The sequence below is a fragment of the Pezoporus wallicus genome, unplaced genomic scaffold (assembly GCF_028554395.1).
Source record: "Pezoporus wallicus isolate ANWC-B61680 ecotype Strahan unplaced genomic scaffold, APGP_CSIRO_Pwel_v1 contig_7073, whole genome shotgun sequence".
Classification (NCBI taxonomy): Eukaryota; Metazoa; Chordata; class Aves; order Psittaciformes; family Psittacidae; genus Pezoporus; species Pezoporus wallicus.
The window spans coordinates 2,439,756-2,511,844 of record NW_026641326.1 but is presented as its reverse complement, the minus strand read 5'-3'; the positions used below and the strand labels follow the sequence as shown (position 1 = coordinate 2,511,844).

At 39.5% G+C, this 72,089-nt stretch overlaps 1 protein-coding gene and 1 long non-coding RNA gene across 3 annotated transcripts; one reads left to right on the top strand and one right to left on the bottom strand.

Moving 5' to 3' along the window:
• Positions 1 to 16,384: 16,384 nt before the first annotated feature.
• MDFIC2 (MyoD family inhibitor domain containing 2) lies at positions 16,385 to 63,610 on the top strand. 2 transcript variants are annotated; one of them, XM_057422932.1, is made up of 5 exons: positions 16,385 to 16,534; positions 17,223 to 17,310; positions 52,060 to 52,128; positions 57,143 to 57,364; positions 62,000 to 63,610. In XM_057422932.1, the coding sequence occupies exons 2-5, from the start codon at positions 17,223 to 17,225 to the stop codon at positions 62,257 to 62,259; spliced, it is 639 nt and encodes a 212-aa protein (XP_057278915.1). In that variant the 5' UTR covers positions 16,385 to 16,534; the 3' UTR covers positions 62,260 to 63,610. The 2 variants fall into 2 exon arrangements, with proteins under 2 accessions (XP_057278915.1, XP_057278916.1); XM_057422933.1 differs by lacking the exon at positions 52,060 to 52,128.
• Positions 49,165 to 52,864, bottom strand: LOC130606513 (uncharacterized). The gene is made up of 4 exons (XR_008973991.1): positions 52,365 to 52,864; positions 51,770 to 51,917; positions 50,492 to 50,600; positions 49,165 to 49,390 (listed from the first exon to the last, which is right to left on the bottom strand). It is a non-coding gene; the product is annotated as an uncharacterized LOC130606513 (long non-coding RNA).
• Positions 63,611 to 72,089: the final 8,479 nt, after the last annotated feature.

Below are 72,089 nucleotides of genomic sequence, written 5' to 3'. Positions count from 1 at the left end.
ATGTATGCTAAAACCAAGGTTAACAAGAAAGGCCATATTTCACTGGGCCAAAGGAAAAGCAGTCAGCATTGTGTTAAGAAATAACTGAGGCAGAAAAAGCAGCATAAAGGATCTGAAAGACATGAACGCCTGAGGAAATGCAGATTTTGGGGAATCTGTGAGTAAACAGGCATATGACTGACTGAGCCAAAATATATACAGGATTTCACAATATTTAAATCATGTATCTTTGTGTTCTTAAAAATAAATTAAAACCATACCAATGCTCACACATGGGGAACTGACGCATGCTGGGTGCTACTAAACCTGAAACCAATGGCCTCATCCTGCAGCCTCACATCAGCAGACCTGGGAGCCCACACACAGCCCCCAAGGCACTGAACCACTGACACCAGTGGGGGCAAAGGCAAGCCAGCTGTGAGTGGTTTTAAGCTCCCACATCAAGAGCCCCAACAGCATTTGAGAATCACACAATAGAACGTGCATTATCTGTTGTGGACCTTGTGCCCTCTTTTTAAGATGGCTGTTAACTTGCAAAAGTTACTGTGGCAAAGGAGCGGAAAAACGATTTGATCATATTCAGTGATATTACTGAGAGCAACAGGGAAAGACATTTGAAAAAGTGGCTTGCAGTCATTTATATACCTTTTTCCACATGTTAACCATTTTTACTTTCAATAACTATGCATCAGTGCTCTTGCTGCATTACCTTATAACTCCTTTTCTTCTTTATGGTCCTTTGTGGACACATTTTCACCTGCTTAAATCTCAGCATATCTACTAGGAAAAAAAAAATGTGAGACATACGCACAGGTGCTCTGTCCTAAGTTATAAATATATTAGGGACATACAAATGTCATCATAGCCCTCAAATGCAGCTTCACTGGTTCCTGCTAGAGATGCATTTTGACTAGCTAGATGTGCACCAGCCAGAATCTGGGAAGGTTTCTAGGACTGGTGCTCCTCTCTCATCCAGGTGATTTGTTACTTAGAGTATGCTGATCTTATTAAAAGAGCTATTCTTTCCTTTATAACTGTTTGCTGCTATGCTAGTTTTCCCTAAAGAGATGTAAAGCCCACTTTGCTTGTATTGACAAAGTGAGAGTAATTGTCTTGTTGCAGCTCTGGAACTGAAACTCTGACTGACAAGGCTGTCAGCAGCTGTGTAAAGCATCTACTCAGAATTTACCAGAATAAGTTTGGCCACCTAGAACAGGGGCAATGTTCCTGTAAAACATGAATTTGCAAACAAAAGACAGATAGCTACCTGCATTTCCTCTTCTAGTTTAAGTACATTCACTCCTCTCTAAACTTCTCAGTCACTTCCTGGAGGTGCTGGTCCCAACCTATCTTGTTCTTTCCTGACATAGCTGCATGAATAACAGAAGTCTCTCAAAACCTCTCAGGCTCTGAGTCACCTACCATTACTCCTGCTGACCTGGAAGAGGTTTTGAATCCTCCCGTAATGATGTTTTCAGAATGATGTTGGCCCTTCTCTAGACACCAGTGACCACCATGTGTTCAGGAGGGCCCAGCATTTGGAAAGGTAGGCTCATTGGGAGTCTGCCACCCCTGGAGATGCTGGCCTCAACTCTCATGTAAATCCCAACCCCAAATTTAGACATAAAAAATTGATAAATCTGAAATAGGTTCAGATTGAAAAGGCAGCTCATGTAGGGCTTTTCTCAGGTGCCTTTACAAGCTCCCTTGTACAAAGCTCTTACACAAGACACTTCTGAATTTAAAGATACTCCTTTTAGCACAGCAAACAGCATGCACACTCCATTTCCATGGTGTCTCTCTGTGGTGGTATTAGTCACATTCTCACACTGGATAGAAACATTGCTTCAGATTTCAGGAGGATTTGGGGGAAACACACTGCAGCAAGGGGTTGGATTCTTTATCGGTTCTGCATCCTTTCTGATACAATTCTTGCAAGCAGATGAAGCTGGGAAATCCTTGCACCTACAAGCAGCCCAGTGAGCTGAGATCTGTGCAGAAATGGTTGAAAATGTTGGGTAAAGAATTTACACAGCAGCCAGAACTTCCTTCTGCCAATTTGCATTGTGCATCCTTAATGACTGCACCCAGTAAAAGATTTTCCTAAAGGGATGGACTGAAAATGCATATGAGGAGCTGTGCAGCAAACAGCTTTGTCAATGATATCATTTGCAGTCCAGAAATACCAAAGGGTTTCACAATTCAAAATGTTAACACAATCTTAGGCCCAGGGAACTTACCACTTAGAACTGAAAGTGTATGGAAAACAAAAGGAATAAGAGGCATATGGTGAAGATGTATAGAATAAATTAAAATGAATTTATCATAATTTAGGACACTGAGCTCTAGTTATGGTTCATTTCTTTCCCAGTTATTGATTAAGTTGTAACTTACTAGTTCATTATGAAGGGGGCAAGGCCATTATATTACTACGTATGTTTGAGAAATCAAAATATAACCAGCATATGAAGTAGTTGAATTTCCAGTTATGAAACATGCACTTGACTCTTAAGAATGCTGGAGGCTGAATAAAGGTTAAAAACTCAGAAATAATATTGTTCCTGCAACTTTTGCAGAAATCTTTGAGAGATGAATTTAGCAATATGTGGCTTTTAATGGTGTTACATTAAACAGCAGGATTTCCATATGGCGTGAATCTGCTGAATTGTATCGAAGATGGGGATTTTGTTCCAAATTTCTATGGCATTCTGTGATTGTGTCATTAGATACCCGCAAGCCTTTGCTACAATGAAGAGTACAGAATGTGCCAAGTAAAACAATCTTGAGCGTGCCTTCCAAGGGAAAATACTGAGACTAACGTTTAAAATTTCCTAGACCCATTTTCTTTGAAATGCAGTGAGCTCTTTCTGTTAGAAAAGGGTTAAATGGAAATGTGTCATTTTCATAATAATAATGTGTTTTATACTGAAATTTGTTCTTCGTGTCTTTTCTTTTCAGTATAAGTGTTGGTGTGTATGAGTGATACGAGGATAAGTTTGTGAGGGCAATTACCCATTATTGTTGAGTAGCTGAGTAGTCCCCTGAGCAAACTCATGCATAATTTGTTTGTTCATAAGATACTGTAGAGCTGAGGCTGCAGTATCTTCTATGCCCCAGCTTATGGGAAAAATGGAAGCTTCTTCCCACTACTCTGCGTTTCTTACCCTATTGTTTGAACTCTGATCATCCTTCTTGCCCCTCCATTATGGGCACCTTTGCTGAATAGGAATCGCATATCAAGTGGATGAAGGTCAGAAATACATTATATAAAAGGGGAAACAGTGAATTCCTTTTACAAGATTCATTATGATAATCATGTCCAAATACATTATTAGGAGCATTAAAGAAATCCTTTTCTAATTTATTTTTGTGCCTCTTACTATCTGCATACCCTTGTTATCTTGGAGAAACAGTGTGGTCTGCAACGTTGAGGTTACAAACATGGAATGGTCTTGGGAGAGAAGACTGGCTTGAGATACAACTTCAATGTTAAATAATTTTCCACTTTTTAAAAAAACCTGTAATCTTTCTTCACATGGTTTTCCCTCCTCACAGCTCTCTCTTCCCTTATCTGTAAGAGGACTTGCCCTTTTCCTCAGGTAGCAGCATCCCTATTACCTTTTTCCCTTACACACACTGGAGCAGTGATTTCTTGCTTTAGTGATCAGCTCTTCTGTAGTTTTACCCTGGAGAAGCCCCACAATTTAAATATTAGTGTCTGCAGCCCTTCTCCTCTAAAGAATAGCATACATTTAACATCATGCTGTGTGGGCAATATATTTTGTTATTAAAGTTACTGTAATAGGAATGTGAGCATTTCAAAATGATTCATATATGCACTCCGATACACATACAACTGTATGCCTTGATTTGCAAGGGTTTTCCTCCCTTCCTCCATTTTTTGTTTTTAAGCCAAGGCAGTTCTATGCTATACCACAAGGAGGAAAACAACCTGATAAACAAGATATCTGCATCCGGAGATACAGTTATTGATAACAAGACATCAGTTTCTTACATGAGTTAATATTTACTGTTACCCAGAAAACACTTATTTTTGCAGAAGGGTTCACTATATTTTACCAGTAGTAGTAGCTCAGAAGCTGGAGGCAGCACCAGAAGCAGTAAAAGGGACCTACCAAACTGTGTGTGCCTATTTGGCATGGCTGCCATGCCATAATCTGGAAAATTTTGTTTTAGGGTACAGATATTAAAAGGGTTTCTGCCAATACTTTTATATATGTATTACATATGTAATACAATTACATGTAAGAAACATACATACAATTCTTCTAGTATGGCAATATTTCTCTAACTGATTTGGGGTAAGATTTTCACAGAAGATTAACTTTATAAAACCTGCAGAAAAGTTAGCCCTAATTTTATCCTTCCATAACAACAGTGCTAAGCCAACACAGAACCTTAGGCAATCCCAGCATTATTATCTGGAATGAATTATGTTTGTGTTCCACCTGTACCTGGCATATTTATCATGACAAAATGCTTCTTTCTGAAAGTAATAATACAAATGGGAGGATGAAGTATTAATTGATACCCAGATGTCAAAACTTTTTATTTTTTAAACAAAACAAATGTTTGAGGAAGATCCTTATTTCTTTTTTAAATATTGCATTCTCTCCTGTTGGCAAAGTAGGTAAGAATTTAGTTGAAACAATAATAGGATAACTGCTGTAATTTGCGTCAAGTCTTAATGCTTCAGTATGGAAGAAATGCTATGCCAACACATGTATCTGTCCCTATATAGCTCTCCTTGAGGAACTCCAGAAAAAGGCATTTGTCAAAGCAGCCCCAAAACTCACTTGTACCTAACCAGAATGAGCAGAACATTCAACAAAACTCCATACAAGGAAGAAAGAAAACAAACCCAAAGTTCCTGAGTTGTTATCAGCCTCTAGTTCCACAGAAAAGAGATATTGTTATTAAGTCCCAACGTAACACTCTCAGACTAGCTTTTTCCTGATGAAGTTTCTGTATAAATACATTAGGGTTCCAGACTGATTTAAATGACAAAGCCAGTTATTAATTTCAGTACAAACTTTGGATGGTCCTTCCAAGTCTTTATGACACCTTCCTGCACACGTGGAACTCTGCCACCAGTGCTTTTATCTCCTCTTTTGCTCTGGCTGATGTTATCATCATCAGAAATGCTGTTTGGATAGAAAGAGGAAATGGAGATATAGCTAATTTCTTAAAAGGTGGGGCCATTAATCCTGTCAAAGGAATATTTGGATCTTAAGAAAGTAGATACTCTCAATCTGGTAGCTGTCAGTTACAGATGAGCCTGAGCACACTGTCTCCAAAGCCAGTGACATCACTGTAAAACCTTCAGGCACAAGGTGAAGAGTCATTGTGTAAAGGATAAAAATATGCTGGGAAAACATGGCACACCCACTACTAGTCTAAGAGCAACTTTTTCACCACCATAAACAGTGAAGGAACTGGTTAAGAAAATAACAGATCTTTGGACCTGATATATTTGAAGAAAGGTATCAGTGGTAGTATGATCTCCTGGGGTCAGGATAGCCCCCCTGCAGATCAAGAGGAACAGGGCTGCTTGTGAAGAACTTCACTTTGGGGTCTGCTTCATCAGCTGATGATGAGCTGCCAATACCAAATGTAAACATAGCTATGGGTGGGCAAATCTTTATAAAATGCTTCGGTTACTTACAACAATGCGACGTGTGCCAAAAACAAAGAGATCTATTGAGATCATGAGCAAGGGACAGGAAAATGGTGGAAAAAACAGGAGAAATAAATACTGAGAAAATGTGCATTTTTGCCATGCATCCTCTGGTGACCCTAAAAGGATTCTATGAACAGACTGATGCAATCTTCAAAAAAGAGTGAAAGCTCTGGAAGATGTGTGCTGTCCATGGATCTCTAGGACTTTATATTTCCTGCAACAGCCAAAATTTAGTGGCAGTAAGAATAAGTTCTGAGGTGCAATGAGATCTTCCCTGTTACTGTTGACTGTCTTTTCACTCTAACACAGCTTTTATTTAGAAAAAAAAATGCTTCACAGTCTAAAACCAGATATGGTATTAATTATGATAGTCCTAAGGTATTGGTATATTTCTTTTTCATAACTAAATCACAATATATGATCACTGTCTCTCTTACAGATGAGGAAAATGACAGTGATTTACCCAGATCACTCCCCACGCATACAACAGAATAAAGAAATGACCCTGTATTTTCAAAGTCTTTAACTAATAGCTGGTACTTGTAATACCACAGCTGTAAGCTATCATTAGTTACTTGAATTTTTATTAGTGTATATTAGTGTATCTTTATTGCTGTGAATCGCAAATAGTGGCCATGCTCTGAAAGATGATCCAGGAAGACTTGCTACTGGGAAAAATATTTAGCTCACAAAGTCATATCTATTGACTAGAAATTTCTGTGTTGTGGCTATGTGAGCTAAACAGCAACAGGAACACCCTGACATCTAAGGTATTATATCTGAAAACTTGAAAGTAGTTCTTGATGTCCAAGACAGTTTTGTTCCTCAGCAAGAACTCATAAAAGCTGAGAAGACACTGGGGAATCACTTGGAAAATATGACTTGCAGTTAAGCTCTTGATCAATCAGTGTAGTGAAAGGAGCAGTATCACTCTTCGGAAGTTAATTAGACACTAAGAGTAATACTCTAGAAAGCTTTGAGAGCAGATTGTGTAAAGACAGCTCCCCATATAAATCATTACTATACCTCAATTCTGAATTTCCATTAATTATTAAAGCTTTCTAGGCAAGCAAAGCAGATATTCTAAGATGCATATTTCAGAAATTTCCACATGTTAAAAATTAAGTACTGTTGAACAAGCTGGGCCAGGCAATGAGAACCTTCAGAGGCCCCCATTACAATGTACTCACGTCACTCATCATCATCTCCAAGGGATGTATCAGGCCCTGTGCTGATGCACAGTGCAGCCCCAAACCAACCAGCTCCCTCCATGCACCTCACCCCCCTATCCAACCAATAGGTTTGGGTCTTTTTAACATGTATTTGGGACACATCTGGTGATACAAGTGTATCTGAGCATGTTCAGAAGTGCTCCTGGGTTCTTCAGTGTATTTGGTGTCAGCAGGGTTTTGGATCATGACATAAACTAAAGGAAATACGGGCATGAAATAAAGGATTGGGCATAAGGGAGGCTATGGAGAGCTTGTGTGAAGAGCCAAGACATGGCTGGATAGTAAGAATGAGGTTCTTCCACCCCCTTCTTCAAGTTTGCCGGTGATGTTTTCCTTGATTTTGTGATCAGACATGGAAAGAAACAGATCTGGACCAAAGACAATTTGAACAAACCCTTTGGCATTCTCAATCACAAAACAAGTGGGACTTCACTGACCCTTGGCTTTGTTTTGGAGTTTAATTAAAAACAGAAGTCCACTAAAGTGCTCCCATTTGGGATGACGGCATTAGGCACCTCTCAAGTTTAAGTTCCTAAGAAAGTACTAAGAGCAGGGTCTTGTTGCTGTTTTTAATGAGATTATTTTAGTATTTCCAGCTAAGATTAAGGAAAGTGCAGCTTAAAATATTCTGAAACAGATATACAAAGGTAGATATTTCTCATATTCCTGCAGTAAAACTAAAGAAAAATCACTTGCAAAAACATAGGAAGATAAGCCCCCATTCTATTTTATGGGTCATCTTTTTTTACATTAATACAAGAGGAGTTAACTTTTCATAAATAACATGTAGACTTGTCCTTTTGTTGGAAGAGACAAACCAAAAAAGATCAGCAATGAAAACATTCAAAGAATTGGAGGGAATGGCAGACTTTAGATTTGCATGTAAAGCTTTCAATGTGATGAAATGTACCCAAATAAAGTGCCTCAATTTGCGATTATTCAAATCAAGATCCTGCAATATTTTTGGACACTCAAGACCGAGTGGTTTATTTATTCATTTTCTTTCTTTACTGCCTTTGTCCCCTGAGAAACCTAACAACTGAAATATAGCAACAGCACAGAATATTTATTGGAGAAAACAAGCACTTAATAGGATTGCAAAATTCCAGGTTCCCAAGAAGAAAAAGCAAGAGGCATTAGAACAAAAACTGCTGATACAGTACTACTTTTTAGTGTTACAGGTAACAGAGACATCTTTTGCTTTCAAGAGGAAAACAAAGCGCAGTTGAATAAATCTTAAACTGCTTTTCATCCAAACTGCACAGTAGAAGGAGACCTTTGAGGAAAAAAACCCAACCAAACAAGCAAAACCAAAACAAAACCCCAGACAAAGCCCATGTTTTACCACCTAGTAGCATTTGAAAATACAGTCACTACTGGATTAGTTAAAAACAAGCTGGTTTGCTAACTAGGTAGCAAAGCAGTTGAGGAAATAGAACAGTGATGGTCACTGGTTTGAAACATTTTAGACAATGACATCAGCAGTATTTTCAATTGCAATTTCAACAAGGACAGATGATGGTTTAAGGGTAAACCAAGATGAAGACTCCCCAGAAGTCAGTGGATACCTGTTTGGTCAGCGAGATGCTGCCCAGTGTGAGAATCCGACCTAACGAAACAGGTAAGTAGGGCTATGGGTAAAGAGGCTGGGCTGCCCGGGTAACCCTTTGTGAGGGTGAAATGTTGTCCCAAGAATGCAGAGAGTGTTCATGCTGGGACCTTACAGGCGAGCAGCTCTCAAAGGAGATTTCGTTCACATTTGACAGGTTATTTGCTCAGAATGGCCACATATCTCCTGCTCCTCATTTTCAGCAAACCATGCACAGTATTTGAAAAACTCTGAAACCCTGTCCCTGGGCTCTCCATGGCTGGACAAGCTGTGTTGCACAAATCCTTGTCTATAACAAAGATATGGCCTAAACTAAAAATTAGTAGCTTCAATTATATGATCATCTAGTATGCCAATGAATGAGGGAATAGAAAAAAAGGTTGCCTGAGCAACCCCAGTTCTGGCATTGCTTAGTATCAGAGTACTTGGCTAAGCTTCCAGAACCATTTTCTTTTACTATCAAGAGGGTTTCTTGCACAGATCTAGAGAGCACATTGCCTTCACACACTACTAGGAGGACAGGTACAAACATAGACATCCCACTTCTGCTACTTCAGCAAGCTTGCAAAGGATCATCCCAGTTTAGGGTCTGAGGTTGCCCACAATGCAAAGCAGCATGGCTAAGGTGCTGCCTGAACTTACACCAGGGCAAACTGTTCCCCCCAAGATAGCTCTAAAGAACATTTCCATTCTGCTCTTTCCCTTTGTTGGTTTGTCTCATCATGAGCCGACCAAACCTCATAGAGCGTCAGAGCAGGCTTGGCCTGTGAGATAGAAACTCTCCATCACTTGCATACTGCTTGAACTGATGGCAATTTATTACCTATGTTCAGGTCTAGGGTTGATTGCAGATATAATTTTGCTATATTCTCATCTGTATGCTTTCTATATTTAGAACTACTATTTTTTAATTCCTTTCCAGCAACTTTGACAAATTCTTTCAAGCTCAGGATGGAAAGAAATGCTGTCCTCAAGACAGGTAAAAAGAGCCTGATTCAAATGAAAATATGAATTTGATATCCTTTCACCTGTGACACACCTTCCCCATTCTCCTCCAGCCTGCAATGCATTTGAAAGAATTTTCTACTTAAAAATACAATAAATACAAATAATTTCAAGCCCTATGATTGTTTTTGAGGTGTTGTGCAACACTGAATTAAGCAATTCTCCTCTTTCATCTACAGTCCAGAGACCTGCACTTGTTTCCTGAAATTCTATAGCATTTGAAAATAAATGGTTCCAGTTTAGAGTGGTAGCGCTCCAAACAGTTCCTCTGTTTTCTATTAATTTTCAGTTGTATTGGTATTCTGTTCCAATTAGTCTCTGTTAGTGCTTCAAAGCTCTATCTTATCTGCAGATAACATCAAAGATGAGCTTCCAGTTTTAAATTTGGTTTGTAGTCATTTTAAAAGGTACAAAGGCATCATTTGTGAATAGCTGATCAAATAGAATAAACACTTCGTTTTGGGTCCAAAAGGGTCAGAAAACTACTTTTCTTTTTTGAAGTTCAATTTCATTTAAACACCAGGCCCTATTTTCAGGGTACTGAACTCTAAGAGCTCACACTGACTTTAGTTGCAGTTATTTGTGCTCAAGAAGGAAATGTATTTCCTCCTCCACAAACTTTAACACTTCACAATTTTTCTTATTTTGCTAGTCCAAATCACAAACCCTACAAAGCATCTCATAGAAGCATTAGCAAGAAAGATCCCAAGTAACTCCCACAACCACCAACCTATCAGTTCCTTTAGGGTGAGTTCTTGATCTCTCCTGTTAGACCTGTTTTGCTCCTGCTAGAAGCTAACATAATCATTCAGAAGGAACTTGGCCTTCTAGAAATCTCCTTGATAAGGAGATTTCTTGTACCCCAGGGAGACCCTACCTAAGAGAAAAGTTGCTGTTTTCTCTCTACTGCTGAATTCTCTCTGGCCTGACAAGGATTTATAAGAAGGCAAACAAATTTAGCAAAAGAAGGAGACACTCATTTCAGTAGCAGTCAGATGAGAAATAGTGCTGAGCTCAAGGCAGCTACAAGTTCCCTTGACATCTTCCTGTAGGTAGAGGTCTAATTTCATCTTTTTCTTCTAAGAGTAATTTAGACAAAACCCCTCCCTCTCACCTCCGAGAAGACAGCCACATCTCAACCACTGTTGGGAAGCAGCTTACTTAAAAGCATGACGGAAAAACACTTAAGTCAGTTTTCTCTGTTTAAAAACCATATTGCTTGCACTGACATCTTGTCTGGGATAGTGCTGTTCAGGGAGGTGCTGTCAAGCTTTGCCAGTCGGCAAAGCAGTCCATAAATGCTCAGATTCCTCTTCATTAAAAAATACTTGCCAACAGCTTTTTACCTGTGACTGAAGATGAAGCAAATCACTGTTGCACCTACCTGGCTTGCAAATAGTGTTAAAGACAGCACAGTCAGATCTTCATACACCAGGAAGAAGATTGGGATAAAGTTTAGGAAGCCCAGCTGCACAATCCTATGCCTAGGTATAGGTATGAATAATCAGTTGCATATAAAAAGAACGTCGCTGTGCAGCACAACAGAATCTGGGGAACAGGACAGATTATAAACCAAATACAAGTCAACAGTTTTATGCTGTCATGAAATAAGATAATCATATGGGGATATATAAATAGGAAGAAAGCTTGTAAGTCATTCCAGTAACCTCACTGCTCTAATCCACATTGGCAAAGTCCTGGAAGGAATGATTTCATGATTAAGTGATTTAATGATTTTAAACATTTCATGATTTTAAACACTTTAATGACTTAATGATTTTAAACAACATGTTACCAGAAAGTTGCAGCTCCAACAAAGATCAGAAGATTTACCATAGGCTAATGAATGTGATCTAAATATGTGTTGAAAAAAGCTGAGGGAACATGTGATAACATTCCTTTATCTGCTGAAAGGATTGTCACAAAGGGATAGAGAACTTAGCTGTGCACAAGCACAATGGAAAGGACAAGAGGTGATCAGTTGAATCTACAGCAAAGGAAGAGTTAGGCTAGACATCAAGAAATGCTTTTGTATTTGTTATCAGGATAGAAGAACACTGGAGTAGACTCCTGGACGCGGCATGTACTTATGTATCTTCATGGGACTTCAAGAGTAGGTTGTCCAAGTATCAGCAAGGAGATGTAAGTCAACCCTGCATTAAGCTAAACAAGGAGTAAATGGTCTCCTGATATTCTGTAAAATTCCTGTAAAAATACCGAACTAGGGGCCTTATAATAAGCCAAGATGCCAGTTTCTAGAAAGTTGCAATGAAGATACTATCTTTATTTTTTTATACCTGTTACACAAACTCCTGTAAACTCCCATAAAAGTCATATAACTACTGTCTGTTACACCCATGTGCCAAAGGAAATATTTTTTCTATGAGATGGTTACGTCCCTGTCTCCCTTATACCAGCAGACACTGTGATATTGAAGCAATTATTCTGCTATTTTCCATGCATCAACTCTTTCCTGATTTTTGTTGTAATGCCCAAGAGGTTTTAAAATATTTGTCTAGAAACATCTCCTGTAGCAAGTGCCTGGAGGGGTCCACCCCTGGGACCTCTGCAACCCACCTTTCCAAATGCATCAAACGGACCTTAAAAGGGCAAATTGTCCCATAACATAATATATATCAACTTTTTAAAAAGCTCTCGGGTTTAGGTACTTCCCACTCAAATGCACCCACCTAAATGGCAAGGAAATACAGAATCATCTATAAAAACAGCACACACAGAGGTAATGGAGAACTTGGCCCATGATGGACAGAATGAAACAGCATGGGAGATTTTCTGCTTGAAGCCAGAATATATAAAAGCACACATAGTTTGTAGGTTACTGTAAAACCATTATAAAGTCTAGGCTTTAATTTTGACTGGGGCCTTTAAGTTTTCTGCTGGTAGGAGGGAAGATGGCCAAATCATACGGCTGCATTCAGAGGCCCTTTCCCAGCCTGGATGGGGCTTCTGTGGCTCCAGGTTTAGAGGCTGTGTCCTTCTGCCTTCCCCATCCCAGCACCATACTATTATCCTTTCAACTTCATTTCACACTTGCCTTTCACCCTAACGTTGTCCCCATCATCACTTTTTAGCACAGACACCAAGTAACCCCCCTCTTACCCTCTTGGAAGATTAAAGACACTAAGACTCCCTTTTTACTGTTCAGTGGAAATATCGAGCATTCTTAATCTACTACTTATTGATAAGCTCTATTCTAACCTGCCTTTGCAACTCTTTTCAAGCTTTATTCCATTCTCGAGTTTAAGCATGTTCCCAGACATTCGCTGACCTACAGTGGCACTGAGTGGAAAAGTGAAATAAAGCCTCATGCCTCCCTTTGCAGGACACAGTCACTGAAAAATTATCTAGAGTGCCTAAGAGGCAGAGCAATAGGGAACAAAACCCTACTGTCTCAGTACTGCTCAGAGCCTCTGCAGCATATAGATCATTTGTCAGTGCATTTGAGGTAGTCTCTATAAACAGACTATTTTGCATTTGAAGCACTCACAGGACATGACTGTTCGGCTAAAAAACCATGCATTTTACATGCAATCACCAGAATAATTTGGCTGTATATCATGTTCCCACAACTTAATATTCTACCTACAGATACATGATCAAGAAGAGATTCCTTAACTTTGACAGGGCACATCACATTATACTCACTTTATTATTGGAAATGATCACCCCAGGGTGTAAAAGGAAGCAAAGGCATAGTTTCATCATAGGATTATTTTTTTCCTTAAGCCACATTTACTGCAGTGTGGGGTATTCCAAAGGTACAGAGCGCCACTTGCCAGTGGACACGTGGCTACATTTTACCTGGGTTGTGCAAGAAAGAAATAACTGCTTAATGTAATGCTGTGCTGTGGAAAATTCAACTTCTGGGCACACAGTTCACATCCTCAGTAAGTCACTTTTGGTAGTGAAGTATCATGCTGTAAATACTATACCCATAAATGTACCCAAAACCTCTCCTAGCTATGGTTACACATCCTCCTTGAGACTCAGGAGAGGGTCTGATTCTGGACTCCTGACCTAACATTAAGTACATGAGGAAACCTTGACAGTTTAGATGCTTGCTAGGAGCAACAAGAAGTTTTTCCCCTGCTTTGATGGTTATTACAGTCTATTAATGTTTCCTATTCTCTAACTCTGCAAAGACTTGAATGCACTCCCAGTTGAGCAGACCAGAAAAATATACTCCTGAATCTCAACAAGCACTTGATACAGTACATTTATCTGGCAACTGATTGATATCACATCTATTTTGGCATTATAATTATTTTTTGTTATCCTCCATATAAATACCCTATTTCACAATCTGGAAGGAAAATGAGCAAGTGATAGCCCATAGCTATTTAACAGCTATAAAGAAAACCTATAAAATAAAAGTGAAATGAATTATCAAACCATAAACTAAAGTTCGGTGTTTAAAATGGGCCAGGGCTTTAAAAATTCAATTATAGCTTTAATAGAAACAAGTTTACTCAATATATTAATGACCTTCTCTCATAACATCTTTTTTCTTGCTTTGCAACACCTGGCATTACTAAGAATGCATGGCAAGCCTGACTTTCCTCTAACTGCTTTAAGATTGATTAGGAAACAGAAATATTGATGCATTTATCCAAAATAACTTAATTAAAAGAGGCAAAAAATAGCACACGGGAACACATCTCAGTAGAAAACTGAAGTTGATCAAGATTAAGAAAGGTTACATTTAATGTCCCTGGATTTAAGACATTAGGACCGTTAATTGAATATCAGCAATGATGAATACTCCAACTAGGAAAGTTGGTTATTGTTTTCTTAACCCAATGGTGGGCTATTTCCCAAGGTTGAGGTTAGGTAACTTCTGCACTTAGGCTTCCTACCAACACTCAGAGGGGTCCTACAGGGCATCTCGGCTGAGAATATCAGATGAAGTAGTCATCTCAATAGTAATCTGCATTATCTTTGTTGAAGCGCAGATATAAAGCCAGGCTTCTGTTTGCTTGGGTTTGGGGATACATTTAGCAATGGGCTGCCAGCAAAGCTGGTTTCTTATACTCGTTGAGGCTGAATCTACCTCAGTCCTAGCTCTTTCTAGTTTCAAGGAGAGTTTAAGTGAGAAAAACCCTAAAGAACAAAACTGAAGGGGAATTTATTTCAAGCAACAGCAGCTTTCAGAGCTCTGGGTTTGGAGGGAGTTTTCTTATCTATTTTACTTTCTTTGGGAGAAATTAGGATTCTGACAAATTCTCTAGAAAAACAGGGAGGTGGGGCCAAATGAACTAGAGAAAGATGGTTTTTTTGCTAGTTTGTTTTGAAAACAACCCATATCTTCATTTTAAACAGCGCTTCTGAAGTGCACAGTAGCACCAGGTCCAAGTCACAATCACATACGTCTAGATGGATCTATGTGGAGCCTAGCTGATTTTATTAGGACACAGCAGGAGCTCTATAGCCTGCCCTGACAAATCCAGCTGAAGAATCAACACCAAAGATTAAATTTAAAGCATTGCAGGTGTAACAACATGGAAAAAAATAAGTGTTTCTGGGAAAAGAGAGGAGCTGCAATTGAAGATACACAATTCTCAAAGCTACATCCAAGGGGAATGGAAAAAAGGTCTTAAAATATTACCCCTAGACGTTTTCCCCCTGTGGTTGCAATTATTCCCAAAGTACCCTGCTTAAAATAGGTTTTCAAACCATGCAAGACTAATCATTGCAATTTGGAGATGTAAGTAGGCACTTACCATGCAATTCACAATTAGCTAAAGATGGTAGAAGAATCTCAGTTATGTTGGCACAGGAGATTAAAAAAAAAAAGAGAAAAACATTTCTTTCTTGCAAGAATGACATGTGATGGGAGAGTAGACGAAGATAATTGTCATAACAGAGGGAGTATGTTATTATTTATTGGCCACACTTAAGCACTGGGATCTTGGATTATAGTATCTAGTGACAAATGCTGCTTGAAATTTTGTAAATATTGCTTAAAAAGTAAGATAACGGAGTAATTCTGTATGTGCTCTGCAACCACCATTTTCAAAATCCAGTTCTGGGAAGCAGAGTGTTATTTTCCTCTTGCCCTATAGAAAAAGTAAGATGCAACATTTGAACATCCTAAAATCTTGCTCTCTTTAGGCTTCACCCTACTCCTACTAACTTTGCAGCGATAGTGCTGCTAACTACAGCAAGAGAATTTTTAATGCCAACTACTAACCTTAAATTTTTGGTGCCTTCAATGTATGGAGTACTCTGGACTTTCCCCTTGCCCTCTGTGCTGCTTACTGACAAGCCCACCCAGCACAAGGGCTTGTCTCCACTATGGACCACCCAACCTTGTCGCAAGGGAGATAATGACTGTTCATCTCTGCAGACCTGCCCTCCTAGGTGATGACGAATTTCACCCTGCTGAGCTCAGAAGCATCACAGCACTGAGCTCCTCACAGGATGAGACCATTTCTTTGTCAAAGTGCCAGCTGTAAATAGACATTCAGGGTATAATTTTCTACATACTTTCTAATAACTTCAGTATTTTAAACTTAAATTTAGCCAAAACATTGACACATTTTACTGATTTGTTGCTATTAATTTCCTGGTTCCCTTTTTACTTTCTTCCTCTTCTTGCAGATTCACTGGGTTATGAACTGCAGTAATAACCTTTCTAAACCAATTTCTCTCCTTGCAAAGCTTTGGAAGGTTTTTTTTAATCCCTCCACTAATGTTAGAATGCTGATTACCCCCCTCCTTTCCTACCCGACACAGCAAACAAAAAGGGGAAAAAAAAAGAAAACCCTCAGCAATAAGTTGTCTGATTCTGGCAGCAAGACAAATCTAGCACCACACAGCAGGCAGGCAGAGAGTGCACTGCTCATCCTTTCAGTTTTGTCAGTGTATGGGAATGCTGGACATCAACACACAGCGAGGGATTCGGCCGAAAGCACTCCTCCTTGGCGTCTGATCCCTGCTGCTTTCACCCCCGGTTGGGAGATACAGGTAAAAATAGAGAAATGCTTTAGCTAACTGGATTCAATGAAAATATAAAGCAGTTAGAAGAAGCCTGGACAGTCTAATCTTATTCTTAGCAGGCAATGGAAGTAAACCACAGTGTACGGGCTGATAGCTACTGTATACATAATACCCTCAGGTACTGTAACTTGCATGAGATTCTTTGCATTACAGCAAATAAATTGTCACAAGTGGCAGTAAAGATCTCTTTTTTGGATACACTTTGTTCAAGTTATCTTTATAAATATTTACCATTATTTATATAATTATACCTCTCTGACAGCAGGCTTTACAGCACCTTTGAACCGCAATAAACAGCAGCCTGGATGGCTCTTTTTTTTTTTAGCCAGACTGAATCTATGTGTTATATGTACATCTATTACCAGCATTCTATAAGCATATCACTCATTCATTTCATAAGGTAAATTATGGTTACATTACAAAAGAATCTGTCTGCAAACAGCAACATTGTAATATTGATAAAGCATTTAGGAACAGAACATAAATTTAATGACTCAGATATTACCTAGTATCAATAATCTGCAGGAAAAAGTGTGTCTGTATAAGTAAGCACGATTTATAATAGCTGAAACCTAAAGAGAGAACATATACATTTCTTCATCAGAAACTTTCTTTAAAAGAACTTGTCATCCCAAAATTCTTTTCTCCCCCATAGATGTCAGAAGCCAATACAGACAAGGTAAAAATCAAACCAGCAGAAAGTTTTGAACATGACAAGCAAAATATTTCTTGGCTGAAGAAAGGTAAGTTGCATTCCTTGGTTCTTAGTTATTGGTTTGAGTTCAGAGATATTTCTCATTTATTAAAAATTCTTATTTGAAGAAAAAGGCTTATAAGAATACCTTAAAGCTTAAATATGGCCAGGAATTCCTACCACACAAATTCCATAACTTGACTTCTATGAAACAAGCATGTACATTTGCTTACAGTGCAGGAAGGCCTAAATGACCAAATTTTAAAGTAATGTGAAAGCTCATTTTTCTGATATTCTTGCATTCCTGGGAAAGCTTTATTTACCTGAACTACAAACCACTAGAAAGTATGGATCATCTTAATTTTGATGGAAAATTTTTATTAAGTCAGGCTATTACTGACTTGGATTATTTGTTTGATTTTCTCAAACACAAATAAAGATCAACCCTGAATCTATGGATTTGGTAGTGTATTATCCTAGAATAAACCAGCATCCATCAGTTGTCAGCAGTTTATGAAGTACAGACCCTCAGAGGTAGAGAAGTTCTAGAAAACATGCATAGAGTTTTAAAGGCTGAAAAATGACAGGTATTAAGTAACTCATTTGCACCAAAATACTGGTATTTCAAATATTACATTCCATTGATTAAAATACTTTAGAAGAGAAAGACATACGATTGTAAGGGCTTTCTTAGTGCATATCCCTGTGCACATAAAGAGGAAAGGTTCTTAAATATATCTCTCTCTAAAAAAAAATCATTTAATGAGTTAGTACACAGATTATTACACCTTTATGTTTGCTCATCATAGCAGTCACTTTACTGTATTTCATACACACACAAAAAAACAACATGAATTAGAGGCTTAAAGCACAGACTTCCAAGATGCACATGATAAAAACTGAGTATCTGTGATTAAATGTAAATTATAGTTTTTAATGAGAACAGCTATATTCTAATCCTAACAAAAGTATTTGGGGAAGATTCAACAAGTGACCTCATATTATGAAAACATTCAGTAGCGGGGTATTGCGAAAGAGGCCCATTTATAGCTACTATTATGTCATCTGTAAGATGTGCATCACTATTTTAAGCTCATGTAGTACGTTAGATCTTTTAGTTGCAAAAGAGTTTGCAATAAAGTAGATCTAAATTAATGTCTCTGCCTTGCAGTCTTCATTGTTTATGCAGCATTTCCGCAGAATGGAAATCATGCTCAGGCAGAGCTGACTGGCCAACATGCAGACTTTGTTTGGCTGGCCACCCAAAATCCTCTGCTTGCAAGGTGTCAGCTAACCTCAGTAAAAACTCTGCAAGCGGATGATTTGCAGTTTGAGCATTACAGAGGGTGATACAACTGAGTGAGATCCAGGTTTGATCCTACAGTATAACATTGCACTTTAACTTGTAAATAGCAAACACCTAACTGAACTGCATCTTTACCCCATCAGAAGAGAGACAAGAGATTTTTGCCTTAGAAAAGGGGTGTAAACATAGGGAGGATTTTAACTGGTCCACGTCTCTGGGCAGGATAAGACCGATGACATGGGCCCTCAGAGCCCCATATGGTTATTTATCACCTGGTCCAGACCTACTCCAATAGCCAGGTGGCATCTCTCACACCTGCAAGTTCCTGAGTTCATCTCCCTTAGTGATGCTAATCCACAAAGTTTTCTTTCTCCCCTTCCTAAGGAGAGACACTATCCAGAGTTTCTGCATCATTAGTAATGTTTTGATTGTTTTCTTCTTGGAGCAGCCATAATCTCTTTCAGAAAGAGCCAAACATTGTCTGTTGGCATTTCTTCTCTCTAAAGTACCACAGAGCAGAATTGGGCCTTGAAGGTTTAGTACAGCAGCTGAGTCAATAAATAGCTGAATGTGTCTCATATTTTCCTTGAGATAAGAATATTGACATTGTTTTATCATATATTGAAGTTTGCTTTTAAAAAAATTGTTATTGTTTCTTTGCTTGAAGCACTTCTGTGGTACACAGTGGATTTCTAGAATATGGTGAACCAAATTGTCTGGAACAGAAGCTTAACTTCTATGTTTAAATATTTTAAAAATACCTCATGTATAGATTTCAGGCATTCCAATAAACAACGAATTGTGGAGAACAGACTTGTACTGTTTCCATCAGGCACAGTAAGAAGACTATATGTTCTTTTAGCATCCAGTGTTAAAGAAAAGTTATTTTTATTCATGGTTTTGTATTGATTATTTGTTCCTTCTAAAAGAAAGAACGATGAACCACATAGTATCAGAAATAAACAAAAAATATAGACTAGGCTGCAGCTTTAGTACCTTTCCTAGACTTCACTTTTTTTAACCAATGCATTGCTAAGTAATAGGTCATGGACTGGTAGTGCAATGGGTCAACATCAAAATAACGTGCCTATTACTACTTTGTTGGTTTTCAATGGTAGAAGCTGTTTAATCATGGCAGGGAGAGGGGATTTTAATCTGGCTGCCAGTTATTTATCTTTCGGAAGAAGATGTTTTGCTTCTGTCTCAAAGCCTCTAAAAGCAGAAAGCAAAGCCTCATTCTGAGGGAAATTTTTTTCCACAAAGCAAAACAGAAAACAAACCAGCCTTGTGGTAAGTATTACAGAAAAACTTGAGGCTGCATGTATAGGATTGTATCTTATTGTGTCAGCAGGAAGAGCATAAGTAGTCCTACTCATGACTCTACCTCTCAGTAAGTCATTTGCACCCACTGCCACGCTCCCACACCCTGCTATGAGTGCACTAGAAGACTGAGGAGTGTTAAAGGAAAATGGGAAAAAATAATGTTGCATAAGCCAGTACAGTCTTGGAGAGAAAAATCTACATAATCATGGCCCTAGACTCTGTTTTTTTTTTAAATGAGCAACAGCATATTTGTCCTCTCCTTTTATTTCTTGCATATCCCACAAGCTTTTTGTTTGGTGAAGGGCCTGAGTTCCTCCACAGCACCTAACAGATTGTAGAACTATAATGGCATAAACAAAATGTAAACAGGGAAGCAGACTAGTAAATGCGTGCTCCAGGTTTGCTAGACTTTAAGTTCTAAACATCTCTGTACCTCCTAAGGCACTTCACACTTAAGTGTGGACAGTGAGATATACCCTGTGCTGAGAGAGTGAACAAGGATGGTAAATCATCACAGACCTATCCCAAGATGTGTCAAGGTGAAGGATATATACCAGCAATCTTTTCTGATAGTATAGCATGTTTCTCAGGACTATTATCTCTAAAGATCACACTACAGAAGAGAAAATCCGTGTTTGGAGGGTATGCATCCGACCATCAAGCGCAAATGAACCAGAACTGGTATGAACGACCACTAGGAAAAGGTAGTTCCGTTTTTCTGACCTTAGCATTGATGAGAACCAACTCAAGGGAAGCCAGGGACATAGGAGTAAAGCCAGACAATGACTCCTATTTTGTGTAGGAGTGGAGCCAGTTATCTCAGCTTGTTTCTTCCCATGGGAACAAGCTTGTCTTTGGAGATGGGAGGCAGTTTTGGATGGAGATAGACTGATCTCCATGCCAAAGTCTACAAAATATTTTGCAAAGAAATTAACCTTGCAGATGATGATGCAGAATCTTCATTTCTGCCCTAAAACACTAAAGCAGGAATCCCCAGCACATGCACTATCCCCACCTATATACCTTTGGCTGACATGCACAAAATGACATAAGTGACAAAGTATATAAAATATGAATATACGTGTATAAGAACGACCAATGCAGCTTGAAGGTAATAAAGAAATGTCCTCTTCATGGGCATGTGTTCTCACTTGTTTCATGTATTTGCAAGATGTGCAAAAGCAGACCGTCACACCCCAAACGAGAAATCTCTCCAGGCTCCTAACCAAGCATAATTATTAAGAAGGTACTGTGAAATCTGGAAGCTACACAAGTCAAGCCTTTAGAAATGCAGAACCCTGTGATGAGGAACACTCCCAAGGGCTGACTCAGGGATGCTCCCACCTTACACAGACAGCTACCAGCACAAAGCTGCTTCTTCCACATGGACCAGGGCCTCTTTCCACCATGGTGGTGATTTAGTGCCAGATTAGCAGCCATCTGGAGGGAAGAGAGGTCAAAGCAGAGCTAAATTCACACCAGCCTCAGCATGTGGCTTTTGGAGTTCCCTACAAACGAATCTCTTGGTATCACTTGATGATTACAGCCATATGGATACGTGGGAGCAGGCAGGAGCTTATCTGACTGACATAAAGCTGTAAAAGGTGACACTGATTTTGCACAGGGACCAGCAGTGGTCTGTTCACTATTTCTACATCAACTGCAAAAGAAAATGTGTGAGGGCCTAACACTGCCCTCCTACGGCTTCATCCAAAACCAGCCACAGCAGCCCAGGAACTGCAGATCCAAGTTGCACAGAAATGAAATTTCATTTCAGGATATTTTCACACAAAGCCCTCCTGTTTTATGCTGCCCAGCTGTGTACACAAATGCCCTCCATATATAACTTCCAGTGAAAAGTTAATGAAATGCCTTCCTTGCTCTCCTGCCAAAAATATAACTGAAATTCTAATCTCAAGACTTTCTCCGAAGTAGCCCCTTTCTGCACTAAAATTCTCATAAATTAGAAACATTTTTTTGTCTAAAATAAGCATGTTTTCATTGTCTTGAAAATAGTAAAAAGTCTAGCCCCAATTTCTTCAATCCACTGCTCTAGCCAGCAGATTTTTGCTGTAGGGTGAAATTCAGCCCTGTACTGAGGGTCAATACAAGGTCAGCATTTAAACCATAAAATAGGGCTTAAGTGGTAAATAGAGCCTCTGTTCAGGATTATATTTCTCCATTTCAGTTCATACGAAAAGGAAGATCTACTCGTATCATAGAGCTGGCCATAGTGACATTATTCACATTACTCAATATCTCATTCCAGAAGTAATTCCATTGGGTGAGGTTGTGCCACATTTCTTAGTGGCACCTCCCAGAAATCCAATACAGGGGGCTATTCCTAACTGCACCATACCAAAACATCCCACCGCTTGGTTCTTCAGTTATATTCTCGGGGGTAATGGCAAAACCTGTACTTCAGCACTCAGAAATGTCTTTTCCCCAATACGCCCCTCTCACTGGTTACTCAGGGGCTTTAAGATACTTTTACAAGGAGTAATAAAACAGGAAGGACATGATGCCGTGAGGCTGGTTTTGCAGGAGAGTTGTCCTGGAGACACGCAGGGCATTTCCCAGTTCTCACAACCTGACAGTGTTTTACCCGGTTTGTAGATGCTGATGTAAAAGTACAAGGCTTGTACTTATGAGATTATTCTCAGGTGAGAGTTGTGATCCGGCTTTCAGCCCTACATTAAGGGAGCTAAATGCCATTTTTAGAATTCCTTTGTAAAAACTCCAAAGGCAGTGAATGCAGTTTTACATACACATTTGGACACTTGCTTCCTGAATTTTGCTTTTTTCACTGTTTTTCCAGCCTGAAATAAGTCATTGGATTGAAATGCTTTATAGAGGACTGATAACAAAGAAATACCTCTCAGCTTCATGTAACAGAAAATGCCAAAATGCTTTTAAGATGAATGCTGAAATCCAAGCAGACTGCTTCCAGATAAGAACACCACACACACATACAAAAAAAAAAAGCATTCAAAAACTGATGACAAGGATCCCAGGGGGCTCAAATTCCTGGAAGATGCCCTGTCAGCTTCAGGACTATGACCAAATGAATTAATCAAGACAACCCTTCCTTTAAGTTGTAAACCAGCAGATTTAAAGACTCTCTTCCAATGCAGAGGGAGTATATGAAATCTGCAATGGTCCCAGCTCACCACTCCTAATTATAGTTTTATAAGCTGAGTGGTCCTTGATCTTTGAACTGGAGGGCCCTTGGAGATATAAGACTTTGAATACTGCCACAAAAGTGGAATGGATGTACAGTAAAGACAGTGATACTTCTCTGGGTGATAGGGTTAAGTTTAAAGTTATACTTCTCTGCTAGATATCGACTGCAAAAATTTAAGTGAAGGTTTATTTAGCTTTGATTGCCTTAAGTAAATTTGTTCCGCAAAGGAAGAAGAAAGTCTATTTCATTCAAGTGCCAATGCTGGGGAAGACCTGTTTCATTCACCCCTGGAAGCATTCCAGACCAATTCTATTCTTTACTGTAGTTGGGCAAAAATTCAGAAATTTGCCCTCAGTTGCATCAGTAGAGAAAAGATGGAACAACAGTATAGACCCTCATTAGTAGTTGACTTTCACAGCAATAGACATGCTAGAACAGAATATACATATCCAAGGGCTTCCACAACTGTTCCTACTTATGATGGCAAACTGTGGTGCACAGAAAATCTTAGCCTAAGGGTCAGTATCAAAGCAGTGATTAATTCCATTAAAGCTTAATTAACAGAGCTGCATTGGCTTGCAAAAGGTTTCATTTGTCCCACTATGTTTAAGAGAGATACCTGTAATCATCTTAGGGCATCAATGAGGCAGAAGCAATGAAACCACATGCCTTATTTTAACCACTTCAATTCATAAAGGGAAGGGTCAAATGCCAAATTGGTCTCCTAGATATAAGGTGTCACAAGCCAGAAAGCTGCCTGTACTGAATAGAATAAAGTAACCTGGATGGTAAAGAAAATTCAGTACTAATAAAAGCTATTAAGTATTTCAGAAGCTTCATAGTTTTCAATGTTTGACTGTATGTATAACTGCTCCCCATTAAGGCTGTTGTTGGCTTTAGATTCCAACACATGTATTCCCTTCTCAGAGTGGTTTACCTGTCTTCAAGGTAAATGGAGCCCAACATTGTTTTTTTTTTAGTGAACTTTACCCTGAATTTCTGGAAGCTCAAAAAAATTTGTTGTTATTAGTATTCTGTCTAATCTGGAGAAGTAATACAAATGTCCTCTGTGTTATAACCAGTTTCTTCTGGAGGGAGACAGTAAGACCTTTGTGTCTAATTTTGTATTAGATATTTAAAAACTATGAAAAAACAGACATTAAAAACCCATTAATGAGCATTTAGGTCATTTATAAAACTTAATTCCTTGATAGAAATCCCATCAAGACCACCACTGTGCAGGCCTGATTTACCCTGAGCTTGAAGGCAGGATAAAGATGGGTGTGAGCAGTTCAGTGCCATTTTCATGACATTTTCAGAAGGTGTTTTATAGGCCTGTAAGATTATATATACACTGATACACATATCCAGACTGACAGTCACAGAGGTGTGAGAAAGCCCTTACTATTGAAGGGGTTCAATTAAATATTTAGACTAAGAATAATTAAGTTATGAAAAAATAGGCATCCCCTCATCTCATTGAATATTTGCCATCATTCTCCAAAATACAACTGCTTATAAGTACTCAAAACAAAACACAGTGGGATGGGCTAAACCCTGGCCATGCTGGTTGTCTATTGCTGATGGAAGATATTACAGGAAAAGTTGAGAGGAAGATCAAAAGTGGAATTAGTTTTAATGTTCATTGTTAGCTGAGATTCAAAGGAATTATTTTTCCATCTATTTTTGAAATAACTGTTTAGAATTAAATCCAAATGAGAGGACATTTAGACATTAGGAGTGACTACCCTAAATGTCTAATAATAAAATACTGGACATAAACTCCTTATCAGAACAGTTTAGTGATTAGTAAGTAGCTCTTGTGACTTCGTATCTGTGCTGAGAACAAATGGTTGCTTGAAAAGACTCCAATTCACACCTTCCAGAAGGAAACTCTCAACCCCAGCTATCAGATACTCTATGTAATATTGTGGTTAGGAGATTCCTAAATGCCTATGGGTGGACCACTTAAAGCTGGTTGGTCCAGAGAGAAAAAAGCACACTATAGCCCAACAGGCAAGACACCTGCATGAAGGGCAGGAAATTGGCTCTAGCTCCTGCTAGAGATTCAACTATCCAGTAAAAGGTAGAAACCCTTTGACAAGTGGTCTCAACACACTGCTGAGAGCAGCCAGAGAGGGTTTTGAGACTGGGCTATGCTCAATCCACCAGCTGCTCCCACCAGCAGCTATCTCGCTCATAGGTAGGAAAAGACTAGAGCATCTCCTGCTCTGCCTCAGGAGCAGCTGTTGGAAGTCCCCAATGCAAGTGGGAAAGCCATACGTACATTGGGGTGGTCCCTTCTCCCTATTTCATCTAATAGTTTTCCCACTTAAATTCTTCATGTTTCCTCATCTCTTCCATTAGCTTATTGCTCCTAGTTACCCAATCCTCTACGTGGGCTATACAGAAAGTTGGATCTGGGAGTCTGGTGCCTGATGGGCAGAAGGGCATATCCAAAAATTAGGTGCTGAAGCCCTCAATGTCACATGAGTTTCTTGATGGCTCTTTCTACAACTGAGATTCATTTCTTTGAAGAGAATTGCACAAGGCCTCTTTACCATCTAAGCGACATTTAAGTGTTGCAGAGATCTTTGCTATCCCCCTAAACTAAATTAATTTTTATTTTATGGGAATCACACAGTCTCTTAAGGTCTCTTAATTATATAGTCTCATTCTAATTTCAGTCTTTAATCTGAATAAACATGTTAGAAAAACACAGACAATTAACTTAATCATAAATTCAGATGGATTGTTTATTATCTGTCTACTTAATGTGCTTATGATTGTAGCAGTTAAACATGATAATATTTTCTTCTCTCACACATAAACGAATATACACAGTACTGAAATATGTGCAGGAAAAAATTCTGCCTGAAAACATCAGTAGGATCCAGAGATAGAGAAATAGATGCACTGCTGACTGTTGTGCTCTACAGAAAAACACAAACATTGCCATCGTAGTGTTGAGACATCCGAGAACTGATTACTGACAAATTATGTTCTTCTTGCTGAAATATGTTTGCATGCAGTATTGAAAGAAAGAAAATGTTATTGCATTAGAGATGCAGATAGGAATACAATTTGGCTATACCACTGCACCTGTAATTTAAAAGCAGAAGCGCATATTTTGAGTAAATAAGATCACTTGAGTTTTTTAAATGCAGGTCAAATCAATATCTTCCTACTGAAGCAAAATCATCAAGCAGCAGATTTACAGAGAAGAGTTTTCAGCTGTGTGATTGTAAAGATAGTTGTCTTTAAAAAGGGGTTAAGCCCTTTTAACACCTAATTGTCTGTTTTGATACATGACCACGGCAACTAACATGTTGCTATCATGTATCCACAAATACTTTGATGCCAAAATTAGAGTTGGATTATGATTTTTCCTGTTTCCACAACGTATTGAAAATAAATATAATTTCAAGCATGCATTCAGTTAGAAGAGTGATTATTACTCAGACATTTCTCTTTCATTAGACTAATTTTTTTTTTATGGCCATATATTATGGCATGATGAAGTTATATTTGGCTTTGAAATAATCAAGTTTCAGCTAAATTTAAAATGTACTTCACTCCCCCCCCCCCAAACAGGAATCATTTATTTTTGTTGCCTCGCTCTTGGTTCTCAGATAAAGAAGCCCCAACCACATGTTCTTATTATGCACCATTAAAGCTAAATTCAGACTGATATTTCCTATCTCTAGCCTTCCTAGGGTTTCAGAGTTGTGTGTCGACAGTCAGAAAAATGGTCTTCAAGGTTAACTTTACTCTCTTAACCCACACTTCATGCTCGCTTTCTGCATGAGACTCACTCTTACTAAATAGGCCTTAGGAATAAATTTAGAGGAAAAACACCAGAGTACATCCTCAGATAATTTCAGTTTTGTAGGGCTTCTTCATGTAACACACTTCTATCAGATGCTGATCCTGCAGACTTCCACCCTGCTGCATTTGCTCTGTACACTCATTGAATCCAAAGTAGTAAATACTAAACCAAATCACAACTTCTCTCTTATTGGTTAACAGAAGCTTAATAAGCTGGGCAATACATGCTATTACATGTATATCAATTCTGAATTTGACTCAAATCAAGCTGAATCTTAATGCTTCTTAGGACTATCATACAGACATGTCATCTGTGTCAACTGCTGGTCCTAAACTTACATCATGGCTGACAAATTAGTCAGTATTCCTGACAGAAAAGAGTTCACAGCAAAGAGAAAGAAGGGAAAGATAAAAGAATGGAAATCCAAAAGTCAATTTGAGCTCCTTCTGTTTCGCTTTGCTTCTCAACAATTTCCCTCACATACTACGAAGCTAAATAAAATTATGCAATAACCTTCCCCCCCCCCCCCCCCCATTAAAAGAAAAATAGAGGTTGTATGTTACTGGAATTTTAAATCTCTGAAATACACGTTTATATTCCAAGAGTGGGCAAAACAATAGATGAGATAGTGAGGGGCAGAAGTCAGTAGAAACATAATAAAAGCAACTATGGCACCTGGTAGTCATTCTGATTAGATGAAGTTGCGACCAAATGCATTGCCTTCAGATAGTTTAAATGCTTATTATTTAAAACAAATACTATTGCTATTATGAGACATTTTAAAAAAATCTAGCATAAGGTATTTGAAATACACCCATTTCAGCTTTCAGTAAGCAATGATTTTTTTTTCTAGTTTATTTATGATTTAAATAGTCTGTGAGCTTCAGGTAGATATTCACTTGACTCACACACTTGGTCCTAACTTTGTTATCAGCCATGCTATGTCACTGAACAAAGAGTCCAAACACCAGAGGAAGCTGCCCCACCTCTCACTTGGAGAAATCACCAACAGTTGTAGAGGGATAGAACAGTCTCCATGCCTTTTTTTTTCCATGAAAAATAAATAAAATATAAAACTAAGCAGCAGTTTTTACAGCATGACACAGCAGTATTACTTGCATTAGGCCAATTTACCACTTATGATAGCAGTAATAGCACTAAAAGGCAATAAAAGCGGTCTGTTCGTTCAGAGATTGGCTTTTATGGCTTATTCTAAATATTATCAAGTGAATCAAAAGCTGTCATTATAGTGTCTAAAAAGCCTTCGTACCTTGTAAGCAAACAGTGTGACTTTGACAAATAATCATTAATATGCCTGTGTGAGACCAGGCTAAAAGAGAAAAAAAAGGAAAACCCAACATTTCACTTTACATAAATCATTAAGATCATTTCAGTTAAATTTCACACAAAATAAAACAGTTTTATATGTAAAATGTCATAGTTTTCCCAATTTGTTTTTCTTTTAATCTGTGAACATTTTCATAAAACAAAATCTTGTCAGATAAGTGAGCAACGAATGACTGAACTGTAATAGTAGATTCTTATCAACATTCTGAAAACAAAATGCACGTGTCTTGGTAGCTCCTTTTGGACCAGGATCTAACCTGATCTTCCCTTGGCTTCCATCTGCCTTCCAGAAGCCTCAGCAAACACAGCACCACTCCTCCACTTCTTCACCAAAGGTATGTTCCTATAGAGCTAGAAAGGCGTAATTATCTTCTGTCTTATGCCTGGCCAGTTACTCTTACAAGAAGCTCAGGGGAGAAGATCCAAGGCTCTGGCAGATTTTAGTTGTACTCCACCTACCTCCTGCCCACTTGGATGTGGAGTGTCCAGAAAGAGACCTGTACTCTCTATTGTATGCAGGGCAGACACTGGATACATAGGATTTTCCTCTTCCCAGCATTTCTTATTGCTGACCAGCAATACTAGGGCAAGTCCTCTTCAAAGTTGCACAGACCAAGTCACTACCATTTGCCATTTCTTATCTTTGAACACCTTTAACAGCACCGGCCAGAGTGCAGTCACCCAAAGAGGTTCAGGTTGAAGATTTGGGTCTACTGCTGGCTAAGACAACTACTACTGGAAACACTGGAGTGATTCACATGCAACTTTCTGAAGCTGAGTTTGAGGAAGGGCAGAGGCAAAGGGACAGACAGGAGAGCACATCCTTATTTGTATCCTAGTACTGATGTAAATCAGTGTCCAACATTTCTTCTTCCTGCTTTCCTGCTTCATAACCTGGTGAACCTTACAGAAGTGTTGGTCAAGTGTTACACCTCCCACAGCTAGATAGCTCTCCTGGCTCTATAGAAGGGCCCTCATCTGGTTTTTATCACTGTGGGTAGGTATTACCTGGGCTACCTAGTGACAGGGTAAGATGGACAAGGTAGAAACACAGCAGGAGCTTCAGGATGTCATGCGGCATGGGACATCACATGTGGGCAGGGTGAGCTCACACCACCACATAGGAGGGTAGGTACTGGGAAGGTTGGGCATGGATCATACAACAGTTCTGACTAGGTAGTCATGGCTTTTCTCAATTAAAGAGTTTGGGCCATTAAAACTTTATCAGAACTAACAATAAAACCTTCACTGTGCACGCAGTACATCCCTTCAGCCTGTAGAGAGATCTTTCAGTGCAATGTCAGAAAGAGGATTTGGGAACCCCAATTGTTCTCAGCACATTGCAAAGAGCCTGGCCTTAGGTCTGCAGGATGCAGCACTTCTTCAGCCCCCACATAAGCCGCAGCAACCTCTTAGCCATGATGGCAGACATTCAGGCTCTCAGCTCAAGACCAGGCTATGCAATAACAGCAAAAGCCTGAGACAAACCAAGTGCCCTGGGCCAGGCATGGCCACCTGTCAAGTTTCCTGCACTGAGTGCAAGGCTTGGGCAGTTGGCTCCAGCATTCATGGTCCCACAGAGAGTGCTGTGTCTCAGGGAGTTTTCTTGCCTATTGCTATTTACAGTTTTGGGAGCCCCACTGGAATGGCAAGCTAGTGTGCTTGCAGTTGACGGTGTTATGTGATACATCGTGCAGCTGCACAGAGTGCATGGGCTAGCAGAAACATGTGGTGCTGTGTTGCCAGGGGAATTATTCCCACAACACAGCCCTTTAAGGGCCAAGTGTGTTTTGCAGGTAATTTATGTGAGCAGAAAACCAACAGACCTCCCATTCCAAGTTTATAATTTCTTTGGCTATTTTTTTTCCAGAGATTAAAGAACTTTCCAGAAACACTACATTAATAGTGAGGTAAAAAGATCCCAGGTAGACTGAATGGTAGGAAACCTGCTTGGATCCTCCACATGCTTGCATTTATCAAAAAAAAAAAAAAAGGTGTATACAATTCTATAAATCTACACCCAGTAGAGCTGCTTTCATAAAAAAAAAAATCCCACTGAATTATGGTTTTGATTATTTCAGCCCAAGGAGTGAAAGAGTAGATAAAAGTTGTTTATTTACTCACAAGAATGAAAGGACTTTGGTTCTCTTGGATCTCCTCTTTTAGGCAGAGTGTATAGCAACTACCAAGCTCCCTCCTAGACCCAGTATACAAACTGAACATCTGCTTTTCTGTGTCCAAGCATAAGATGGTTCAAGAGAGGGTGAGCATTGAAGACAGAGAGAGCATAAGCTGCTCACTGAAATCAACAATGCCAGTGTTTCTCTTTCATTTACACCAATGGTATTTTGCAGTACTAATTTCTCTCTCAAGCATTCCTATAAAACGGTAAGAAAAGATTATGTCACACAAAGGTTCGAGTGGTTCAGCCTGTTTGCTTTCCATGTCATGGGTCTGCAATGCATGTATTCATCACATACTGTTTTCCTGTATTATTTTTCCCAAGGGTTCAATCCCCCCATATTTTAGCCCCACCTTCATCTCTTGTCACACACAAGTTATTACTGTTGAAGAAAATCAGAGCACAAAACTTTATGGGTTGCTGTGCAACCTGAAACAACCTGTGCAACACTGACAAAAGAAAACCCTTGGATATGATTCTTTTGACCAAGATTTCAAGAACAAAGTCACTAGAATTACTCATATGCTTGAAGTTAGGCCTGTGCTTAGGCATATTGCTGAATCTGCTTCTGATAGAAGAGAAAGATGAAGTATCCTTTGGCCTAGATTAGAGGCCACATCTTGGATATAGTGTTGCCTTGCTTCTAATTGCTAGTGTAGCCAAGAAACTTTATCCTTCCCTCCACTTGAGACACCACCTGGAGAAATACATTTTTCCCCTCAAACTTTGCACAAGAGCCCAAAACTTGGCTTTAATACGATACATATTTTCCATTCTCCCCCCTCTTTTTAATGAGATGCACTGATTTTTACCTGCATGTACTGTGTTTTGTTAATGGGAAATGTTTCAAACACTGTGTGGTAATGGACTGTGGGATATGGGATTATATAGTTATTAATCTCAAGAGCACCATGTATACTGTACCAGTATGTTACAAGTAGACTGGCAGAACAGGGTTTGAATTCTGGCAGGAGATCTCTTCCAAGTTTGCCTGTGCTTTAAAACTTTATACTGAGCTATAGTTACTTTGGTAAAAAGTGCTACAAACAGGCTGTGCTGAGCACCCTGCTGGTCACACATGTCAAAACTGGGTGACCTGGCAGCCAAGAAGATGTGCCTTGTGCAGCTGACCACTGCGATTTGTTGCACAATACAGAGAACACTGTTATACCCTGACATAACAGCAAGAAGCATTAGGGGGAAAAAGCCCTCTCCATCCATGGAGATCATATTTATACACAGTAATGTCTAAATCTATTGTATGCAAGTTTACACAAGCATGCTACAAGTTAAATACACCCTCACCTTCTCTCCTGCCACAATAAGTCAGACTAGATTTTACAATGTGGTGGCTTTTATAGAAATGAAAGGCAGTTTTTGCACAACTGAAAAACTGTCATTTTAAGATGAAAAAGTCTGCTTTACTCCTTGAGGGAAAGTTGGGAAAAGTTTCATGGATTTGCCCTTTGTAATATTCTGGTCTGTCTGCAGCAAGAGGAGGAAATAAAAACTAATGGAAAGAGACAATTCGTCTTGGATCAAAGCTGAACACTTCCAAGAATGCATTCTCAGACTATACTCAAATACTTAGAGGAAACAGTTGCTAGATCAAATAATTCACAATGTCCAGCTCTGCTCAGGCGCTTTATCAGGTTAAAAAATATCTGACAATTTTTACTTTATTTGGGAATCTCAAAACCCTTTCAGCCATTAACCACTAAACTGGAACCTATTTGCTCCATGAAAGGGATTTTTAAACTTCGGAACAGTTCAGTTCCCAACTTTCCAGGTTTGCTTCATCTTCCCCTACACCATCACTTACCCTGAGGAACTGAGGCAGATTGAGACAGTAACAAAGCAAACTTCTATACCCAATGCTAAATTAGATATACACATTAGATATATCTCATGATCAGATATTCAGCTTTCCCACTAGCTGAGACCCTTGACTGCAATTGCCAGTGCCCAGCACTTAATGAAGATGAGCTCTGCAGCTTTCCAAGAAATAAACAGAAGTAACTGTAGTACCCAAAATTAGTAGCTGTAGATGAGGTAAAGATCATAAAGGGCTGCCATTGATTTTAATGACAGAAAGGTTGAGCCCTTGATAAAAATGCCAGAACTGAATTATTGGAATCTGTCTTTCCCGGATTCTCATTTTCTAGTATTTGTTTTATTACTCTTCCAATTCTCTTACAAAAAAAAAAAAGAAAAACAACTGGAAGCACCTTCTTTTTGGCCTTTGATAACCTAGTTTGTACAATGCCAGCCTGCTCAAAATCTTCCATTTAATTTTATGAGCTCTGGACTGTGGCCCTAGAGTTGGCTTTAAAACAACTAAACTTTCCCTCCAGAAAACACAACATTTTTGAGACAGCAATGCTTATAGCCTCGTACATCAGATTTAAGAGGTCTTTTTGGCCACACCGACCTCCTTCTCCCATTGGTGTCCCACTGGAATGCAAGTTGCATGTAAAATTAGAACCAGATCCTGCAAATATCTCTGAGTCCTCAACTCCCTTGACTGCCAGGAAAATGACATTAGTGATCATCAGCCAGGTACAACACTTGAGGTATTAACATGGAACTAGCCTTGAAATGTATGTAAATTTACTCTAAAGTTATTTAGACAACTTATTTGCAGCTAATTTCTTTATCTACATTGTTCATAACGTACATAATAAAATCTTTCTTTGCCCTGTTGTGAACAGTACCTAAACTATGGCTGGATAAGAAGTCTGTTTGCTTTGTCTAAATAGTGAAAGCTCTCCCACATCCAATGCCTATTGGAATTATCCTGTGATCTTTCAGCTTCTAATACATATTAATTTGTATTATACAAAACCATTCAAATAAATAATCGTGAAGACTGAATAAAAAAGCAATTTAAACTCCCCCCCCCCCCCGAACTGGAGACATTTTTTACAAATAGTTCTTTTAAGTAGTCTTAATAGTATCTCTTTAATATTGCCATTAAAATTCACCAGAGTTCAAGAGCAGAGCAAATTTACATCTGTTAAAATAATGGAATTGACACTGATATTACATCATTGCTATTTTAAATAATCATTCTTCATAATTCTAACCTACTTGCTTTAGGTTGTAAAAAAGGGCTTGTTCCTACTTTCATCAAAGTCGGTGGCAAAACTCCCTTTAGCTTTCAGGGAGCAGCACCTATCTTTAAAGATTGGGTGCCACTCCTGATATGCAGTGGCTTTTGACTGCATTCAGTAATGCAGCAGAGAATAAATCCCTCTGAAAGAACAATTACTGACGGCTGTTCTATGAGCTCCAGTCAGACAGGATAATTGTACTGGACAAGCCTGTTCTCCAAAATCACAAAACTCTATAGACTATTCTGAATACCAAAGTAGTTACAATTCTTCTGCTTACTTTCACGAGAATGCAACATTTTATATAGGTGGGTTTTGCCATTTTAGTGCAATTTTGTGGTTTTCCTTCCTTAATATTTTGGGAGAGATTGTTTGAAGAGACGCATAATGGCAACCCTCACAAATTCACCTTCTCTTGGGAGAAGGTTAGAAGTTTCACTAAAATTACTAAGTGTTATTTCATGAACAATTCAAACTGAACCTAAAGGACTTAAAGAGATACACTATACACAGCTGGAAAGCCACCTAGAAAGTGAATCAATGCAGTTATCTCCCTGGTTACAGAAGAAAACAAAACAAGGATTTTTAAGACATAGAAGTGATAAAGGTTAAAACTAAGACTATTTAAAACTGGAGAAAAATACTTTTTTTACTATCCATCTAATACTCAAAAGAGCAAAGCTTGGTACCTGGCTATTCCTAGGCTTCCTCTTCAGAAAAAAAAACAAACCAACCCAAAAAGCCATGTCCACACAGCAGCTTATCATCCATAAAATCACCTTGATTCAGCTACCTACACAGACCTCAAGTTTTCAGGGACAGGAACACTTCAACTCTATCTGCACTGAGCATCTAGTTTGACAGATTTATGGTCAGGTCAGAAATTACCAGTCACTACAGTTAACTTTTGACTAACATGCTACTAAAATACGTTGGATGCTTACTGGACAATAACCACCAGCTGAGTCTTAACCATAATTTTAGTGCAGTATAGGGCCTGTTAGATGTTATCTGGGAGCCAGAGAACTTTATTAGTGCTGTCATAAAAGCTAAAGCAGAATTTATCCCTTGTTCTATCACTGACACTACCTATTATAAATAAAATGTCTATCAAATCTTAGCAAATTTAGATGCTAACTAAAATGGCAGTTACTGTGGTGTCTTTAAGAGCAATTTGACTTTAGAAAAACACAACGTAGAATGAAATGCGATCCTGTACTGTGAAGAAAAGCGTAAATAAGCAGCACGACCAAGACTGGGTGGGAAGCAAATTATTCCACAAAAAATCAAGTTTTGAAGAACCTGCAGTGCTAACTGCTTTACTTCACTTGGAATTACCCTATTACGTATCTTTCCACTTCCACAGCAGGACACCTGCCCTCATACTTACTTGGGAAAAGAAAAAAAACATAACTTGGATGGTAGGGAAATATTTTCCAAGCAAGGATGATTAGGCAATGCTCTGCCTCAGGAAACGTTTCAGGCACTGTCACTTGATGGTGTCTAAGAAGAAATGAGAGGGAAAACACCTAAGGGGTTAGCCTACAGAGATATTCTTGTTATGCAGGCTGGGACTAGTTGAATTAGGAGGTCTTTTCCAGATGCATCATCTGTAATCCTTTCTGGCACCGTTCCTTCTCTTTAAAAGATTTCATCTTCCCCCATGCTAGTGGCACTAAAACAACATGATATCTAGTGCAACTAAGCCTTCAGGATAGCCTTGAATCACACAGCAAACTAGTGCTATGCAATTAAATAAGCTACAAATACGGCTTTTGTAAGCAATTTACTGTTTTGTAGCTTTCCAACCACACTAAAAGAAGGAAACAGCATATACCTACCATGAAGGATCAGTTGCTGGTACATGTTTTCATCACTCAGGGAATGATGATTATTCAGATATGTCTATCTATCCCTTTCTAATCAAACATATACATTAGACTATTTTTCTATTATAGTCTAGATTCTTCATTCCAACACTATTCATTTCTAACATTAGAACCTGCTTATCTGAAGACTTCACATAGCTGCAGAAATCTTCATGGGAATAAATACATTATCATGTCATCTATTTTTGGCTTTCCATGCCATGACAACAGAGGCTGGCCTGGTGTTTCTATATATGAATGCCTTTCAGGTAGCAGAACAGTTACTGCAGATTGATTGGCACCTGCTCGAGGATGAGGTGAATGGAAAGTAAAGCAAAAGTATTTTTATTTCATCAAGAACATCTTGGCCAAGCCCTTTTAGTAGAAGGTGAAAACTGAGAAAACTGCAAACCAAAGGTACTGTTATCTTAATATTTTGGGAGCATGAAATAGTGAAATCAGAGTTCTGAACTTGAAAAGGTTTAAGATGGAGTGTAACAAAAATAGCCTTCTCAGAATAAGCATTTTCAAGACCTGGTAGTTACATTTTGTTAGTTCTAATCTTCTTTTAGTAAAATAACTTCTGAAAAGAGAATATAAAAATCAGGAACCTGAGTGCCAATAGAAACATATTGTAAGTATGATACATCACCAACAAGTCTACCGTTGCTGGGTTAAGAAAAAGCCTGATGCACTTAAAAGTATCTTCTTTTGCTTTCTAATATAATTTTTGGAAGATCTCAGCTTTTTTTTTTTTTTTAAATAAAGCTGCTATTAAGAGAAACTAATTATGATTTGATTTTTGAGGGCCTGGATTTTCTCTCACATGTATCATTCTAACTCAGGAGTAAGTCCATTCAAGCAAATGAGATGAGGTTGGTGTGAACAAATTTAAATGCGATCAGACACAGGCCCCAAGATATTTATGGATAGAATGAGTCATTCCTGTTCTGGTTGGGTGATTACATCAGTGGAGAATTTCATCACACAGGGCCTGAGCCTCCTTTCTTACATCACCATACATCAAGCAGCACTGTGTGGAGCTCATCAGTATTTCACTAGCCTAAAAATCAACAAGATGAAAGAACTGAGCCCACAGACCTAGTCCCCTGTACTAGTTTTGCATCGGCTACAAAGACATTGTCCCCGTTTAAATCAGCAGATCATCTGGTCTTTCTTCCTTGGTCTGCTTACCTACTAAAGCTTTCATACAAGTTATTTTAAGACCTGTTTCTCATTTAAAATATTAAGTAACTGTGGTCATAAAAGAGCACACATTCTTTTTCTGGCAACATATTCAAGGAGTAACTTCTCTTCCATTGGTCTCCAGTGACACATCTATAGGGATGGTAAGGAGAAATTGAGCAGATAATGTAAATTTGACTACTCAGACTCCCTCTACACCAAATGCAGTTCTGTGAGAAATCCTTAGCAGTTCAAGTCTGACAGAAATTCCTGCAAAACGCTCAAAGTAAAACAACTATGCCAGACCTGACAGTAATATTCCATTTTTAGGCACACAACAGGTTTGGTGGTGCTAGAACAGCATGTGATCAACCTCTCTTATTCTAAGAATAGGCAATACCAGCTATTAAAGAAGCTAGCTCAGGAAATGCTGTGGTGGACTGCTGTATCCAGAACAGATTAGGGGGATGGGGGGGCAAAGCTGGAATGCCTCCAGCAACCTTTGGAGTATCTGGGAAGTTTTTCCCTCATGGCAATGACTTTAAGGCTAAGTAGAGGCAGAAAACCAAAACGGCAGCCTAAAAAATCCCCAGACATCAGGTGTTTACCAGAAAAATCTGTTCCCCAGCCACACACTGTCCCTGATCTCAATGGTTTCATGGGCTTCTTCCTTCTGCCTTCCCAGTACATCTGCACAATGTCTCACTTCTGGGAAATAGGGGGGATTAAAACCACCTTCAAAGTGGAGAAAACCCAAGTGTGATCGCTTCTTGGATGCGGCTCAGCAACCCCAGAAACTGAGAACCACAATGATGCTTTACACCAGCTTCTCCATTCGTAGGCAACTGCAGAGCATTATGTTTTGCTGCTATCCCATCCCTGGCCAGTCAGTGGCCCACCAAGGACACTAAGCTGGAGAATACTGGGTTTAATTAATTTCCAGTGCAGTTTTACTTCCTACCATTACACCTTTTTCTCAAGATATTTAAGCAGCATTTCAGGCATCACGGTTTCATATTCATGTTATACTTTGCTAATACCATGTAGAATTTCTCTGCATCAAGTGGTGTAATTTATCTTTTCCCACAAATGAGAAATGTCTGCACCATAACATATCCTATCTGCAGCTCTTTCATACCTAAATCCCAAGGATTTGGGGGCAAAAAAAAGAAGATTATGTATTTATTCAGAAATTAAATGAGATTAATAATTTTGAAAGTAATTTACAAATAGCAATCAGCCTCTGCAATGAAGGTCAAAAGAAAAAGGACACATTAGCAATTAAACATTTTCCCTCCCTTTAAAGTTTTAATACTGCCTACCTGTTAATAATGGGAAATACCCTTTCTCAAGAGTAGCATTTTCAAAAATTGTTAGGTTCCTTTAGCTAATTCTAATCTTCTTTTAATAAAATAATTTGTTAAAAAGGATTATAAAAAAAGCATGAAAATGGAATGCCAATAGAAATGCACTATCTATACAATAAATAGATCATGTATTTTCTAAATGAATGATTAAAAATAGCTATTAAAGTAAAGAGAATGAGCTTATGTTTCTAGTAATGACTTCTTTGCCTCAGAATGAAATCTGTAAATCCCTGATTGCAATTTCACATCCCAAAAGAACAAGCAGTCCTGGGACCGATGCTTATTGCCCTTACCACTGATACTAGCATACCATATATGTGATTTTTATATCACTGGTTTGAGTATTTAGATTTAAAATATGAAGCATGTACAAGTAGAAGTCTCATGCAGCTATTCTGTCACAAAAATAAAGCTCTCCAACAAGGCTTTTTTGTAGGTACATGCATACATGTATACACAGACTTTCAGTATAACTACAATTTTATTCATAAGAGTGCATAATGATTCAGGCTGTGATTGTTAATAAAAATGCATTTCTAACCATCAAATTTGAGTCTATTATTCTAAGTTAATTGCATTTGCCCTAAAGAGACTTGCGACTGGCTGTCAGCCTATTTGTGTCAGTTCCATTTTATTCATCAGTCAATCTTGTCTCCTCTTTTTTCACATCCCATATATTGATCAAATAGATTTGTTAGCATGCCTCTGCAGCTTTAAAAAAGTTTTTTGTTATTTGTCAGGTTTATTTGATTACTATATTAGTTTGTGTGTTATCTTAATTGTTATTTCAATAGAAAATAAATGCCCTTTGATAGTCCCACAAGATTCCCATTAAATATAATCCATATAACAAGTCAGTGGATGGAGTAAATGTGGTAAGAAAATAAACACATTAAACATATTTTAAAAGGTGATACTAGTCTGCAGCTGTATTGTACTTGATCCAAAAGACAGGAATAGAAATAAGTACAGTGTGAAACAATTTTGATAAACATCAGTGCCGTATCATTGCATATTATGCTATGTATAAAATACTTTAAGGAAAAGACATGCAATATAAAATAAACTGAGGTCATATCTGGAAGAATGAGGTTTGTGGTTAAGTGTGAAATGGAACCATATTATATATGGCTTTAGACACTAAAAATTCTGCTAGAGAGGCAGCAAGCAGAGGTTGATGGAAATGCTGTTACATGGGCAAATTTCTGATAGGGACAAACGCCAGCTTTTACAAAAGTATTTATTGGAGCAAAAGATACACACCTAAGCAGCCAGCTTCTTCCTCTGTAAAGCTATGATACACTGTTTAGTGAAATAAATAAGAGTTTAGCTAGATTTAAAAATTGAAACAGCATCCTGAGCACATTTGTTTTTATAATTATTTCATGAAAACACATTTTCTACCTCTACCTTCTCAAAAGAGAAGATGGTGCAACCCGTTTTTCCATACCTGCCTGATATCTTCATTATCAGCAAGACTACATAACCCTGGCTCCTTGCTTAACACTGAATCTGGGATCTCCCCAGTGAGTTCTTGAGCTTACTTAGCATCAGAAATAAGATCTGTGGGAAATCAGCAATCATGTGCTTACCATCTCATAAAGATATGAGAAGTCCATGTGTCCTAAGACAGGCACTCAAGACAGAAGCATTGGTTTAATGAAAATTTTATGAAACAAAATACACTGACCAACCCCAGTGCTTTCTGGGACTGAAATGTGAAATCTCCAGCTTGCTTTTTTTTTTTTTTTCAGATTTTGAGGGGAAAGTGAATTTCTTTCTATTTTTTGGGCTTAAACTCTTCTGTCAAGATGGGCTGACTTGCCAGCAGGGCAGGTTTATCTCTGCCATTGATTATTGTCATTGTTCAGGCCAGGCTGAACACCTATCATACCAGCTATGGCTGATATGATGACCACCCTAAGGGAGACTTATTATAACCGGAGCATCTTTAAATGCTTATATCTAGCTGTGGACACTTGAAATGTCCAACTCCTAAATTGCTGTTTTTCATCTGGAACCTCTTTAACTGTATTTCATACTAAGCAACCATGCTAAAGCTTCAGATACCCTAAAATAAAGCTCAAATTTGCAATTGTCCTAGAGCAGTTTGCAACACTCCTGCGGTTCAGAAGCACACGGCATGATGATAGTTTCAAGCTAAACTGTTATGACCAGCTAGTATGGAATATAAACAGAAACAGATGAGAAGAATACAGCCTCAACATTTGAGGCAACAAAGAAAGAGTGAAATGATTGCTACATAAAAGACATTTCAAAGACCTCCCAGAAAAGCAGGCATAAAAATCCCCAATAAAAAGGCTCAGCAAGAAAACTGTCACACCCCCTAATCCTCAGCAGACTTTAACAAGATGTTCGCATGAGCCAGAGATTGTCTCCTTCCCCAGAAGACAAAAGGCACAGAAAACAATACTGTCTAGCATAGGATTAGGAGGCAAGAGATAGATAAAAAGGATTCCTTCACCTTACAATTAGAAATCCTAACTCTCCAGCCAAAAGGATAATCAGAAACAGACTGCAAACCTGTGTCACAATAATTGCTGCATCTTTCTTTACTCTTTGAAAACTGATATTTTCTGAAGATTTGTTTTAATTTACTGCCACCCCCAGAAAGGTTTTGATGGCCACTTAACTACAAGACAACGGCTGCTACCAAACCACAATTCAGCACACATGGCAATAGCCTTATTTCCCCATTGTTGTTATTTCCACCACCTCCAAACAAAAATCAGATTACCAATGTTCATATCAACCTCCTAGTAAATTGTATAACTAAAGGCAAATTTATATGTAATGCACTAACAAATGATCAGCTTAGCATGCCCCAATCAGACACACATACACAGATTCCTCATGCCAACTCTGGCATAAGCATATGCTCTGATTAAAAAATAAACAACTACCTTGTTATAACAAGGATCTTTAGCTTTATTTGCTATCATTAATGCCTTTGAACAGAAGGCAAGGCACTGGCAAGAGTAGAAAATGGACATGGGAGGGGGAAACCTATAGGCTGTAAAGAAACTACAGCCTCCAAAGTTTGACCTTCCTACTGTAGCTAACTAGAGACATCAGCTGTAATAACTGTAGAAGTTTGCATAAACATTTAAGACTTCTCCTGAAGCTGAAGAAGGTGACCCTAAGACATTGCAAACTCCATTTACAGAGCACATATTAACTTATAGACCTGAATTCAGCACAGAAACAATCATATGGTTAGGAACTATACATGCTCCCACTTTACAGGAGATTGAGGCACACAAGAATTAAATGGTTAGAGCAAGAACTGATTGAGGGACAAGCAGGATTTAAGCAGCCACTACCTCCAATAGGCAGTTGGTGTTGCTAGCCTTTTCCAGTCTTACTGGTACCATCAGAAAAGGTAAAGTCAAACAATTTCTTTTTCTCTTCAGATGCAGCACACTCAAAACTATTACTCCATGCTCTTGTGATTCTACTGTCTAGTGGACCTTAATTTTTCCACCTTAAGCTAATGCTCTGTGGACTTAAGTGTGCAAGCTAGACACTACTTCTGAGCTGCGTCATATTCTGTGACAGCCTAAATAATCCCTCTTTAAGTAAACTATTTGAAACTACTTAGAAAGAGGTTGGCAGAGATGCAGCCTTAACCATTTTAATTTGTTTTGGAAACACATAAACAAATCACACTTCCCAGAAGAATCATGGCTTGAAATAAACACATAGAAAAAGGCATATATTTCTGTTCTCTTTCTGGTAAAGCTCAAAGGAAGCAGAAAGCTTCACTTACTCATACTTGTACGAGATAAAGGAGAAAAGTTAGCTATAAACAGCTAAGTAAACTTTCTGGACCTTGGTCCAGATGAGAACTAGTGATTCACAAAGTATGACCCCAAAGCATACAGCTAGCAGCATACCACAGCACTACAAGGCGTGAATCACTGCAGGTTAGAGGCAGTCTGCATGGTGGCATAAGCACATTAATCCCTTCTCAGACAGTGCTCCAGGGACTCCAGACCTTGCTTGTGGTATAGCATCAAAAGACAAAAGCCTTCTCCTACGGGCACACTTGTTCCCATGCCATGAGGAGATCATTGATCTACTGCTGAAGGGCAGCTATGCTTGAATCAGGAGCATTGAAACAAGTCCATGCACCCTGTCTGTTGTCTGAAAATTATTTCCAGATGATAATTTCCTCATTTTATAAACAAACAAGCTTCTAGTTGCCGCTATTACAAACACAACTTGTGCTAAAATACTAGCCTGCCATATAAACCTCAACTTGCATTCAGATCCGGATGCACAGAACAAAACATGCAGAATATTATTTCTTTGAGTGATCCCTGTGTGGCACAAAATCCCACATCCACTGGGATCACAATACCACCCAAGTACTCAGTCATTTAGATGAGACCTCTATCTTCCCCTCCCAGGAGGGGAGAAATGCACGTGCTGCAAATACCATGAAGTTTTTTTTTCCACTGATTTTGAGACACTCAGATACTATGGTGGTGAAAGGCAGTGCAAAACCTTAATATATGTAAAAGCATAGGAAACATTGCCATGCTGAAACAGAAAAATAAAGACAGCTGAACCCTCACCATATCCTAAAACCATGGTTCAGAAAACTAGCCTGAAAGTATTACAGTGGTTATGTTTAATAATTTACATTGATAGCTTCACAAACTTGAAGTCCAGCATCTTCATATGTAGGATAGGAACAGGGATAGGAACAGGGATGCGATGAAGCACACAGTGATGAGGTCTGTATTCAGGTTCATTACCATTGTTTTCCTCAGTTATAATCGCTTTAATGAATATTTTGACTAATCTAGACTTTCATAGGAAACAGATACAACACCTGATAATATAGTATGCTGTGAAGCCAGATATTTCCATCAGCTTTAATGGGCATTAGGATGGTGCCTTATGGATCAAGACAGAGCGATTTCACTAGCCAGATGTCTTCATGCATCTGACAGGATGCATCAGACAGGAGCCACCAAAAAGAAATAGCAAACGCCAAAGTTTACTCACTCAGAAGTTCAGGGATGAACACTGCATTAGTGAGTCAGGGTCCTCAGGCAGCCTCTGCTCCTGTGGGTAAGACGCGTTGTGTTGATCATATGAAAATTGTGTCCCCTAGGGAAAAAAAGTCATCTCAGTGAGAGGCCAGAGGACACTGGATCCTTAAAGGGAAGAGGCATCTCTCAACTTCTACTAAGAGTAGTTTTTCCATACTTGTGAAGTCAATCAGGGGATTAAGTCTTCAGTTCCAGTCACTTTTCTCTTTGCTCTCATAACAATAATTTTGAGGCATTTATGAAACACTAGATCCTATGGGGGATAACAAAGCCACTTCACCAGCTGAGGAGATTTTCCTGCTTAGTGAAGTCTTCCTTTCCCACTCTTGTTTTCCAGAGCTGAACAACCCCATCCTACAGCCCCTTGGAGACTCAGGTAAGTCCCCTACCTTCTCCCCACAGTGTCCACCTAGGGCATGGCACTGCATTTGTGCAGCTACTGAAATAGCACATTTCATGGAAGAAAGCAAACACAATTATTCTAACTCCATGGGGGATGTGAGCAACATTTTTTGCCTTAATATTGACTCATCATCTGTTTGAGCCCATCTTTAAAATGGGACTATTATTTGTATTAATAGCTTAAACATTTTAAGGCTTACTCAAAACAGGAGAACAAGCCTAGAAGATCTGTGAGCTAAACCTGCAAGCTTTTGAGTAGGAGAATAAAAAGCTCTTAGCCCCATAACCATTGTCTTCTCAAAATTAAGAAAGAACCCCAAAAGGGTCAGCCTATGAGCCGCACAAAGTCTGCTTGTCTCACTAAGATCTCAGTAGATTACTTTGGGACCAAGCAACCCCCAAACTGACACCTTACAAGGGCTGCTAATTCTGCACCTTACCTAGAGAACATCTGCAACTTTCCTCTCTTCCTCTTACCTGTATTTGTCTGCCAAAGAAGGTGGATGGTCCATAGGGCCCTCCCTTTGCAGCTGAGGCTGCTTTCCCTGAGTGGGGGCTCCCAAATCAATCTGTGCTACCTAGAAACCTCTAGAACAGGGAGAGATGCCAATTTATCTGCTTTCCACTCTGCCACAGCAGAAGTGGGTGATGCTTATCTGCTCCCTTGACTTCTGATGATGATCCTTAATTGGAGCCTGCTGAAGCCAGTCTGAGAAACCTCTCAGATCTTGGCAGTGGCCCTCAGCAGTCCTCACCATGACCATTAATTGGGGTGTCATTGATCAGCAGATGAGCGCACCCACCTGGATGTGCGGAATCCACAGGCTTCCAATAGGCATGCACAGGCTTCCAATAACCATGAACTGGCTGTGTCAGAGACCACATCACCCAAGATAAAGTTTAGAAAGCACCATGCCCTCCATTATGATCTTTCTTCATGGGGCACCCAAGACCCTGTTGTTGCAAGCAAAATGCCTGCACCCAACAGCTCTGCTTTTGTACTGTAAACACACATGATGCAAACTTTCTCTGCTAGTTAGGGGACAGTGCTGGGGCTTTGGTAGGCAAGGTAGACAACATTAGTCTGCTCTGATAAAGCATGAGGAGGTAAATTATTCTATGCAACTCAGAAGTCATTCAGATGGTACTTTTGGCATTTCCTCCCCCCCCTCCTTGCTTTTGTTCTGTCAGTCTGAAGAGAACAGCTCGTGTGATGTAATTTAGAATGGAGCTTTTTTAAAGCTTTCACTCAGGAAAAGCTTTGGGAGCTCTGGGGGTATAGCTTAGCTTCAAGAAATAGAAAGAAAGCAAGTTTGCATTGACAGCTTGATCCCAGAGAGAGGTGGCTGCCTGCTTGTCTAACAGGTCCTCTGGGTCTGGATGAGGCAGAGACAGAGGAGCAGTCATATTAAGTGAACGTGCGCTGCCAATGTTAAAGGAACAATTACCATTATTCTGCATAGTTCACTGTTTGCTACTGCTATTTCCTTCAATAAAACCTCTTTTCACTTGCCAATTGGAGCTTGTCATGTAACAATATTTCTTATGCACAATACACATACTAAAATGCCCCTGTGTTTTTAATACATTTATAGTTGTTAACAATAGTGGTATAGTGACAGAAAAAATGTACTTGCTTTGAATACAGAACAGATTGCAAAAAGAGCAAACCAGAGGCCCTGCTCTAAAGGATTAATGGGGGTTAGATTTTGCCTAATCTCTGTTGAAACAGTGACACCTCTTCCATTTCTCTCACTCGCACTTTTTCCTCTCAGAGCCTGGACTGTGACCTCCTTGCTTGGAAGGGTTTATATACCTGAGCCTTAAGCAAAGGCTTCAGTGGAAGTTTTGATGTGAGGAACTGGTGAGCCCTCCTACCCTTAATGCTCAGCATGCCTCTTCTGGGGCTTTGGTGAGCTCAGTGTGCTGAAGGTTGCCCAGCCAACCCTTTGATCCTTGTGCATGGTCCACAGACAGGCAGGAATGTGTTGACCAACCATCGAGCAACGCCTGAAACTTCTGGTGTTCACATCAGGCACTAGCACAACTCCTTAGCATTGCAGTTCCTTCTAAAGCAGGACCAACAGCAGGCGCTGGGGAGAGGATGGTGTTTCACTGAGGTTGCAGGAGCTCTGCAGCTCTCCTCTGAAAATCTGTACAATGAAGACATTGTGCTAGTATGGCACTTGCCAGCATCACAAAACCAGGTGGAAATGACCACAGAGAAGGTGCCACAGTGAGAAGAAATTAAGTGTTTGTGCTTGTGAGCAGGCTAAACCTAATATTTCATGTACCCAAATGAACAAGCAGCTGCTTGGAAACCCTTGTAGCACACCCATGAAAGAAACTTTCTTCTGCCATAAGATTCTTGTTTTCTAAGAACACTATTTTGTTCTGAACAAGTTAATATACACAGGAAAAGACATCTTGAGTGTTCCTGGACTCTCCTACACTATCCAGGAATAGTGATAGACTGTGAGTTTAAACACATCCTTCCACTGCACAGCAAGAAAAGTGTATTTAATACTGTGAGCAGAACAGTTACCATGCTTGCCTTTGCCAGAGCTGGCAAGAATACACTGTCCTAAAAGTACTTGTTACATAATTAAGAAACAGTGGATGTCATCTGTGTGCCCCCAGAATAGGTGTTCTGAATCTTTGGTGTCCCCTGAGAAGACAAATGTTTTGTGAAGATGTATAGCATGATACATCCTCTGCTTCAGATATTGCTGATTGCTTTGGCTATGACTTTCTGAGAAAAAGAGCAAAGAAACCCAGAGAAGGCTATCGGAGGTTATTGCAGGTTGTTTTGGAGCCTGATCTGCTGAGCTCCCTGGAAGTCTTTCCATAGACACCTGGTGATACTGGATCAGGCCCTTGCAGAGCTAAATAAATGGTTTCCCATCACAGTCCAGCAAAGGCTTCTCCACAGCACCTCGGGAGGTACTCACATAGCAATAAGATTCCTAATGTTTGCTATAGAGGAGAAGTCCGGCTCCCAGTTGTGTTCCAGTATGGCATTGAGAGATTGAAAAATCTGTTTGCTTGGAAGGTCTTTAGAAGATGTAAGACTCACAGATTGCCACTTATCATTGGATTTGAATCAAAGAAAAGCTTTTATAATTTACTAGAAGACATGGGGTTTTGTAGTCATACATTATCACTTGCCAATTTACCACAAGCAGATCTTTAAGGACCATCTCTGAGAAATGCTGCATCTTCTGTGATTTGCAGCTCTATTTGACAGCGTTTAAAATGTTTGGACATATTTTAAGGAAATAGGTGGTTTTGGTGGTGTTTCCCCCCACCAAATCAGAATTCTGACAGCCTCAGAGTTCCTCTAGCATTAATGTTGTGCAAGGATGTATTTGTGACCATAACCATGTGTAATACCTGCTTTGGGAATAAGCTCTCTACATAACTTCAGTGTCAGTCAGAAAGCAGCACAATTGCCAAAGACCTTGGAACATGAAAGGAAGACACTGTGCTGTCTTTTCATTGGAATGTTCACAAATTCTGCCTAGTGATCCCTCTGATATTTTCACTTTTCAATAGATAGTGCTTACCAAAAATAAAACAGAATTTTAAGTGCCTTCCAGATTAAATGAGAGAGTTTTATGTAGGAAAAAAAAAAATCTTTTGTAATAAACTCAGTGTTTTCTGTTTTACATTACCTATAAAATTCACAAACTGAGCAGTGAGCAATTACACACACAAGCATGTCCGCGGGTGAGCCCCACCATCAGTTACCGTGTCAGCATCTTAAATAAAGCCCTGTCCACTTCTGGCTACTCTGTTCTGATTAGGATTTTATTTCTGAAACTTGATCATATTGGCAGACAATCTTAACCTCAGTGATGGGGTGAGTAATTAACTGTGAGAGGAAGGAAGGAAGACTGAATTAATGCACCAGGGCTGTTGAGAAAAGGACTATAATAATACTAAAGCTTTTTTTTCCTTTAATTTGAAAACAACACAATCAAATCAGAAAAGCTAATGCATCGAAATCTCCAGCTTCACACTCTGCAGCCAGGAATAAAGAAAGTTTAAGAGCTCTGAGTTATCCCTGCAGTACAAGAAGCAGCTGCCTGTGAGTGTTGGGATGGACCTGCCTCAGCACATGGTGCAGGGCATCCATGCAGCTCCAGCAGATGTGTGTGGCGTTGTGCATCCCAAATCCCCACAGCCAGGGACTGGCGCAGCTCTGTGGTGGCTGGAGTGGCCTACTGACATTAATGAAAATAAATAGATGTTTAGTTTTCCACTTGGAGGGGGAAGGACAGGGCTGTGTGCTTTAGGTTCAGGTTCAGTTTGAAAATGACTTGCTTTGAGTTTAATTATCTCTTAGCAAAATGTCAGGAGTGCAGCTTTGAAACAGAAAGAAGTAAACAAAAGAATATGGAGCTTTATTTTTCTTTGCAAAAGCTTTTCAGGGTTGGTTCATGTGATAGAGCTGCCACAGCACCTGGAAGATCCAAAAACCCAACCTGAGGCTTGAATTCAACTTCAGAAATAGCCACTCCTCCCAGAGAAGACGATCTCTTTCAAGAGCTGCCGGAGTAACAACAGGGTGCCAGGATGCCCCGGAGGAAATTAATTCAAAACAGGAAAAAGATAAAAAAATTACCCGTCAGCAAGCAATATGTGAAATGCTGGGAGAGCCTGCTGCTCTCTGGACTATCCCCAGTTACTACAGTGAATTTATTTCACAGAGGCCGTTTCATACAGTCACAACAGCCAGGACAGAAATACAGACCTGAAGAAAACCTTTGAGGAAAGAAAACAGTGGGTGAAGGAGAATTTGGAAGATCTGATCTAGAAACAAACCATGGTGGCTTCAGCATGGCTTTCTTGGAGGATGCACAGCTGTAACCTGCACCTTGACCCGTGGATTTCAGTGACAGCACTGCCTGTTGACCAGCTGTGGTTATGTTTCTGCTGCAGTTGACACTTAATACCAAAGCTGCGAAGTTCCTGTGAAAATCTGGTGATTTATCTTGGTGCTTATCAGCCCAGGGCTCCTGAGGACCAGGCACCAAGTTCTGACACAGAGCAATGGGAAGTGCAGGTCTCTTGGCAAGCACCTGTAAACTGAACGTCCACTGAACATGCTACAAAAGCAGTTGTGAATTTTGTTATTGTGTTCATTGAAAGCATGAATTACATGCAGTGTCTAAATGCAGATGATGATGTCTGATGCAATAGGGACGTTAGAATTAGCGTATAAAAACCTTTTTTTTAAGCATTTGGTCCCACTTCTTGCAAAGTCCATTGCAACTCTGAAGTGTAAGTGACAACATAAAATTCACACCGATCCTTTCAATACTTTTTTAAGCATCCTTAAATCCAGCTTTTTTTTCTGCTGTACATCTTACTTTTTATAGTTAAAAGTAATTTTAAAGCAAAAAAGAACATAAACAATATACACTGACTCTTGACACTCCATTGCTTTCTTAAAGTAGAATAATAAAAATTTGCAAATGAACAAAAGAGTGGGAGGAAGATATCTGATTTACAATGTTTTTGAGATAAAGAACACTATAAAAAAAGATCAATGTGAATAATAAAGCATTGTTAACTGAGTCATGACATTTCTATTCTCAGTGAAGATTTGAACAGTAGAGCTCTGCAAATGAGCACCTTGTGCCATTTTCAAAGTGGGAGGAAGACATATAATTATAATTTTTAAAGTGAAGAGAATTTAAGAAAAAAATCTCTCTGAAAAAGTTTATTGAAAAACATATCGACATATCAATATGACATAAATTACTTTGATTTTATTAAACTAGGAGGGGGGGAAACCTCTTTTTGAAGACTGGCTGCAGAAAGCATTCCTTGAAAAGAATTGTCTTTATTAAAAACTCTTTTGCTAAGATGAAACAGCACTGAATGTCAGCACTACCGTATATTTATTCTGTAACTCTTCCAACAGCTGAGATCTATAAAAGAAACATATTTTCAAAACAGTTTTAACCTCCATTGTCTTGATCGTTCGTATTAACATTTTTCATGTCACCTATTGAAATCCCTTAAAGGAACCGTTTATTCAGTCAAAATTAATGAAGCCATCTTCTTAAACATCCTCCAAAAAGTAAAAAGGACATAATGTTGTGCATTTTATTTGACATAAGTTTTCTGCCATTTCACTTATTCCTGTGATGAGAGCAAAACTTCGTATTTATGCTATCAAATCTGCAGAGTAAAGTGATTTTGAGAGAGAAGAAAACTAACTCTGCTCTTGCTGTGTGTGCAATTTAAATCCACGGTGAAAATACAGCATTGATCAGATTACTCCAATTGAGTCATTTAGTGCTTTGGCATTCCTGAAGTGAGGACCCAGCTGTGAAATCATACTTGGGGCCAAACTTTCCTGCTAGGTGAGTGCACATGGCTCCCATTTTCTTCAAAGGGAATGACACACATGGCCAATATTTAACTTTCACCTCTCCCATTCTTCAGCTAGCAAAGCCAGAATCAATGGACTATATGCAGGCAATTTAATAGAATTAAGAATATAATCAAGATTTTCCAGGACTTACTAGTGATTTGGGCTATATAACTCCATACATCTCAAAGCACAGATGCTCAGCATATTCTGAAAATCAAGCCATCTCAAATGTCTTAGTTTAAGCAGGTAAAATCATAAATCACTTTGAGTATTTTGGCTATTGGCTCCTAACAAACAGGGTGTAGGATACTTTTTCAAAATCCTAAGTTTCAATTTCTGGGTTGGCTGGGATGCCAGGGAGACTTACCGCATCCCAACACATTTTGGGTACTGCATTTGCACACATTTATCCCCCACCATTACCATTATGGGACTTAAGCAAAGTGCAGGCACCCTTCTGTAGCAGCCATCCCCTTGAGAAAATCCCAATTCTGGTTCTGCACATCCCCTGGGATGGTCTGGACTGCTGGGATGGCCCACAGGACTTTGAGGCATAAGTGCCACAGAAAAAAAAAAAGCTGCGTCCCAAAATCTTGCTGCCCCATGGTGTATGCAAATCTTCAACTCAAGGTCAAGTGGAAAACTTTCCTACCATCCTTGCTGACTCTCCGCTTCACTTTCCCCCGATTCCATCTGTTCCTCACCCATCTCCTTCATTCCGCACTTGCCTCCCTCTTCTTCCTGTGTCCATCTGTTCCCTCCTTCCTCAGCACAAGTCGGGGAAGGGAAGTAAATTCAGTCATTCACTGAACAGATTTCAAGATGAACCCCCTCCCTCTCCAGTTCTAACTTCATTCATCATGGTAAAAATTATAATGAATAGAAATGTTGAAGGTGAAAATTTATTAGGGATTTTGTTGCTTTCTTACATCAAAAGCAGTTAAAGCTGCGTATAAACATTGGCTTCATTCATTTTTCTTAATATATGGTATAATTAGCGAGAAATATTAGTGGAAGTGTTTGCTATGCAGTCCATCAACACATGCCTGTCAGAGTTTAGGATCTGGGCCAAAATTTTTTGCCAGTCCTGTGATAGATTTATAATAAGCATATAGAAGGCTTTACAGTCAGCTGGGTCACTAATTCATAAAGTTAAAATGCATGCAATGAGGTCAAAAATTCACTATTGATAAAATACCCCCTCCCGGGATTGCACCATTAGATTTGTTACTGCAACAGTAAAATAAAATAAACCCAAAGCTCCTGTGAATTGCCAGTCCATCATCATAAATCAGAAAAGAAGCACTTGCACAAGTTCATGATGTCATATGAAGCCGAATATATATTTATAGTCTTGTGTACTATTTCCTGTTTCCTTACAACAAAAATAAAGTCTCTAAATCCCCTGTATCCTTATGCCTGTGCTCAGCAAAATGTAATGGGCATGAAAATATGAAAGCATTCATGATATATTAGCCTAGGCCAGCTTGCTTCAGGTCGGCTGTGACACCCTCTCTCCCTCTGGCCTCTCCTACGTGGATGGCAGCAGTTCCCATGGAGTTTGCTCCACCTGTTGCACTCACCATAGGGATAGTCCTACACCTCTTCCTACTTTGCCTCCCTGACCTTGGGAGAGAGAGGAAGGTTTAAGCCTCCAAGCCCTACATGTGGAGTGGATTGCCTGGCAAGCACAGCAGAAGTGCAGGAGCTCAGCACCCATGTGGGGACCTGGGATTGCCACAACATGGACCCTGGACATCTTGTCTGTCAAGGTGGCTAAACCACAGAAGTTTTAGCTTGGGCTGCAATTTCCTCTCTCCTCCTTTGCTTATGATTTGGGAACCTCATTTAAGGTTTCTGGGGTGTTTGGTATGGATGATTCCCCGCATTTCAACGCAGACCTCCCAGCCCTCACATTCTCTGTACCTACCTGAAAGAGGAAATTCTGTGTTTGCCAGCGATCTTCTTCCCCTCTTCTCAGATGAAACTTTCTTAGGAATTTGTTTTATTTTGGGCTTCCTTTCCAGAAATGAGACAGAGGGTAACAGAAACAGTGCACCATCCCATGTAATTTCTATCTGCAAGGAATCACACTTGTTTCTATTTACACCCAAAGCAACAACTCTTGAAGTCAATGACTAAGTGTCTGGGGTGATACACATGTCAAACCACATTTATTTACAGTGTTCTTCTGCAATGTTGTTTTGTTCTTCCACCAAGACAGCTGCACCAGCTCCCTGCCTCTCCCGGTGCTCCCTGGGGTGACTCCAAGCAGTGAGGACCAGCCAGGTAAGCAAGATTCGGGCCCCACACGTATTTCACACCATGCAGAAATACCCCTGACATCCCTTCCCATTGCTGTTGGCAGACAATAATGTCCTTTAGAATGGCAAAAAAAAGGTTTTTTTTGTTTTCTTTTTACTTTTTCTTCTTTGAAACATGGTCACTGAAACTTGGGGTTTGGGTTTCATTTTACTATGAGTCTTTTCAAACCAAATGAGTTCTGTTCAAGCCTTTATACTTACAAGTTATCATCCATCAGGTCTGATGTAACTCTGCCTGCTTCATCTTAGGACTGAATGGACATGGCACACAGCTCTTTCAGTGATGACTATGTGATATATTAAACAGACAGGTAGCGACGGCAGTGCAAGGGATAACAAATGGCAGGGAGATCAGCCAGGAGTTCCTTTGGTTCTTTCACTGCACTGATACGTGAAGATGTCTCATGGTGAAATGAAAAAGTTACACATTCTAGACTGATAGAGTTTTCCACAGCTCACCATTAACCCTTGGGACTCCTTGCCACTGGGATGAGAGGCAAAGGGCCACTGCCAGGATGGATTGGGAACAAATGCCACCAGCCACAGGCTCCCTTCTTCTTTGCTTGCAAGATGCGTATGAGATCTACATAGGGTGATAAATCAGTTCTCCTCCTTCTCTTTTAGTGGCAGCTCTCCCTAACCACTTGCTCTGAACAGATCTTTAGTGTTACCCATGTTGCTGCAGTCCTCGTCCAGCAGAACAAAGCAGAGCAGTCAGAACAGAGCAGAACAGTCCCTTGCCAAAAACAGACTTAGAGCGTTTATATGCCACTATATAAATTTGCTTTCTAAAGTTTGCTAGGAAACTCTAGCCATCTATTCTCCAGGGCTGCAAGACCCTGGGTTGTGCCTAAATCAATGAAGAGAACCAGAGGTCAGGGGGCCTACTGTAAAATGCCAGTCCTGGTATCACTGTTCCTCACTATTAACCAGAGGGATCTGGGGCAGGTATCAGTGGAAAGTAAGTGATTTACTTTGTGCTTTCATGAATTTAGACACTATAGTCAGCCACCTGAGTCACCCAACTAAAAAAAGAATTTTGTGTGAGTCTTGAGACTATGTCTATCTTTAATACAACCATGGGTGAACGATTCCAGTCCTACTGCAACAGCCAAGGCAAGCCCAGCTTTCTTGTATGAGAAAGCTGCTACTTCATGATACCCTTTAAAAATGGCACATTGTGGGGGTTTACCTCTAGCTGCCTTTGATAACAGTTTAACACTGAATAATCTGAGCTTTCTTCATCATGATACACTTATTTTCCCCTTTTAATTCACTTCAGTGGATGATTTCTACACATTAAAAACACAGACATTAGTGCATAGTTGGGGCTGAACATAGGATCTTACAAAACAGTAACAAAGTTTGACCTTCTGCCCATCTCTAATTGTAATTTAGGGGGTTTTGTTACATTCTCATTTAGCAGTAATCTTAAATAATATCAGTTGTGCATAATATATTCTTAAAGCTTATTTTCTGCACTTATTTGTTTCTAACTCTCAACCTATATGTTCCATACAGAAACAAACTATAAAAGAGAAAAAAGTGCTAACTACTTTTTTTTATGCTCATCTAGCATAATCTTTATTACTTTAGACACTTTGTGCAAACATTAAATTGATAAAAGACATAATGTAGATGGACCCACAGCTGAACTGAAGGTAATTGTATAAAAATGAAATGGAGACCTATAATTGTACAATACTTTAGCCTCTATCGCACTGTTTTCTGGGTGCAAGGATCTCGCTTGTCATAGCAAGTTGCTTGTTATGGTGATTGCATGAAGACTTGATCTAGCTGTACAAGACAAGTATAACATTACTGAAAGGGAGCTTTTCAAACTAAGAGTCTGACACTAAAATGTACTGTATTTTCAAAGATGTAGTATGCTTTAACAAACAGAAGAGTCCTTGAATGACAGCTTTTGTTACCCTTTTGTTTGATGGTGCTGCATTGAAAAATTCAGGTTATGTCTGTGCCTTTCTATTTCTGGTTTTGATTTCTCTTCAATAGCACTTCAAGAATAAAAATTGACTCGAAGCATGAATAGTAGAAGTCAGTGGATACAGTAAATGTTAGTCTGGCATTTACTGATTACTTCCGTCTGATTTTTTTCAGTCTCGTCTTTTGAATGCTTAAATGCATTCTGTGGGCTATTATATTGTTGCAGAAATGGGGAACTCAACAGATACATTGCAATTTAAAATGTACCCAGTTTAGACCCTTGGGCCAATTTTGAAAGTGGAAAATTATAGAAACCATCATTCTTGCCTAGGTCTTTCAATCTGATCTGTTGTATTCAACGGCTCAGCCTGTGTGTAGCTCTCAACCTGGACAAACAAGATCCATTGTAAGATTAGCACCTGAATAACAGGTGGGGCATGTGTCTTTTGGGCTCAAAAATCGATTATTATCCAACAAATCCAATGCATAAGCAGGACACTGCTTCCTCTAGAGCTCTGCTACTTCAATTAGCATAATCTTTATTACAACTTTTTCTGCAGACACTATGTTGATGAATGAAAGTGCAGGAAAAAATGCGGTATGTCATTGACTTAGAAACACTGGAAAACAGTGGTTACTGTGCATGTAAGTACATCCAAAATGCAAGATTTTCCACAATTTGGTCTCAAAAGGCCAGCCAGGATGTATGGGCAGGGGTGGGGGAAGCTTCATTTACTTACTCTGGAGAGAAAACCATCAACAAATTATCACAGATAGGTAAAATCAGACTTAGCTTGCCAAGGATGCTGGTTTCCTGCGACCCAGTGTATAATCTGCAGGCAAGCACTACTGCACTTTGCACTGCTGGTTCACACCCGGAGGAGCCATCACTTCTCCTGCCTTTTCCAAGTCTTGCCTGTGGCTTTCTTTCATTGTAATGCTCACAAAACTTGACAGGTATGGGTTTCTGAGACCCCTCTGTGTGCCACTGCTTTTTCCTTCCTTCCACTTCCCTCTATCTCGCCGGTCGCTCTCTGCCTATGGCCAACCTGTAAAGTCTCCAGGACAGGGAAGATTCACATTTCCCTCCTAGTAGACTTAGTCAGTATTGCAAGTTCTAAATCAAGCCCAAACCTCTGCCAACGCACATTTTAAAAGCAGTGATTTAAAGATAAAATGAATACGATAGCTTAGTATTTCTTATTATCCTCTCCCAACATCTTACTCGGCTAAATTTTAAGCGGCTTTTCTGCTACTACATATTTCACCACATGAAGATGATCTAAAATGGCATGAAATCTGACTATGAGTAAAAATTTAAATGAATTGCTGACTCACTGTGTAAGTAAATAGAATCATAGAAATTATAGAGAAATTAGCTTGGAAGGGACCTCATCTGGCCTTTCCTTCAAAGCATGGCTAACTCTGCAGTAAGAGCAGCTACTGGAATCCATACCCAGCTGAGCTCTCCACGCTTCTTCAGCCTTGCTGGGGGCTGCCCAGGTGCTTTACACCTCCCATGATGAAGAATTTGTACCTGTATACAATCCCAATTGCCCTGGATGCAGCTTGTGACAGTGGCCTCTTGTCCTTTTACCTCTGTGCACTGCTGGGGAGAGCTGGGGTCTGGCTTCTACACTACCCTGGTTATTAAGTAGAAGACAGCACCCAGCCCACTCTTTGCCTTCTCTTCTCCAGGCCAACCAAGCCTAGCTCCTTCAGCCTCTCCTGATAGATCAGATGCCCCAAGACCTGTCACCACCTTGGTGGCTTTCACTGGACACCAGTTAGACCTCAAATCCTTGCTTTCCTCCACTGTGAACCCTACGGTCGCAGTGTTTTTTCACCTGTCTTGCAATCCACCCATCTCATCCACATTTCCTCCTTTTTCCTACAAGGATACTGGGGGCACAACTGCAGCCTCGTCAAGATTTCACTCTCTAACAACCTTTTCTTGGCTTTCCTTTAATATACGTTAGGGGTCAAAGGTACCTGAAAAACAAGAGATATGCAGGCCTCTCTCCCAGCTCCTTGCAGGAGAGCACACACTAACTACTTTAGAGCATTCGTTATTCCTCTCAGAAAATAGTGTTTGCAAAACTGAGGTGTTTGTAAAGATTGATTTTCTGTATATAGCTCAAGAGCAAGCATACCACACGATTTAAGTAAGATAAAAAGTGAGGCTGTGCTTGATGTGAGGTACAGGAGTTAATCAGCTGTAGATAAGAATTGATGAGGTTTTATCACCCCACCCATAGAGAGAATGACTGTATTTCTTGGCCTCTTGATCACTTCAGAGAGTAAGTGAAACTATATATCAGTCCGTGTTTATCTGTGCCTGAGAAGTTCTTCAAGAATAAATTGAGCTCAGAACTATTCTTAACCTTTCCCCTAGTTGGGGCTTAAAATTAAGCTCTCCCTCTGGTTTCTGAGCTGCCTCTCTGGCACGCTGACAGCATGTGAAGTATCCCATCTTCTAGTTGACTTCCAGGCCAGAGGCACAAGTGCAGATGAAGTTATGAAATAATGAATCTGGATGTTAAAAAGAGACCATCTGGCTTTCTTTGCTACAAGCTTATGAGCCATGGAGAGCTGGCACATCTGCATCTAGATACCACCTACACGCACATTGTTGGCTGTAAATTCAGGGAAACAGAGCTGCTGTTGAAAAATAACAAGATAATTGTTTTGTCTTCTTTCTTATCACAAACAGAAGTTAGGATATCACACTCAAAAGAGATGTCAACTGAGGCAATAGTTCTGTTCTCTTTCCATCCTGATCCCACCCACTGGAAGTGAATTATTACTTCGCCTCTAAATCCACTGGGATTAAGAGAAAAGCTTAGAATACAAGTTCACAAATACCTACGCTATGAATAAACTTTACTTGCCCAAAGAGACTGAAATCATTAGGTAAGAAAGGTTAGGCCTTGGAAGTAAACAATTGTAGGCTTGGAGATTCTGCATGTTATTCTTTCAGATCTCTGTCTTGGTATCACAAACAAGTCTTTTCTTTTTTTGCTTAATCCCACCAGATAACCATTTTACAAATGAAAAACATACAGATGAAAAGCCTATGAAAGACATGGTTATGAGCTCTGTCACAGAATTCAGCATCACAGGTGCCTCATCAAAGGGTACCAAAAATGAGAAGAAATTCTCAGATGCCAGCACATCATCCATTGCTTCCCTGGAGAAATGCAGAGAATTCACTTACATTGAAGATGACGCATCAGTACATCAGAGAGACAGTGATGGTATGTTTTATAAAACAGATCATATTTAAGCTGATTTCTAAATAATGCCCATTGCAAAAAGCACTATGTGTATCTAACTTAAAATAATTGCTTACGTGCTGAACAGGAGGTTCAAGAACATAGCCAAAAACAGCATTAAGTTGCCCTGCAATCACTTTTGTGATTGATGAGAATCTGCAGAGGATGACTTTAAATTATCAGTGATATTAAAGTCGTAGAAGAGAAGCTTAGACACAACAGTACATTTGTACTTATATAGTGAGTGTTTGCACAGAGGTACTAATGTCAGTATCAGATAAACAGATGGACACATTTCTCCCCAGTAGCAGAAGCTCCTGCTTTTGCTGTTGGTAGTACTGTGGTTGCTGAACAGATGCTGTGTTTGGTGGTCAACGTATTACTTCTACAGACTTGTGTGTGCAGTTCCTTTATGGACCCTTACATGGAACCCTGCCATTCTGTTGACCCATCACCAAATCCTCCCTCTGCTGACTATACTGCAAAACTCACATGGATCAGGGTGAGGAACTCTCTTCATACTCTGCTCTGCTTCTGCAGAAAACTCTGATGACTGGGCCAGGTGGATACACATGAATAGGACTTCTAGTTAGCTCAGTATGCTCTGTGTTTTGAAGAAGCATATTTGAAAACAAGGTGTTGTGAAAGGTAATTGTAAACCATGACTGCAGCAGATGCCCAGTAGTTCAAGTGCATTTTCACAAATCAACATTGCTAAAACATAACCTGCTCTGGGGCTAATGATCAAAGTGTCTTACCTTTTCTGTAAAGGAGCTGATCCTTTTTATCATGTAAAAGCACAAGTTAGAGCTGGATACCTGCACTATTTTTTGAAAGGGTTTCAGAGGCAAGAGTATAACCAAGAGCCAAGGAGTAGAACAGGCCGTGGACACTCATTACAGACCAAGGGGTGTGACTCCTGTTGATCTAAATTATATAACACCCCTGATTTTAGTGGAATTGTGCTGAGAACCAGCTATTCCTTGTTATGTAACACTGGATGTGATAAAAGGGGCTTCTGCGAAGCATTTTTGAAGTTTCTTATGTGTGCCTTTTACAATAATGGACTAGTGTGCTATACCAAATGGAACTGGGATCTATCGTGTCTATCATTTAACAATTCCTAAATAAAGAATTTCTAAATATAGATCATCACAATAAACCACCATCCTCTTCAGGAACCATTATCATCTCTATTATATTACCGATCCTGTAATAAAAGGGATGTCTCTGATACATCTATTAGAATGCATTTAATTTCAATGAAGGGTCTGAAATATTTATTTTAATTAGGGGACTCGTTTTCTAGTCCAGACACTCACTATTTTCTCAGTTTGCTGACTATCTGATCAGGCCCTCAACCATTACTGGCACACAGGTATGTACCATGTGATGCAAATAACAGATTTCATACTCCTTAAAAAAGCTAAAAGTGAAGGAAATTAACAAAGAAACCCCAAACAATCTGTGCTCAATTAATAATGTTAAAGGCTGGAAGGAAGCCAAGGAAACCAAAGGAAGCCAGATTTGTGGCTGTCACTGCATGCTCTGCTCACTCTACTCTGACAAGTTACTGCTTGTTCCACATACATGAGGCCAAATCCTGTTTGCTGGTGCATGGAGAACCTCTGAAGGCAGAGAGATAGCTGAGGAAATCAGCAATTATTTTGTTCTCTGTACTTAGAGAGGAGCAGATCCAAAGCTCACAGATCTCACCAACAGTGATCGTCCTGGGTTCAGCGAGCTTTGGGCCAGGTTTGTTCAGGGCATCCTCTACACAAGCAGAGGGTAAGCTGGCAGGCATCAAACCAGAGCAGGAAAACTGAGAGATGAGGCAGACTAGCAAAATTGTTAGAAGTTCTTCTTTTGTGCTAATTACTCTACTAATGTAGAGATTGAGAGCTGAGGTCATTGTTCTCACCGAGATAAATGCAGTAATGCCGCTTCACAAACAGCAGGGAAAACAGAGGAGAAAACAGGAGATTGCATCTTCTTTTATGCAGTTTGTGGCTAATTTATTTTCAAATATATAAATGAATGCATAGGAATGGATGTTTAATTGCTAATATCTATTATTTATATACATTACCCCATTTAAAACAGGACAAAAAAGTCTCACACATGCAGATTTTTCGAAATGTGTTACATCCATTATCACAGTTCATGGTGTGTGCTCTGATGGGAATTTAAAAGCATCTTTACTGCACATAACAGACTCTGTGCTGAAACATTACTTTATTATGAAAATCTTGTGCTTTTTGTGTGCTCTTTCCTGGATGAAGCCCTACGACTCAGATCTATTCTCTCCAGATTACATAAGCACCATTATGGTTAACACATTCAGGAGAAAAATACATTATAAGAAAACAGATCTTTGGAGAGAGGAAAAATATTAAAAGATCCTTAATTGGTATATAATTTTGAATTTCATCCCTCGCATCTATGTATAGGAAGGAAATGTCATAAACATAAGATACCTAACAAGAATAATCTTAATTACACCAAGGACTACTGGATAAAATGATTACATTTTCTACAGCGTAAATTTCATACAATTAAATGCAGCAGTGTCACCTTATTAAATGTTTCAATTTTATAATTATTTCAGTTCATTTAGCTAGAAAAAAATACAAGAATGAATTTACTAAGTATCACCAAAATCTAGTCACTCTCATTCTACAGAACTGACTTGGAAGTTAGTTGTGCCTGTCTGAACTTAAATAGATTCTGACATATCTAAAAAAGTATTAAAACTGATAACATCGGTGGTGCTACTTAGACACAAGTTCAACCACATGTTATTTATTCTTGCTACCTGCTTTAACTGCTTCTTTTTTTATATGTATAAAGAAGCTGGAATGATTCTTTAATTTTGTTTTTCATCAAGAAAGCTTTCTTCAAAAGAAAAAAAAAAAGGCATAATTCTGGAAAGTTCCTGGCAGTGAACTTTATGTTACGTGAGATAGAAAATGCCACAACAGAACCAATGCAGTTGAATGAGTTCACAGTTAGTCATCCTAGGGCAAGAAATGTGGTTATAACCATATGCTTTCCTGAAAGAACCAATGAAAAGGCATTCATATTGTTGAAGGCATTTTTCCTTTCCAAAAACAAGGAGGGAAAAAAAATACAAATTGAAAGGTCTGGGTCTTTGCACTCCAACTGGATTCACACAGTCAGAATCTCACACCTGCTCTGAGCCCTGCTGCACCCGGAGGCAGCTTCCCCAGATGCTGTAACTCAAACGGTTGGGAGTTGATTAGTTGTTTTTTGAGGGAAACAAATATAACACAAAGTTTTTGTCACAGTGAGCAAGTTTTCAGGAATATTTACTGGCTCCAGACACACATCCGGGATGATTCCAGTTTCCAAACTTTTCTCTCTGTTCAAAAATTTACAAGTCTGTGAATGAAGAGGTGAGAAACCCATTTTGGTCAGGAAGTGGAAGGACTCTGGGCTGAGAATCAATCAGCGCACTGCCCACTGTAAATGCTCTTCTCCTGACTTGCTTCTCCTGCCTGTCTTTGTCTAGGTAATCTATCTGTCATTTAGATGACAATCATGTCATCAGAAACATGTGGGCCGATCCAAAGGAGTCAGTTCTGAACCCTATGTATGCAGGCAAAAATGCCCTTAAAAGCTATTTGTTTGGAGTTTTTTCTGCTGACTTTTTTTCTTTCCTAGAATAGCATGACCATGCTGATGATTTTTATCTTTAATTGCAAATTCTTGTGAAAAAGAAAATAAGCTCCAGTGTCATGTGCATTAGTGTCCTGATTTAACCCCAGGTGGCAACTAAGCACCACACAGCAGGATGGGGGTGAGAATCAAAAGAGTAAAATTAAGAAAACTCATGGGTTAAGACAAAGACAGTTTAACAGGATAGAAAAGAAATAAAATAATAACAATAATAATAATAATAATAAATATTAGGATATACACAATAAGTGATGCAAAATGCAACTGCTTACCAGCCCCTCCAGCCTTCTTTCTGTCGGCATGAGAAGTTGAAAAGTCCTTGACTTGGTATAAACACCTCTTAGCAACAACTAAAAACATCAGTGTGTTATCAGCACTTTTCTCATACTAAATCAAAACACAGCACTGCACCAGCTACTGGGAAGCAAATTAACTCTGTCCCAGGTGAAACCAGGAAGCTTGGTCAGGTAGCACATGTGGCACCATGAAACAGAAGCACTTGTTCACTCCTGGAAGGCTGCAACCCCCTCCACAGAGCATCTCTGATTCATGAGGGTCACTCTTGTAATGAAATTTACAGCCCAAACACTTTAAGAACATAAAATCATAGAATCATTTAGGTTGGAAAAGACCTGTAAGAACAACCATAAAGGTGGTTAGAGTACTTGTTCCTCTGAATTTTACTGCCACGGAATATTTTCATCCAAATCAATTTCATGCCACTGTTGTTTTTCCAGAGCAAACAACATAAAAAATAAATCCTTTCATTTGACTCAATGGAAGTACTTATCATCAATGTATTTTTTGCCTGCCCTTTGTGCTGCCTTGCATCTCATTTCTGTGTAGTGGCAGTCACCTAAACCTAGGTAACCAAGCATGCCCTTTTTCTTATGTCTCGCTGCTTTTCCTTTCTCTTAGATGAATGTGCGACACTTATCCTGGCCTGCTTGTTCTGCCAGTTTTGGGACTTTCTTATAATGCTGCCTGATACCTGTGAACATTGGCTGATAGATACCTGTTGTCCATCCAATAGATACTACCAGACCTCAGATGAAGACCACGCCAACAATGACTGCAACTGTGACTGTGACATTGATTGCAGCCTTTTTGAGTCCTGCCACGAGACTGGTGAATGCCTGGAACTTGCCATGGAGATTTCTGAAGTCTGCTATCGCTAATAGGGAAATAATTGGCAAAATCCCTCAAAACTACCTGAAAGTAAACTGACAGAGTACAAAGGAGGGTTTGTTGGGGTTTTTTTTAGAGATAACAATAATAACTAGACTGTTTGCCAACCAGGACTATGTGCATCAGGCTGCTCCCACCCTGGAGGTCTGTATACATGTACTATTTTGGTTGTGTGATTTCACAAACTGCTGAAACCAATAAAGGGTTTAAAGAAGACCAAAAAGGGTCTTCTCCTTTGCTGTAGACAACAACAGAATTCCTAAGTGCCAAGAGTGCTCAATGCTTTACCCACTGTCAGTCCAAGGCATTTATAAACCTCCAATTGCTTTAAACATGGATTTCCCCATTCATAAACACAGGACAAATTAGGATGTTATTTTAGGACTGATATATATTAGTTCATCTTCCTAATGGATTCATACCTAAACATATATTACACATTGTTGGTTATTATTAATAATGTATGATATAGCATCATTTTGTAATTAAAAATTTATTTATTCAATCTCTTAAAACACACTTATACACTCAGTTTAGGTAGAAAAGAAAATTAAATGAATTAGAAACCATGCTAGCAGTAATTACAGCAAATGTCTCTAAAAATCTCCAGTGAATTTTGTAGAGGAAGCATTTTAACAGGGTAGTGCAATTCGACAGTGTATTAATGTGCGTGCCTATGGTTATGTAATAACAGGTTATGCCTATTGTTCATTAGTTATAGGAAAGGGCTCCTTAAGTGTAATTAGCCTAAATGGGAATTGACTGCACGCTTCCAGAGGATAATTACCCCGTGGATAGCCAGTAACTCCTTTGCCTGATTTTCATTTGTAAGAATTCTGCAAGCAGCAGAATATTGCCACCCATTCTAGTGGAAACAGGCATCTCCACCTGCGCACAAAAGATTGCAAAATGACAGTATCTATCCTGGCTGTGCATTCAAAACTCCCTCTATTTCTTTTCTGATGGCAGGTCTGATTAATAAAATGGAAATACATATTTCACATTACACATATGACAACAAAAGCATGTAAATTCAGCTGCCTGAGGGTGCAGAATGCACGTACTAAGCACAGAGGAAAACACAGTGTTGCTTGCTCACATTAGATATTAATAGACTAACACCAAAGACAGTGTTTGCTTTGTATAGGCACTGAAACTTCTTCCTAAACCCCACTGATCTCAGTGCATAAGTGTGTGAGGAATCCCAGACAAGAATCCTGAATAAGATGCTGGGGTACTCATCATTGTTAAAATCATTGGACTCACTTGTTTAATAATCCGAGTTTCAAATCTGTGTTCCTAACAAATGAATATTTAATTGAAACACAAATTTGTGTGAATTTCCTGCTTTTTTCCCCCCAAGTTCTGGAAAATTCATGTTTTCAAAAAGTCAGTAAGTAAGAAGTAGGTAGAACTACTAATGATCTTATCTTACAAAGGTTAGCGACACAAGGCCAACAAACATTAGAAATGCAAAGAGAAGGTCAGCACACCTTGTTTCTGTGCTCCTTCCAGAACATCGATGGGGATTCCTAGTTTTAACTGAGATACAACATTATGAGTTGTAGTCACCTGAAGGAACAAAGTCATTAGTCTTTAATTGCCGCACCCGTGCTAGCTGGCCAGCTCTGTCTGGACCCAGCCCCAGAAAGCACTAACCATTCCTATCCCAGAGGATCTGGTTTTGCACACCCTGGGCTGGGAAATGCTGAGTGTTAATGCTCCAGTTTGCACTCTCCCACAGATTTTGACCTTAAATTTCTCAACAGTGAGTCTCACGACTAAACTCTCAGCACAATTTATCAGGACATCTTATCAGAGGCTTGGTTAATTCCACTTTCTGTCATAGCTTGCTCTCAACAAAGTGGCAACAGGGCACCTATGAATAAAGACACTAACCCAAAGCATTTTAGAGTGAGAAAAGGGGGAAATTTGCACCACATACCATTTCATAGAGAAGTACCAATAGAAATGCATGCTGTCCATTCTTGTTCTTGATGCTGCTGTCTAAAAGGGTAGATTTCGTATACAAATGGCTGGAAGGAGCCCAAGAGAGGAAACCAGAGGGTGGCATATTTCAGAATGCTGCCACTGAGGGATGCGGAGATAGGGAATTTGTCTTGCAAACCAGAATGTCTCCTTCCAGCTCTGAGCCTTTAAGGTAATACATACTGACCACTCTGGGATCAACCATGGCAAGTGAGGTCTCCATATATCAGCTATGCAGCTGAATTAAGGAATCCTGGCACAAACATCTGGGGGGGGGGGGTGGGAGGTGTTCAATTCTTTTCCTAGGAATCATTATTCAAAAGAGCTTTTTTCCATGCCATAATCCATAGGCTGGCAAACAGAGGTCATGTCTACTATAGGGCATGGTAAGGTTGAAAAGAGAATTACAATGGTCACGGCCATAGCTGTGGCTAGACAGGATGTCCCAACAATACAAACTGAATCATGCTGTGGGATATATTGAGAGCTGCTGTTGTAGGGAATGATGGTGTTCTAAATAATGCAGCAATATCTTCTTGCCTGAAGTGTACAATGGCACATTGCTCTGTTTCCTGTTTTAGGAAGGAGATTTTGAGAGGCCTTCTGTATGAACAATGAAACCTACAATGTAGGAGAAGCAGAGCTTATGATGACTTTGTTTTCTGTCACAAAACTGTTGATTTCAACATTGCATTTTCATGGCACACAGGAACCCTTTAAAACATTGACACAGAAAAAGCCAGTCAGACCTTTCCATTAACTATTCTAGAAACTTGGTTTCCTCTTTGTAGAGCCATCCTATTCCCACACTAAACTGACTTCCTGGGCCAGATAAATACCCATTTATCAGATTTGAACATGGGTAGACATTCCAGTGAAACAGAAATGATTTGAAACAATTCAAGTCTGTCTCTGTATTTTCTATTTACCGGGAAGGAAGGAAGGAAGGTCTGAGCGCTTGAGTGGGAGGCGTTTGGGTGGATGGCTGTTCCGAACATGTTGGACTCAGCTGTGCTCCCGGAGAGATGTCAGCTCCACAGTGTGTGAAACCAGCTCCCCAGAACAACAAATAGAAGTTACCGTTTTGCAAACGGGAACATCGCTCCGACACGACGCCTCTCCTCAGCACCATAAATGCGCTGACAGATTGGCTGGGGGAAGAGAGAGACAGAGATCATAATGAAGAGCTACATTGCTACCTTTTACAGGAAGGGACCATGGGATGCTCTCTAAGGATCTCCTCTTGGAAATGACCCAACAGTCTTATCCTTGAAAGGAAAATGTCTGTTTACCTGCTTTCACTGGGCTCTCAGGACACAGGACAGATCAGGACATAAACTCTTTACAGCAGAAATTTTCATTCGCTAAATATTGTACTGCACACACAGGACTGAATACAAATGGCCTCAGGGTGCTTCCAAAAGTTTAAAGACCAGTTATCTCTAAGAAATGCAATTCTCTGACTGAACATGAGCCCTTCCATGAGGCTGTTCTGGTGTCTTACACTCCATGCACATTATGAGTTATTTTAGATACGGGGCTAACAAAAATTAGCCCATGTACACCCCAATTACAGGGATGGAACATACTATATTGCCTGCTTTGACTTTCCTCTGCTTCCTAGAGCATTTTGATCATTCATACTCATCTAAGCAATCACAACCAGAATGACCAAGACCTTCGAAATGTCAAAACATACAGCTCTGCCTTAACTCCATTGCTTAAGGATTCAGGCTGAGTGCTACACCTGAGCTCTGGAAGAGTTTGGTTCTCAGGAAGAAAGCAAAATACGGGAACAATTAAGATGTTTGCAATTGTATTTCTCATATTGTTATGCTTGTACAGTACCAAAAAAAAAGTTCAACAGTAATGGACTAAGAATGTATGTATCTATTAAATTTTCCTTTTAGTTACATGAAATGGGTGGTTCTGTTGCTTTAATCTTCCTCTATGTCAAGATATATATGAGGTGTCTTAAATACAAAAAAAGTTCCCTATTATGCAAGGAAAGAAGTTTACCAAACAGACTGGGATTTCCAGGCACTGCTCCACTATAATTCACAGTAACTGAGTATTAATCATGATTAATAATCTATCATTCCTGTGGTTTGGAAAAAAAAAAAAAAAGAAGGAGGGAATTATTGAGAAACTGCACTTTCTCTTAGCATACTTCACATAATTGCACAATGGAACAGCTCTATGAAGCTCATTGTTCCACTGGCAACAATCTAGTCTTCCCTAACATTGCTCACCAATGGGAATTGTTGCCATCTGATGCATGTTCCATGGCCTGTGAAAAATGAGTTGGTGGGTGCAAGCCAAGTCATAATGGATGTGTGCCCCTATCACAAAAAACACCATTATAATTGGTACCTTAGGAAAAATGCCAAGGTCTGAGTATAAACTGAGCACTTTCTGTCCTAAGAGCTAGCTCTTCCATGGTAAAAGTTGAAGCAAAGCACAATAGAATGATGCTGAACTGCATCTGCTGCTTCTGTAAAGGGCTTCACCCTCCTGAGGTGGTAACTGGCATCTCATATCTCCTTTAAAATAAGGAGAAAACTCACTCATTGTGGCTCTTGTCCCACACACCTATTAAAGTAATCATGGAGGTTGTGCAAGCATAAAATGAAACAGAACCAGTAGCTGTTATTGTCTTGTCTCTATATTCCAAGAAACAAGAAAGGATGGAGAGTGGTAGATACCTTCTTAAGTATATAATTTGTCCTCTTTCAAGCTATATGCAGAAAAAAATAATGTATTGTCACTAAATAAAAATTGTCTATTCGCCGATCGCCATTTGAAATACAAGGAATCAACAAATCAGAGAATGGTGAGAATACCTGACCTGGTACTTTCCAGTGGTGAGCCCACAATGTCTTTGTATTGAAGAGTGACCAGTTCACAGGCCACTAGACCATCTTACTAATAAAATAAAAAGCAAACAATGAAGATGTCTGATGGATATTCTGCTGATGTCAGTTTAAGTTACAAAGTGTATTGGAAAAATCTGTTTCCTTTTTATAGAATCTTGCAACTGAAGTCATTCACTTGCTCATGCCACAGTACATCAAAATGACCATGGTACAAAAAGAGAAAAATGAAAACCTACCTTATGCAAGTGCACAGGAAAATCACCATCAATATCATTAAAATGCAGACTCAATTTATATTGTTAGTTTTGCCATGATTTCTATAAAGTAAAAAATAATGCCAGAGAGCACTGAAGAAATATTATTAGATCAACTGTATAAAAAGCATGAGTGATTCCATTAGCAAGCACAGCTGAGAGAAGACAGGATTTAGATCAAATCTAAATATGATGAGATTATACACCCAAAGTGACATGTCCATTTTAGAAAACATTCTGGGTAGGGACAGAGGAAGAAAAACAAAAGTAGAATGTTGGTTTTATGTTGTGAAACATTCCATCTTACACAGCATTTAAAAATCTGATGGAAACATCCTATTAGCTTATCAGTTTTATACTGTACTTCTTCTAGGTAAATAACAAGTGTGCAGTTAATTTCCAGGGACACCCTTTGTTCATCTTTATTGCAGTGTATTTGCATCATTCATCCTCTCAGAGAGTCAATGTGCCTAATCACTCGATACAGCCATCATACACACAAGCTCTTCTACTCAGGAAACAGCAAAGCTACACACAGAACCACAGTTTCAGGTGCTAAAAACCTCTGGGGTGTGTTGTACTATGTTTTTGCTCTACATGGAGGGTGAACCAAAATGTGCCAAAGGCTGGTGTTAAATGGGATGGTCAATCGTTTAAAATAAAGGGATCAGTTTTTTCTAATCTGTTCTCTTTTGGAACAGGAAAGCTCACCCTGCACTTCAAGAGACTTTTCATCAAAAATATAGTCAGAAAAATGTCCCTCCAATAAGTGTTTTTTGCATAGTGCAGTGTCTTAAAAAGTCATAAATAGAGATATGTAAAGGACTAAGAAGCAGAAAGAGATGGGATAACTTTGGGTAATGTAACTGATGGTAGTTGTTACTAGCTCATGATCTTCAGTGGCTCCCTATTCTTTGTGATTTCTGCTGCACCAGAGGCAACGAGTAGGAAAGCAGGACAAGCAGCAGTGGGGCCTTTGCCCCAGCTCTTGGAGATTTCTGCTCCATCACACACTGCCCACTCCTGTCCTCATTTAAATCCATATGGTCTCACTGAAATAAGTTTCATTTGTAAGGGATTTCAACTCTGTTCAAAATGAGGAGTGGAGAAGGACAGGCATCAATATTAATCTTCTCAAAGATATAATCAAATATTAATTAATTTTAAACCCCTTGATCTTACTATGCATTTCAATTTTTCCTATAATCGATAACCCATACACGCCATAAAGTCATCACTGAGAGGGAAAGCTGGAAAAATCCAGCTACCTTTCCAAATGGAAATCAGGAGATATATTTTTAGCTACATTAAGCCAACTGTATGCAGCTCTGCACACTTATGTAATTCCAACATAAAAATAATCCATAATATTCCAGAGGAACAAATCCAATTCTTAGTCATATAAATTTTCATGTAAGTCCATCAAAACCTATTCCAAAAATGTCTCAGTCTCTCTGAGCCCTAGAGTTGGAGCAAAAGAACAAGTCCTTTAAAATGCCTTTGGAGATTCCAGGGAAGTTAAATCTAATTGTCCTTAGCATAGCACTGGTCCACAAAGGTTTAAGTCATGGAAAATGTATTTTACCTTTATACAAGACACACTAAGCAAAGTTTATCATGGCACAGTAAAGTCAGATCTAGCATACTTCGTGCAAATTTCAGACAGAAAGAAGTTAACCTTCGATGCTTCACTTTGACTAATAAGGATGGAAGACTGTGTCTTCTCATTGCAGACATGCAACATTATATGAAGTTATATGACATATTATGGTATGATGTGATGAAACACCCATTTGTGCACTTGCGCGTTTATGTGTATGTGGAAATCCACATTTAGACTCACAGACATTTATAGCAATGTTTCTATGTTCCAAGAAGCAAGAAAGGATAGAGAGTGGGCAAAGATTAATTGTGATAGATACCTTCTTAAGACAAAGCCAGACCCAACATTCTCTGTTAACACCTTTAGAAGCTGTATAATTATCAGAGCTAAAGTTAAGCAGAAATTCACCAGTAATACTGTTGCTCATGTCAGAGTGATCATTCACTAAAGCAGACCTTGCAGCATCACAGGCAAGGCAGTGCTTGGCACTGCTTATTTCCCTGGAGGGCTCCATGGGGGCTTTGGCAGCCCACAGAAAGAAGAATGACCCAGGAACTTGCCTGGGAGACTAAGAAGTCCTTGAGACTCAGGTCAACTATCTGATCCATTTCATTAAAATATGAAATAGGAACTAGAATAGAAAAATTACATTTGTTTGTTGGTTTTTTTTTCCAGAATGACTTTTCTTTGACAATCCTGCATGAGTTCTTTCATTTTCTATCTGAACTGGTGTTTTTCCCCAAACTCCAGAATCTCTGGTAGAATAAACCCCCAATCTTTGTCTGTAATGGCTCTGTCATGACCGGTGTTTTATGGGAGGAGACTATTTCTGACTCAGAGAGCTCCTAATTTTAAAGACAAAAGAGGGAGAAGTATAAGACTATACACCCTGCAAACAGGAAAGCAGAATAAAGGGAACAAGGGTGGATTTTTTTCCTCCAAGAACTTTATTTCTCAGCTAGAAATCTAATCGGGGATGGGGGAGAGGGGGGCAAGGGACAAGCTGTGTTTATAACACAGCCAAGGACGCTGTTCCCTTGGTTCAGTCCCCTGGCATACTGAACACCGCTAAACTGTGTCTAATCTATAAAGGCCCAAGGAAACTTAAACAGCCTTAAAAGAAAAAAAAAAGAAAAAAAAAGAAAAAAGAAAAAAAAAGAATCTGCAATGGCACGTCTTCTTAACCAACATCATGGAAAAGTCACGCTGCTCTGCATATAGCCTTCAGGATTGTGTCTGTAACACTTGAAATCCTGCCCAAGTCTGGCTTCGCTCACACTAACAGGTACTCTGTGTGCTTCTGCATCTTTTCCTACAAGCAAATGTTGCAACTTTCCTATTGCGACAGCTGTAATAGGCATTCACTTTACTCTGTTTTTCCTTAACACTCCTGATTCCTTTTATATCTAGTTGGGAATACACTCAAGCGCTAATGGCACTTGTTCAGCCATCCAGAGAAGGCACAGCGTCGCCTTTCTAGCTATTTGTATTTCTTCATTTTGGAAATCTGAACTTTGCCAAGATCCAAATGCCTGATATTTAACTTAGATTCATCCCTCTTAAGGTCAGAAGGCACCATTAAAATTACCTGGCAACACAAGATCAGCACCTACTTGGAGAAAGAAGGCTTTAAATCAGTCATTCCTTTTACTTCTGTTTGGGCAGTAAGAGGATTCCAGGTGCCAGATAATTAAGTCACCGCTGACAGATGAGGCAGGTGATAGACCTGCATCCATATGCTATCACTTCAAGTTTGGTAACCTCGAGGGATGTGGCTCATGCTGCATGATACTGATCTGCAGCTGCTGGTGTTTGCTAATCGGTCAGCACAGACGCCTTCTGCCACCACCTTATGGGAAAGTCTTAAGGGGCTGAGCAGAAATGTAGCTTTTAAGGCCCCAAGGACATCATTTCATGGAAAAGGACCTGCTCTGGTGTTTCAGACCGTAAACACTTTCTGCTGTCAGCCCTACAGTGTGTAGGGAACAGCATCAGTGCAGTCCTGCCCAACAACACATGGTCCGAATTGACTTTCAAGCCACTTCCAAACCTTTGAATCCATGTGTGGAAGATGGCTTGAATGGTATAAGAAGAAATGTCATTATTAAGCCCTATGGAACCCATTGGTAAGGCAAAGGGAGAAGATCAGTAAAGGAGCTAAGAGAGTGTGGTGACAGCCAAAAAATACAGAAACTCCTTCAACAAACAGGGAGAGAGACGTACCACCACCCAGGCAGGTCTGACATAAGGGTTTTGAGCAGGAGCCTTCAAAGTTTTATTACTAGGCTCCTTTTTGTAAGGCAGGGCACAGCAAATACTCCATTTAAGGCTTCTGTGGAGTAGAACCAGAAATATCCAGCCTTGCAAATATCCTCACCAGCCAAACGCGGAGCCGAGACATGCAAAATGAGCGCCCGTCATCTCGGTGCCAGCACAACAGAAGGCAGAAGTGCTTCAAGGAACTTGTGACAGGTTCTCTGGATGCACCAATTCGAGACGGGCCAATCCCTGCTTGAAATGTGCAAACTCTCACACTCCTTGGCATGACCGCGCAGCCAAAATGCACATTTTTTAAAGGATTCAGAGAAAACACGACCAAAGGGACAGGAACGCAGAAGAATTTGGCAACGGGAAGCAGATGCTTCCTAGGGAGGAGACAGGACTTCATTTGAAAAAGGTTCGAGGGAAACTTTATATATAGCAATGAAGTTGCTGGAGTCTATTTTACTGCAGAGTATCTAACTTACAGGGAGGACAGTGCTCTAAACAGTCACACCTAGAGAAACAACTCTGGGGAGATTCACTCATGGAAGTAAGGCAACTTGAGTGATATAAATGTCAGTGCTCTGGTTTACCTACAGCAGCTACTGCTGGCAGGCACTGCAGCCGTCCATCCACAACCCAGGTTACCCAGGTTTTGTCACTCTCTATCAACCCCTCTGAAACCCTAGAGGTGACGTACCAAGGATGCCAACAGCGAGAGGATGAGCTGGTGTGCAGGGTTGGAGCAGGAAAGAGAGAGGGGATCAAAACGCACAAAAGGCACAAACCAGAAGTACAGAGACTCAAAATGAACTCCAAAGTTGCTGGCAAGAAAG

What these genes read in the sequence shown, in the direction of transcription:
- MDFIC2 (XM_057422932.1), top strand. Translation starts at nt 17,223, where the DNA reads ATGTCAGAAGCCAATACAGACAAGGTAAAAATCAAACCAGCAGAAAGT. An exon ending in AAGCAGTGAGGACCAGCCAG is followed by an intron (nt 52,129 to 57,142) that starts GTAAGCAAGATT and finishes TAATCCCACCAG; the next exon opens with ATAACCATTTTACAAATGAA. An exon ending in ACATCAGAGAGACAGTGATG is followed by an intron (nt 57,365 to 61,999) that starts GTATGTTTTATA and finishes CCTTTCTCTTAG; the next exon opens with ATGAATGTGCGACACTTATC.